Raw genomic sequence first — 72,089 nt, forward strand, 5'->3', positions numbered from 1 at the left:
ATAAAATGTCCTGAAAATAAAATTAAAGAATGGAGTGCAGCCTGCGGTGTTGAGCTGAAGAAACACTCACGGATTTGCATGCATCATTTCAATGACTCCGATTATATTGAACTGTATTTCAAATATAAACAAAATATTTTTCAATTTTCATTTGTTATTATTCGTATTTTTGGATTTCTGTTTTTTATTTTTCTATTATTTGACGTAACAAGGCATAGCATTTTAAACTCTCTCCCTAGTGATTCTACCTTCTAATGGTTGTATCATGGTTTACCTAAAAATATTTAAAATTTTTATTCTAAAGCCGATTATAGCTTTCTTGCCTTTTTTCTTCAGTTATAAGGAATTTATTATGACATTGTGCAATTGAATGTTTTTCGTTTGTTCCTACTCTGTGAATCTAACGACTAACTCGTGACGGTGGAGTATCACTGTTATGTAGTTGGTACTCTTTAAATATTCCGGAATATAAATCTTGGAATCTCCAAATTTTTCGGAGTGTTAACACCCAAGGATGACCAGGGCTCAGTCTTGCCCTGGTCATCCTTGCGAAGATAACAATATTATGGTCACAGATGTATGATTACGACAATCACAATATGTTACAGTTACGATTCACATGATTGCATCACGTTCATGACGGATCTTTATGATTCCTATAATGATTCATATGAACATAATTGCAATAAACATGCATATATTTAATTACTACAATAATATATATGATTGCTACAATCATGTGAGTCGTAACATTAACATATTATGGTTGCCGCAATCATATAAACCATAATATTGTTCAGAAAACTTGTAATCACGTTGAAATTATTGCGGTGATCATGTACAACTGACCTGAATTAAGCCCCAAGTCTGCAGTGCAGATCACTGGAATGATCTCCTAAATGATTCGGAATGTCTTAACATTTCTGAACAAAATTGGATGTCATATAGACTCATATAGTTAATGCAGTCGCATGTCCGAAGTTGACTTGATGGCATGTTTCCGTTGTGTTAAATTTGGTGAATGAAAGCAGTTGTTTTGACCATAATATCATAGGATAAACCTGACAAAAGATGGCGATCTTGTAATTTCAATTATTCCACAGTACGAATATCGCCCTGAAGGTACAATGGATATGATAGATTCATTTAACTGGAAGTTTAAGTTTTTTCGCAAGTACATGATCGCTGCTGTCCAGAAAACAAAACAAACGAGCAATTCCAGTCCGCTTTGTTGTAACGGAAATGTTATCTGCAGATCTTATTATCCAATTTGTAGAAGTATTAACAATTTTTTCCTATAAATGTTAATAAGTAGTTGAACTCTGAAAATAAACATGAGTATAATATTTTTTTCGATTCGATGTATATTCAAAATTCCATCAAAAATATCATACAATTATTTCTTGCAGTGTACTTAAAAAAACTACTAAATAAAAACACATAAATAAATATAAACTCTATTTTTTCTGGTTCGCTTTGCTTTGGACAACAATGTTGATATATCTTTGCATTTCTATGCAGGAGTATCTATCTGTGTGCATGTCCTCCAAAATGTAAAGAGTTTATTTATTTATTTTGGTTATTTTCATAAAAAAAATAGAAAAACAAATGCAATTGTTGTTGGAGGGTTTGTTTACAAAATTTGCTGTTTAAAAACGAACAAATAAAACTATTAATGTATGAATGCAAGAAATCGTACTATGATCCTCAAAAGTGATTAAACACCAATGGATTATTGATTTGTTTTAAGATAATGAAAATCATAGAATTTAAAAGTTTTGATTTGTTGCAGATTAGGCCGAATTGGTGGGAAACTTATCTTAAAAATAATATAATTCACTGGTGTTTACTCACTTTTGACGCCCATAGTACGAACATACGTATGCATGTATGATTATGTCTGTAAATTGTATTAGTGTTTGTTTGTTTGTTTGCCTATGTAAGAGTCAATTTTTATAACCTCTGTTTTTACATGGATTTCTCCATAAACATATACCCATTCCTGTCCCAGCAAAACAGAGCAAGTATTGTTCATTGCATAAAACGATGACACTGACACCGGAAATGAACACATTTTCCGGTTTTAGTGTATAAAGCGTATAAAAAGGATGAGTGAAAACTACACAATAACAATTACATATTACACATTTGCGGATTCATAAGGGATTCTCGGATAATAAAAACTGCATTTAAAAAACAAAGCACAACAAAAAACCAACATGCAGCAAAGATACTTATTACACTATTTTTAACAATAATGTGTGCTAGCAGCACTTAAGGAAACATATAATTTTTAAAATAAATGTTTTTTTATTTTTGTATATTGAACATTTTTATTTAACATCAAATGCAATTTTTTTTGTCAACTCGAACTCGAATTTATTAAAATTTAAAAGTATTTCCTTTTTTTATTTTGTTCATATTTATTTCATTTCACTTATTTTTAATTACATTTTAATTTATTATCCCAGCCACTTGTTGTTATTTGCGAGTAATCATTACTCTGGTGTATCCCTCACAGCATATTTCAGCTCATTAATAAAGTATTTTTTAATTGTATGTATTTTAAGTAGAAGTTCTTGATACCGACAGCAAAAAACAACCAAAAAAAATAATAAAAGTGATAAAAATAATATTGTAAAATAAAATAAATGTGAAGTAAATATGTATATAAAAGGAAATGTTAAGTTAGTAGGTAGATAAGTAAGTGTCGGTTGTTGTGGTAAAAATAACAATTTTGTTAATTACTTGCTTTTTTTCAATTCATTATTTTTTCAAGAGGGGGAGATGTTTAACTCTATGCTGGGAAGGGCAAATAAATTACATTTTAAAGAAGTTCAAATAAGATTTGAAAACTTAATTTAAAATTTTACTGCAAATCCCAAGTTTATTATTGAAACATCATAAGAACTTTTCCTTTAAAGTGCTTCGTATAGTAAAAACTTGTTAATGAAGCCTAGTCTTTGAACATAGTCATAACATTCCGGTGCCATATAGTTGCCCAAATGGGGCTCAAAGTAAGTGCAATTGTTTTGTTTCCCATCCGATTTAAAAGATTTGTATATTTCATAGCATACTTGCGTGTGCTATGTATCTCTTATAATTTCCGAGTTATAGGCATTTCAAAATTGAAATTTAAAAATATAGGTGATGTTTTCGGACCGAATGGACTCGATTTTCTTTTGTTGGTTAGACAGCGATAAACGATTTTCAATTTAAAAATTAAAAAAATAGTAGATTTATGCTGTTTTTTGGGCGAAAAGGTGACTTAACTCTTTTTTTATTAAAAAAAAAACTTTCTTTAAGAACATATAACAATTTTATGTTTTTCTGTAAGGTATCTTTACGAAAAATATTTGAGTATAAAAAACATGTCCTATTTTTCGAATATGCACTTCGGAATTTTACCTAGTTTTTATCAAAATTTCAACTTTGGGCCACATGTTCTAAAATCCCTTATGTGTTCTCTATTTGTCCCCAAAGTATTTTTCCAGCTCCGAAGGAATTATGGACCCTATGGGCAAAATTGTATAAAATACCATTTTTGGGAATTTTCTTCCAATTTTTAGGAATTTTGGGACTCCCGTTGATCGTTTAACAAGTTAATTTACACTTTTTTCATTGAGTTTTGTTAATAAATAAAGATTTAATTACATATTAAATATTTATTGAGTTTCTAAAACTAAAATTTGTATCAAAATTTTAATAAAATTGCAAATATTAGGAACAATTTGATCCACATTTATTCCGCACTATTTTTGTTTTTGTTTAGATAAGTTAATTTTTGGTCTTACAACAAAAATATCAAGCCAACATTTCAATTATATTCAAAAATATGCCACTTTAACCCTTAAATGCATGATTTTTACTTTTATTTTTCTATAAAGTATCAAATATTTAGTTGATTTTTATTTATTATATTTCGTTTAGCTTTAGTTTGATTTAGAATTTCTTTAGCTGAAACTTTTCGTACTCCATTTGATTTTTCGGAATTAGAATCTGAATTAGTATCTAGCTTATATTCGTCTAAAATTAAGTGGAACTGGAATGTAGACAATTGGCAACAATATGCATTAAAGGGTTAAAACTTCCTCCTTTAAAATGTCTTAATGTCTACATTCCACCAATATTCAGCTGTCCAACATCAGTACCGTCCCGACATTAGAAGCTTTTTAGACGGTGAGCCGAGTCTGATACTAGAGAAAGTCCAGAGAAATGCGTTGTTGGAGGAAGAAATTGAAAAATATACCTTCTGCACCCTAAATGACGATGCACCCACACGGATTAAGATTGTCTGCCATATAATATCTACGTTCCGTCAGTAGCTATATATCCAACAGGCTACAGTCCCGACATCAGGAGCTTTTTAGGCGGTGATACCAGTCTGGTCCTAAGGGACTTTAACATGTACCATTAGCTCTAGAATTCTAGTCTAGGTGTCGAATGAATGACGATGTCACCACAGAGATTATGTATGTCTGCGCTAGGTCACCAGACTTTGCGATAGTGAGTCCGGTCTCGACCGACCTAATTATATATGTATATCGTCTTTGAACACCGTAATTACATGAAACAAAATAAAGCAGACTGGCATGACTTCAGATAATTCACCGATCGAGCCTTTAATGATCATTCAATTCCCTCCTACATACACAGCTGCCGTTCGCTTCATTTCTGTTGTTCTATTATCGTATTACGGCCTACCTCCCAGCTGAAACAGTGGAAAATGCGCGTAATGACATTCGAACTCTGGGGGTTATTGTGTAATTCTATTTGAAAGAAAACATTTCCAAATTTCCATGTATAAATTTATATGCTTAAGCATTCAAATGATTATCTTTTAGAATCGAAATAACCCCCTGGATCGTCCAACTAAATCTTTATATCAGTAGGTTGGTAAATCAGGATAAGCTGAACAAATTGTTTGATTATCTCAACTTATGATCAAGGGTTCAAGTTGTGGTCCAAGGTGGCGATTAAGTTTGCTGAACAGTGCTTTTGCCTTTCATTGAGCACATTGAGAGAGTGGCTAAATAAACCGTTTATTGGCAACAAATTCGGTTGCTATCACGAATCTGTTTTCTCTGTGTAGAGTTTTAAACTCTGGTGAATTTATTAATAAAACTTCATTTCATTTGATATTTATGACACTGAGCTTATAACTTTAGGAATTAAAAAGTGTGTTATAGTCTCGAAAATTATAAACTCAGAGACAGCTGTATCAACTAAAAGCTTTTTCCCCAGGGAAGAACTTTCGGCAACAGTAAACATGTTACATTTTTGCAACAAGTCTTCAGCTGTCTTCATACTATTGTTCACACGTCCTGCAGCGAAAGACGATCACGATAGAAATCGAAGATGCTTCATCAAAAAAATAAGATTAACAAAATGTACTCCAACAATACACAGAGAAAAAATATAGTTGAACATGTTTACCATAACCATTTCAAAATGTTTAAAAATTTTTTAGCAATATTATGGTCACTGTAATTATTTATATGATTGCTGTAACCATAATATACTTAAGTTAGCATTCACATCATTGTAGCAATCATATCATGATGAATCATTATACATATCATAATATGTTGTTCTCAGAGTATGATAACCATAATCCTAGAACATCACAATATGGTGAAGTATTACATCATAAACATGGTTGCCACAAACATATATATAATTATTACAATCATGTGAATGGTAACTTAAACATATTATGGTTACCGCAATCATATACATAATTATAGTGACCATATTATTGTTAAAAAAAAACTTGTAAAAATGTTGAAATGGTTATGGTAAACATGTACAACTATATTCTTTCTCTGCGTGAATCATTAAGAATTCATCCCACAAATATGTATAATTAGAAACGTCTAAATTCTAGGATCCTCGCATATCTATCTTTATATCGCTGTCGATACTCGTGTTACATGCTATAGACTATTGGGTTTTAAAAAAATCAATAGTTGGAACCAAGTTGATAGAATTCCTTTTTTGCCAATGTTCAGGTCTTAAGAGGCTTTGCAGAATTATTATGGCCCCCTGAAAGTATTCAACTGAGGACAAACCAGTTTGAAAACAAAATTTAACTGGGTTAATGAAAATCGCAACTTACAACAACTGCACAAAAATATAGGAAAGTAGAAATGAAACCAAAGACGGACCTTTTTTAAACCAAAAAACAAAAAAAATTAAGATTAATTTTGCTACAAGCACTTTTGGTGAACTTATTATTTTTTTTTTCTCTTAATTTCATTTCAATTTGTTAAAAAGCTTTCTTAAGCGTTAAAAATATGGTTGTAGCTGTTATTGTAATTGTTGCTGTTCATTTACCAGGGGGCCATAACAATAGCTCAGCAGTAGAATGTATTTAAGCTGAAGGTAAACGGCAGTCCGCCACATACCACAAGAACACAACACATTTGTAGCAACAATGAAGCTCAGTTTCACTCGAAAATGCTGGCAAACAAAACAAAAAAAAAATTGAAAACGCTTTACTAAAACATGTGGTTTACAAAGCAAAAACAACCACAATAACATCTACAACAAGGCTGGCTCCATTTCCATCCATCCTTTTTTGGTTTTGTGCTTTGTCACCTCAATGTTTTTCACACTTTCCTTCTTTCTTTCTTTGTTTATTTTTGGTTTCTTTGGGTTGCCTCAGGGAAGAGGTTGTGTATTGTTTTTGTTGAAATGGAATTTGCTGCTGCTGCAGCTGGAGCATGTAACTGCATTAAGAATTGCTTGTTGTAAGTATGTCGTGCAGGACAATATCTGCAACATACACACACACACAGCAATATAGACTTGCAACCATGTTGAACTAAAACTTTACAAGTGTTTAACATTTTGTTTACTTTCAACAAACAAGACAAAACAGGTGTAGAATTTTTTTATATTTTCTTTACTCTACGGCTTTATGTATACAAAAAATAAATATGAATGTGTAAAAAGTGGTAGAATTGATAAGTCACTAAAACGTTTTAAAAACTTAAAGCGTAAAGTGATTCTAAATTAGATACTAATACTGGCAATAAAGAATCCTTATTGAAACAAACAAACATTTTTGGCCAAAATCTAAGAAACAATTTTAATGATTTTTAAAGCAGCCTCTTAATTTCAAAACCCCCTTTTTTTAAACTAAATATGTATATAAATGCGTTTAAAGTAAATGAATAAAATATATGTGTTGTGTATTTATAAGTGTTGTTGCACAAAATGTTGTACGAATAAACACACAAACTTTTGTGAAAATGAAAACGAAAGAAAAATCTTTATTACCGCTAAAATGTACTGGAATAAACACACAAAACACAAAACAAAATTCTCAAAAGTGCAATCTCATTAACTAAAATTTTTGTTTGTAACATTCTCCCCAGCCCCGTAACTCTGTTAGTTTTTCTTTTGTGTTTAGAGCAAGAAATGTAGAGCTTTTTATATAATTAAATAAAAGTTATTTGGTAAATAAAATTTTAACTAAAACAACGACCATTTTCAACCATAAAATCCACTGCACTTAAGTATTATGAAAGAGTTAGAATCAGAACTAATATTTATTTGCGGGGAATTTCCTATTATTAACTTCACAGTAAAGAGAAATTAAGTGCTTCTTAGCAATTCACATTTTCATCACTTCAAAGATAGAAGCAAGTGCTGCCTTTATTGTTTTTTGAAAGTAATGAATTCTAACAAAGTCAATGTTAATCTATTTTTTATATAAAAATGTAAAATATCACTTTTTTAGAATAATCATTGAAATATTATCTTATGTACATTAAGAACATAACCTCCGATTCAGTGAATAGGAATCAAAAAAGAAGTACATACACAGAGAAAACCGATTCGTGATAGCAACCGAATTTGTTGCCAATTAAATGATTCTATATTAGTGACTTTCTGTTGTTAGAACCGAAAAATTCTATGTTGTCAACCGAATCATTTGCTTGCCAACAAATTCGGTTGCTATCACGAATCTGTTTTCTCTGTGTATGTACTTCTTTTTTTATTCCTATTCATTGAATCGGAAGTTATGTTATCTCTGTGTACTCGTAATCCATCATATGCACTATAGTTCAAAGTATCACTTTTTCCGTGCGAAATTCAAATTTCGAAATTGTCATTATTCATTATTTTTTTGTTGTCAACCTGTTACTAACCCTCCAGTGCACTCAAATTAGCAATTGGTTTTTGTAAAATACAAAATACGGCTTAAAAGCGCGCCTTCAAAGTCAAATTTTCGATACATTTTTAAAAATTTATGAATAGTATCAATATTATATTGTAAATTTTAACCGTTAATTGTGGAAAGTGTGGAAATAATTTAAATTGTTTTTAATATGGAAAACAACGAGACGCCTAAGTACTTAATTTTTCTTTCCTAAATATTTGGAAACTATTTCCCTTTATATTAAAAATTACAATTTTTAAACATAACCTTAAAGTAATTTCTTTTGATTACAAAACTTTAACTTTATAGAAGCTTTTAAAAAAATTTTAACGTTTGTCAAACTTGAAATAAAAATAAATAAATATATTGAAATATTGTGAGTTCATTTCACTTTTTAATACTGTGAATTTTTGCGTTTTCTGAGTAATTTAATTTTTTCTAGGTTACTGTGCTATAAAAAAAATTAACTTTTTGAAATTTGGCTAAAAGAACGCCCAAAAGACACAAAGTATGATGCTATTATTAAATATATTGTGAAGAAAGTTAGTGCTCCTGTTATTCCTAAGGACTGTAAGAAATTATTGGATGAAAAAGTCCGCCATTTTGCCTACAATTACTTAAAAGTAAAATGTCAAAAATGCGGAAGAAAGGAAGATAATTTTCGAAATGAAAAACTATATGGCTTAATGGTGATATATGCTTTCAGATTTGTATCTTTGGTTACCAATGACATCCACAGTACACAAGATATTAATACATTCGAAGCAGATGATAGAAAATACAGACGATAAAATAGGATCGTTTTAAAAATTGAATATACCCAAGGTGTCCTACTATGGAGGCCCCTGGCCGCACCCCTGGTGGGCCCATGCGGTCAAAATTCAAAACTTAAAATATAAGTATTTCTACCTATGGTCCAATTTTGGTATCAAACAATAGTAATTAATTTCGCACGGAAAAAGTGATACTTTGAACTATAGTGATATGCTAACAGTACACTGTCTCATGTCATTGTCATTCTTTTTTGCATAGCAATTTTAAACATGATTTTTTCTTGGAATATAAAGATTTTTGAAAGAAACTAACAACAAAAAATATCCAAAAAATCCATTTTCGACGATTTTTTGGATAGTTTTTGTTTGTTTTTCAAAATGTACCCTGAGGGATTTGAATTTTGTATTTGACTAAAAACTTCTTGCAAATATTAGGTGTATCACTTAAAAATGCGAGATTTACAATAGATGGAGTTTGAAGGGTACATATCTGTAATTTATTCTTACATAGTTATTGAACATTATGGTGTGAACAACAAAGTTTTTTTCAGCTTCGAATTTTGTGCCAACAAAGCGTCATATGCGGGAAGTTTTGGTTTACTTTTTAATTTGAATCACACATAAGCTTACCAAAGCTTATGATAAATGTGTTCCATCGGTTTCAACGAGCGACTGATGGGTTGTTTGATCGCAAAGATCGCCCAGATCAACCAAAAAAGTTTGAAGACCAAGAATTGGAGGCATATCTTCATGAAGATTGTTATAAAACTCAACGAGAGCTTGCAAAATCATTGGGAGCTACTGAAGCAGCAATTTCAAAAGGTTTGCGAGCAGCAGGATTCATCCAAAAATGGGGAAATTGTGTACCATACGAATTGAAGCCGAGTGACCTTGAAAGACGATTTTGCATGTCCCAAATGATGCTTGAACGCTATAAAAGAAATAATAATTGAAGAAATAGTAATTATAAAAAATGGATCCTAAATTGGATAACCCTAAGCTTAAGAGATCGTATGTAAAGCCTGGCCAACCAGCCCAATCGACACCTAATCCAAATATCCATGGCGCTAAAGTAATGCTCTGTAATTGGTGGGAGCAAAAGGGTCAATTAAGAGCTGCTGAAGTCTGGCCAGAGCATTACAGGGAACCTGTACCGAATGCAACTGATACGTTTGAAGCGAGCATTTGCAGAAAAACGTCCAGAATATGCGGCCAAACATGAAACCATAATATACCATCATGAATACTTGTTAAAAACTATTTAGAATAAAGTGGTTGGGAAGTTTTGCATCACCCGCCTTATAGTTCAGAAATTGCCCCGTCGGAATACTATTTGTTTCGATCGATGCAGAATGGGATACGCTTCACTTTAGAACAGAGTATCCAATATTGGCTTGATTCGTTCTTGGAATTCATATGTTGCCAGAAAGATGAGAAAAGGTCATAGCTAACAATGACCAATACTTTGAATAAATTTTTTTTGTACAAATGTTTCAAAATAAAAATTTAAAAAAAAATTCCCCATATTTTGTCGAATTTTTCGAAGTATTTCTCTGAAGCACTTAGTATGAAAATAACTCTTTTTGGATTTGGCAGATCCTGAAAGATCTGATGCATTGCCGATCATGATCTTACCAAAAGGGAATTTAAAATTAGTGGCTTAATACTCTTTAAAACAGTTTTAGATTAAATAACACCAATCTTTTGTAGAGCAATTGTCAAAGTGTCTTTTTTCAATCAATATGACAAATAGAACTAAAGGTGAAACATGACTCAAATATATTCTAGTTTGGGTTATTTTGAACATTAACCCCGAAATTTCAGTATTCACGGTTCCTATGGAAGCACCCACTACTCCGGATTCAGATTGTTTTAATTTGTTTAAAATCGTGCGTCATATCGTGCATTCGATTTCCTACCGTGCTGTATCTAGTGAACTGATTAAGTCATTTCGTTTCCTCGAATACCCCATCCTCGAATATACTGCTATACTAATTAATCTGACATGATATCGTTATATTAGAACCAGAGATTTAATTCATTTGAGTTGTTACACATTTAAAAACTACTAAACTGCTTTTATTTGCTATCAAAAGTATCCGGTTTATTTAAAAGAAATAAACCACAGTTTTTAAAAGGTAAAAACGTAACAATATTAAAAACTTCCTATTCTTTAATATTTATTTTGACGTATCTACATTAGTCTACACACATCAGATTAGTTTCGAATGCTACAAATATCTAAACATACATTCATGTGTATGTAGGGCATACAAATGTTGTATGTTGAATTGGGTTAAGTGTGAAACTTTGTGTTTCACAAACGATTGTATTTAAAAATTTAAATTTTAGTTAAACATTAATAGAATATTGAAACGAAGTAAATAGTAATAATAAGTTAAGGAAGTTAGTTAAGATTGATAGTTACATTTGATAAAGTTATTGATTTTCGATTTCGAAATAATAAAAACTTAAACATTACTTGGCAAATCACAATTTCATTGCTTCAAAAGCAGAATCATTTATATATCGAAGGACTATATTCAACTTCCTCTATCTTAGATTTTCATTAAAATAAGTTTAAAATAAGTTAAAATAAGGCAAAATATTCAGCAAACAATCCCACAGCTGTGGTAGAGATTTACCTTCCTCTTTAAATCAAACTATATACTGTTGTTTTTTTTTGTTTTTTTCTTTTTTTGTTTGTCTAAAGTCCAAATAAATCAATTCTCAACTAGTTTCGATGGGAAGGAACGAGACATCGAATCAAGTCACTTGTATCCATTTATCATCGATAAATGACGCAAACAAGTTTAAATCATTCCCGCTTCTGCTCCAAACTATCTGTTTAATCCCAGATAGGTCAAAGCAGAATCGAATCAAGTTTTAATACTATAACTTATTTTGTGGCTATAATAGAAGCTCAGAATTATGGAAGCAGTGATAGGTTCGCGTCCGGTGTTATCACATTAAATAAACGGTTTTGAGTTTATGGAAAATTATGATGAAGAGGACCAATAAAAATTAAAAAAAATCACTACAAATATAATTACTCATTAAACAACTATTTAACCACTTATTATTGATAAAGTCAAAAGAAAATAAATTGAAATAAATCTCAATATAAAAGATTCAATTAATATAAACTGCAGCAAACTATTTTATTGACATGAAGCATTTAAAGAAAAAAATACTCGTAACTCAATCATCTTTTAAATGGGAAGACCATATCAACAAATTTTAGATTAAGATTTTTCAGTTCAAAATTACCAATGCTTTAAGGCCATTTACATAAACCGATTCATAAATCTATATAAATAAAAATCAAATGTCGTTCGTTGGTAATTGCATCTGTTGAGAACGGCCGGATCGATTTAGACAATTTTTTTTTAAAATGTTGGTCATAGTCCAACTTAGGTTCTTACGGAATGAAAAACTGACCACGCCCACTTTTACGCCCACATTTTACGATTTATCAAAATTCGGAAAATGGCTGCACCGATTTGGCTAATCTTTATTTTTTAAAAATTTAAGTTTTTACTGAAAGAAAAATTGACCACCACAATTTTTTTCGATATATCCAAAATCGCAGGAAGCCTGGACGATTTTGCTATTTTTTTGTAATTTTCGCAAAAGTTTTTACAGAAATAAAAATTGTCAACGTCCACTAATACGTCCACTTATTAAATACATTTTTAAAATACATCGATCTGTGATCACTCATATTTCTGAACAAAAATCGATTTTTTATATAAAAACTCAAAATATCTAAAATCGTTAGTAACTTGGCCAATAAGCGTTTAATCACGAAAGGGAGCTCGATCTGTAATCACTCATATTTCTGAACAAAAATCGTTTTTTAATATAAAAACTCAAAATATCTAAATTCGCTAATAACTTGGCCAATAAACGTTTAATCAAGAAAAGCAGCTAGATCTGTGATCACTCATATTTCTGAACAAAAATCGATTTTTTATATAAAAACTAAAAATATCTAAATTCGCTAATAACTTGGTCAATCAGCGTTTAATCAAGAAAAGCAGCTAGATCTGCGATCACTCATATTTCTGAACAAAAATCGTTTTTTAATATAAAAACTCAAAATATCTAAATTCGCTAATAACTTGGCCAATAAGCGTTTAATCAAGAAAAGGAGCTCTATCTGTTATCACTTATATTTCTGAACAAAAATCGATTTTTTATTTATTTTTACCCATTTCAAACCGCTTCTCACAAATCGAGCACAAGCATATGTTTAATTTGGACAGGACAACGTCTGTCGGGTCAGCTAGTAAGAAATAAAATCAAAATAATTTGACGTTTAAAAAAAAAATAAAAATTACTTGTTGTTTTAAAATGAATACAAATTAGCTTAATGTACAATCACTGGTTATGAACCCAGAAAATAGTCAATATATCCCTTATAAACAGTAATTGTCACTAATGTATGATCACTTGGCTGGCTCCAATTTACATATTTTGGATCATTTGACATGTGTGTGCTCTTTGTAGTGCAGAGAGAAGTCAATTGGTTACTTTAGACATCCCATGTAATCTAACGTGAAGACAATTCTCACTTAAGTGTCTCTAAGTAATCTAGATTGTAGTCACTTTATTTTGTACTGCAATTTTTGAGAGTAATTCGTACAAACTCGTTTTGTAAAAATTGTGTTGATATAATTCTCATACAGTTTATTATCTTTTTGCTTAAATATACTGACATCCCATGTAACCTAGTTTCAAGGCCCTAATTTTGTAAATCACGTCACCAAAGTGATATTTATGTGGAAAGCAAAAACAAAATTTAAAAAATTTTTAAATTTTTTTTTTTGTGATTTACAAAATTAGGGCGTAAGTTTATTTTGTACTACACTTTAGAAAGAGTTATTTTGCCCACCAGAAGTAAATTGGAGATTTATCGGAGGAAGGTTAGTTTACACACAATCGAATATTGGACTGACGATGGTATGTATTTTTAATTGACTGCTTGAGGTCAATTAGCCTCGTACATGTTGAAGTAGCATGACACACTTAAAAAGGTGACTGCACCACTACAACAATACAAAAACAACAGGAACTTTGTTTTTGTTAAAAAGTAGGTGAACTGTCAAAGTTGCCTGTTGTTGTTTTTGATTTTGGGTTTGTTGTATTTTTCGCCACAACAACCACAAGTGAATTGACAATTCAAACTGAATAAAATTTTTTTTTAGTGAAAAAAAAAATTCGGGTTAAAATTTTTTTTTTTCCGATTTTGACCCATTGTAGGTCCAATTTACTATGGTCTTATATACGTCGTTGCAAATGTCTTTGAAATATCTATCATTAGATATCCATATTGTCTATATTAATGTCTTAGTAATCCAGATATAGGTCAAAAATCGAGGTTGTCTTGGTTTTTTCCTCATATCTCAGCCATTTGTGGACCGATTTTGCTGATTTTAAATAGCAAACTTCTCGAAAGCATGCCTGACAGAATTATTGAAGATTTGGATCCCCAAGATATCTGGGATCTTCAGAAAATTTCAACAGACAGACGGACAGACAAACGGACATGGCTTAATCGACTCCGCTATCTATAAGGATCCAGAATATATATACTTTATAGGGTCGGAAATGAAAAATGTAGAAATTACAAACGGAATGACAAACTTATATATACCCTTCTCACGAAGGTGAAGGGTATACAAATAATCAGCTGTTTCATCGCAGTCACCTTTCTAAGTGTGCCCTGGTATCTAGCTATGTAGCTGACCAACTAAGCAGTTAGGTAGATATGCAATCGGTATGTGAATCCAATGCGTTGTCTAATTTACAGACTCATTGTAATCAAAACGGTCAATTGACCCCCTGCTTAGAACATGTTTTTTTATTTAATCATTTTCTTTATTGAATATTTCTTTTGAAAAATTTGCAATAAGTATTAAAATCTTAACCTAAACTAAAACTAAAGTTGTTATTGCCGCTGCAATGTCCAACATGAGTGCTCGGTAAAATGATTATCTCGCCAGATCCAGTGTTTCCAATCACCTCAGTCGTCTATGACTCTCAAATTACAAGGCGATTTGGATGATCCATTAGTTTTGAAAGGTAGTTTAAACTGGAGAGTTTGATCTCCTAGCGTATTATGGGGACATTGAGATCCCTATGGATATTACTATTGCGAATGTACCATGGGGCACCTGTTATTGTCCTTAACTGTGCTGACTGCTTTCTATGCTTAGAACATGAACGTGTTACAATAACTGGTCATGTAGGCAGTTATATAACTAGTTTTGATACTAAACGATAGATAAAATCATTGGTTTGGGACAGTCTCCTAGAAATAGTGCTGAATTTGTGTACTCTCCTATGTGCGTTTGCCTTTTTTACCATATAACTAAACGTTGCTGCTTAAAATAACATTATTCGTTTGAATAATGACCAATCATTTATTTGTATATTCAAATCATATTTCATTTCTCAATTGTCTTTATTTGCAATGGCCACCCTTATTTTAAACACTCAACGTGAACTGGAAACAATACATACAGAAAAACAACTAAGCATCCATCAATAAATACAGTGAGAAGTGCACGAATTGTGTGTGATTGAAATAATTTTCTCTTTTTATTAAAAAACTGTTGAAATAAATTTGACTTATGAGTCAGTTTTAACCTGTTTTAGACGAAGAAATATTATCAAAAGTTTGTGCTAAAAATTAGAAAGTATCATGCGATAAAAAATCAAACTTCAAGATCGTCGTATTGTCAATTGGACTCAATATTGAGATCTCACTATTGCCTCCATGCTTACAAAAGGCACTAAGTATCGTGTGTAACCAACGTTTGTGGATTTTAAAGGATATGTATTGATCATGCACTGCGTAGGCACCATAATGATATAACCAGAAATGCCATCGACTGGACTTATCAAGTTTGAAATGGAACAAATTTGTTGAGGCCCTTTGTTCCTCATAGGAATTAAAAGAATCTATATATCGTTAGGCAAAAATAAGTTTCATATAGAAATAAATCACACGACTAAATTTCATGACGATCGGTCCATAATTGCTCATAGCTCCCGTATAAGGCTGCAATATGCCAAAAATCACCAAAACACAACTCACAACATCGTTCTTCATCATCCCGCCCACAATGGGTTAGAGAAACATAAATGTGCAAATGCGTAGATGGATGGATGGATGATGCTTCAATATTTTGTCTATTTTCTATTGTGTTGTAATAACAATGCTCGATGTCAATTTCAAAAATACGTATAGTTAACTTTCAATGCACATGGAATAGAAATAGAAAGAATAGATAAATGGCTTCAAGATGTGCAAGTTCGACCTGGTATGGGGTAATGAGGCGTTGTTGGGTGGTTGTTTGGTAAATATAAATTCCAAAAACTGAGTTACTCATTGAGTTTTTTTTTTTTTATTTTTCATCGGTTAGTTTATAGTTATGCTGATGATGCAGCTGTCATTTTCAAGTAATACGAATGATTGGTTGCTGCCATCATTGCTGTGAAATGTTCAAAATAAAACTCATGGAAAATTGTCAATATTTAACGATTTGCCAGAAATATTAAACTTAAAATATATCACGCCATAAATTAATACAATAAGTAGAAACAGAACATAATGGAACAGGTCATTTGTTTATTGTATGAAATGTAACAGTAATAAGTAGATGGAGGAAAGTGAAAAATTATCCAACATTTTTAAAATTTTTTTTATATGTGAACCAGGTGATTTAAAGAAAAGAACCCACATTTAAGGATCTAAGGCTCATTTTAGAGTTTTTATATAAGAAAATATTTTTGATGAAATAAATAAGTGATCAGAGTTTAACGTTGTTTTCTCGATTGGATATTTCGGATTAGATTTATCGTAGATATATTTTTGGTTTAGGCGATCGAGGAATATTGATATTTTCTAGATTGGACCATTATTTAAGAAACTATAACACATTTTACGTTTTAAAAATTCAATTTTTGATACAACACTATTTTAGAAACTTCAAATCATTTTATAGATTTTGTATAAAAATCCATTTTTGTATTAAAATATAGGTGATCGCAGATGATCGTTATTTTCTTAATCGAGTTTTTATGGAAAATATGAGTGATCACAGATTGTTCTCCATTTCATGATTGTAGCAGCACTATTTAAAAAACTACAATCCATTTTAGGTTTATTTATATGTGATCGCAGATTATCATATTTGTCTCGATTGAAGCATAATTTAAAATACAACAACCCATTTGTGGTTTTTCGTATTAAAATACATTTGTAATGGGAAATATCAGTGATCGCATATTATTGATCATATCTCGATTAGACCACTATATCAGAAATACAGGTCATTTTAGAATTTTCGTACAATAATCGATTTTTGAATTACAGATTATCGTTTTTTTATCAATTTCAGCACTATTTTGAGAAACTAGGTGCCATTTTAGTTTTTTCTTAAAAAAATTTAATTTTTGATTCGATTGCATCAATATTTAGGGAACTACAGCATAATTTAGGTATTATATATAAAAATCTATTTGTGATCTTTTTTTTACCAATATTTAACCTATAACTATAGAGGTTATGGTAAATTTTATAGATTATTTAAGGAGCTATATCACATTTTACGTTTTAGTTTTAAAAAACCTATTTTTGATTCAACGTTATTTCAGGAAATTCAACCAATTTTGTATAAAAATCGATTTTTGGATTAAAATATAGGCGATCACAGATCGCCTATATTTCTTTTCTCTATTGAATTTTTACGGAAAAAAATTAGTGATCACAGATTGTTTTCCATTTCACGATTTAAACACTGTTTCTGAACCTACAATCCATTTTGGGTTAATCGTTCAAAAATAGATTTTTGGATTCAAATATAGGTGATCGCAGATTATCATATTTTTTCTAGATTGAAGCACAGTTCAAGAAAATGTAGCACACATTTAATGGAAAATAAGAGTGATCGCATATTATTGATCATATTTCGATTAGACCACTATATCAGGAACTATAGGTCTTTTTCGGATTTTCGGATCGAGGATTATTAGAATTTTCTTTTTTTTAAACCTATTTTTGATGCTACACCATTTCAGAAAATTCAACCCATTTAATATTTTTTGTATAAAAATCTATTTTTGGATTAAAATCGATTAAATTTGTACGGAAAAAATGAGTGATCACTGATTGTTCTCCATTTCACGATTTAAACTCTTTTTCTGTAACTACAATCCATTTTGGGTTTATCGTTCAAAAATAGATTTTTGGATTCAAATATAGGTGATCGCAGATTATCATATTTTTTCTAGATTGAAGCACAGTTTAAGAAAATGTAGCACACATTTAAAATATGAGGAAAATATGAGTGATCGCATATTATTGATCATATTTCGATTAGACCACTGTTTCAGGAACTACAGGTCATTTTGGATTTTTCGTATAAAAATCGATTTTTTAATAAAAAATATTTATTATTTTAGATTATCGTTATTTTATCTATTAAAGACTATTTTAGAAATTACAGAAATTACGCATAGAACGGAAGGAGAAAGGAAAAATTAATCTCTTTTCACACATACGAGTGATACAAAAACAAAATACATGCAAAATACAGACTTAGGTTTTTTGCTCTCAGTTACCTATCTAGTTGTTGTCTATGTTAAAGGCCATTTTAGGATTTTCGTCCAAAATCTATTTTTCTATTATAAGATATGTCTAGATTTTCGCTCTCTTCTCGATTGGATCTCTATTTAAGGAACTAGAGCATGTTTTAGGTGTCTCATATAAAAATCGATTTTTGATCTTTCGATTGGAGAAATATTTAAGGAAATGCAGCTTCTTTTTGATCTTTGAAATCTATTTTTTATAGAAAATAAAATGATCACAGATTAACATAGTTTCATCATTATTTAAATTGATTTTTGAAGGAAAATAAAAGTGATCACAAATAAATTTGTCTTTAAAACTATGAGTGATCACCAGGGAAACCAAAATATGCAAATGCATGTTTTTTCTGGTGAGCCTAATGAGCAAATGGATAAGATATTTACACGTTTCAGAACTATTTAAGAATTTTGGCATCGATATGTTAGTGCATATTTTTGCATATTTTACCCTTAAATGCATATTTTTGCATATATTTGTTTTAAGAGCATATTTATGTCATATATTTGCGTTTTTAGAGCATATTTTACTATTTAATAGCATATTTTGACTTTATCAAACAAATTTTGTCTTACTTATTCGCTGTTGTGTTATAGGTTTATACTTCCTTTGTTTAAAATTCAATAATAGATGGCTTTTCCCCAAAAAAAAAAATAAAATTTAAAAAAAATTTAAATTTAAAAAAAAAACGATTCGAAAATTTTGTTTTTCCAAAATATGAAAAAACTGAAAAAAATGTTTGTTCAGCTAAAAATATTTAAATTTTTTATTTTGAAGTAGAATTTGGTGAAGGGTATATATGATTCGGCACAGCCGAATATAGCTCTCTTACTTGTTTTAATATAAAATAAGCACTATTTTAAAATAGCGCCATCTAAATTTCAAATTTTAGTTCTAATTCAAACTTAACCGCTCTAAGTGTTAAATATTGTCTTTTAAATTTGATCCTATAACATCAGTAGATGTCGAAAGAACACTTTCTATGTATAAAAATGTTTTCAGATACAATAGACAACGATTTTTATTTGAAAATTTAAGTCAATATTTTGTAATTTATTGCAATAATAACCTTAATTGAAGAAGTGACTTTATATTTATATAAAATATCATCAAAAAATACATCTCGAGGCCTTTTCATAGCTTAAGTTCCTATAGTTTTAATGTTGTATTTATTTTTTGTTATACTTGTTTTAGTTCATGTTATTTTTGCTTATTTTATGTTACTTTACCATTTTAGAAATGAATTGTATTAGCGGTATTCACAATGTAGAGTACTTGGCCTAGTAGAAAAGCAGAAGATCTATTTATTGACAAACGTTTCAATTTCTAATGTATTTTGTTTTTATTTTTTGGATATTGTGCTCTTTTACTACATTGTCAGGCCAAGTACTCTACATTGTGAATACCGCTATTGATTTTTTTTAAATAAAAGTATATTTTTTGGTTAAAAATTATATAAAAGTTTGTTTTTTAAGAGCATATTTTTTAAATTTTAAGAGCATATTTTAAAGTTTTTACTGCATATTTAAAGCGCTTAAAACGCTTTTTTTAGAGCATATTTCCGGTTTCCCTGGTGATCACAGTTTTTATAACTTTGAAATCGATTTTCGATCAAAAATATAAGTGATTACAGATTAACTTAATTGGATCACCATTTCAAATAATTTTGTATGGAAAATAATAGTGATCACAGATCGTATTCTGTTAAAAACTATGAGTGATCACAAATAAGCGTCCATTTCAGATTATCATTTGCCAAAAGACACAATTTCACAAAATACTATTTCTATCACCAAAGTAAATATGTCTTAAGTCTTATGATTTCCAAACAAACAAAAATTCATTATTTTAAATAGTATTTTGTAGCAATGAACACTTGCTATGAAATTGTTTTTACATGTATTTGCTATTGGCAAATTGTATTTTAAACTAAATTTATTTTTAATTAATTCTTAAAACGTTATTACTCAAAATTGTCTGTGTTGTGAAAACACAAGCCGTAAAACCAACTGTTGTCTAAATCATTAAACAGCATAATTGCCAAGTAGATATTTCCTGCTTTAAACTAGAACGTGTTTTAAATTTTAGATTCTGTTTAGACAGAAAACAGAATGCTTTACACTCACTAAGACTCTGTGCAGATATTATTTGTATGTTTAAATGAAATTTTAAATATTTGAAACGTTAGGACAGGAAGAAGCAGGAATAAATGGCAACATAAACGACATAATGGTTTAAACGTTACAACACGTTACGATTAACACGAATCTCAGCGTAAACGTGATGATAATATAAATCAGCAAAAATGAGGCAGGGCAGTAGCAGTAGCAGCAGATTGGCATTTCTTGCCATTTTATAATACAAATATATTGGCCAGAAGGACACATCAAGACATTGACTCCTGTCTAAGAATTCCAGCAATCATGCAGCTGGGTAATAAATGAGAACAGGTATTTTAACAAAATGTTCTTTTAAATGGCAACTAAAAGTTGAAATCTATTTGAAAGATTAAATATTGTCCACCATTTACCCTCCTTCTCCTTCCCAACTACTTACAGTTAATGTTTATAGTTTAGTTTGGGGAGTAGAAAAATAAGCAAGAAATAGTATCTATTTTATTGTTTATTTGTTGCTTTTACTTTTTTGCCTTTAGCATCATCATTATCATCATCATCATCGTCAACATTGTGACCAATTTTTTTTATACTCTTCCTCTTTGGCTCTTCCGATTATAGAGAGTTTTTTATTGTTCTTCCGTTTTTATTATTTTTAACTTCTTTTAGCCAACGAAGAAAACGTGATTTAAATTAAAATTTAACAGATTCCATATAAAATATTTATTCCCTTAGACGCCCTTTTTAGCATCATTACTGTGTATCAATTTCACATCAACCATCATTATCAACATCGTCAGCATCGTTGGTCTTATATTTGAAAAGGTGTAAGTAAAAAAATGTTTAATTTTTTTCATTATTTGTAACAAATATTCTTTTTATGATACAAAGCTTGAATTTATGCAATACCTAAGGTATTTAAAAAATCATAATCACTTTTAAAATTTATTAAAGGTTTATTAAACTAAATTTGATAAATTAAAAAATGTAAGGTCTTAACCTTAAATCTGTTAAAGACTTATCCCTCTTATAAACTTTGATAACATAAAACATTAATTATGAAATAGCAAGAATTTCCAATACGTTGAAAGGTTGTTCATATAATAGCTATTCCAAAATCAGAAGAATCTTACAACCCAGAAAAGAACCTCTACCTCTCTAGACAAAAATTTACTAATGAACCTCAACTAAGGATTCTGTAGAGAACGCTCTACGGCAGACATTAATCTGTGATCAAAAATCTAAATAGTACACTGAGAAAACAGATTTCTAGTGGCAACCGAATTTGTAGCCAATCGAATGATTCTGTTGCACACATAGAATTTTTCGGTTCTAGCAACAGTAAATCAGTTATTAGAGAAGAATTAATAAAAATTCGGTCACCAAGAACCCAAGAAATTATTCTTATACGATAAATCTCAAATAAATAGTTCTCCAATCGGACGTTAATCTGTCATTACTTATATCTTGAGGAAACTTTTTTAAAATTTATTACTTTTGACATCGTTAACAAATTCTCTTGATTCATATCTACACGCAGAGAAAAAATATAATTGGGCATGGTTACTGTAACCATTTAAATAGTGTTACAAGATTTTTAACAATATTATAGGCACAGTAACTATTTACATGATTGTGGTAACCATAATATGGTTAATTTATGATTCACATGATTGTATCAACCATATATATGGTTACAGTAAACAAATATATGTTTGTGGCTCCGTTATTTATTTTTATTTTTCTAAACGATTTATCATGTCAGTCTTAAATTGGTATCGATTCTTTTGCAAATGACAGCAACATTTGCCAGTCGTATTCATTCGGGTCGAAATTTTATTTATTCTGGGCCATGAGCCATCGGGATCTTGAACGATTCACGACTTCGTTAGACGGGATTTTTTTTTTAAATTTTTAACTTTTATTTTGTAAAATTAGTAGAATATAAATTTATTCAAAGTATTGGCCATTGTTAACTATGATAACGCGGACTTCATATGTTGTCAGAAATATGAGAAAAGATATTTCTAACAACATATGAATTACGCGCCAAAAGAACTGCTCATCTTTTAAAGGGCCAAGAACGAATCAAGCCAATTTCGGATACTCTGTTTTGAAGTGAAGCGTATCCCAGAGAGATCAATCGAAACAAATAGTAGTCGGACGGCGCAAGGTCTGCACTATAAGATGGGTGAGGTAAAACTTCCCAAAAAATTCATTCTAAATTGTTTTTAACAGGTATTCATGATGGAATAATACGGTTTTATGTCAGGCCGCATATTCTAAGAGATTTTTGGCCAATGCACGCTTCAAACGAATCAGTTGCATTCGGTATAGGTTCCCTGTGATGGTCTGGCCAGATTTCAGCAGCTCATAATAGATAAAACCCTTTTGCTCCCATCAAATACAGAGAATTACCTTAATTGTGAAAGAATTGTGCCAATTAGCGCCATGGATATTTGGCTTTGATATCGATTAGGCTGGTTGGACGGGTTGGACGGGTTGCACATATAATTTTTACGCTTCGGGTTATCGTAATGAATCCATTATGCATCGCAAGTAATTATTCGGTGCAAAAATGATTTCCTTACATAGCATTCAAGCAGCATTTCAGACATGCAATGTCTTTCAAGGTCTCTCAGCCTCAATTTGTATGGTAGCCAATTTCCCTGCTTTTGGATGAATCCTACTGCTTGCAAACGTTTCGAAATTGCTGATTGAGTAGCTCTCAATGATTTTGCAAGCTATTGCTGAGTTTGACAAAAATCTTTATCTTCATTTTGGCTGGCCTAGGCGATCTTTGTCTTCCATGTCAAAATCATCACTTCTGAATCGTACAAACCATATCTCTCACATTGAAACCGATGAAACACATTCACCATAAGCTTCGGTGAGCAATCGGTTTTATTCAGCTGCACTTTTTTTCAAATTAAAGCTGTAAAGCAAAACTTGACGCATATGATGCTTTATTGTGAGAATAAATGACAGTTATGTACCCTTCAAAATTACATATAAGTTATTAAAAAACTAAAACTGCATTCAAAAGATACGCCATCTTTTGTAAATCCCTTATTTTTAAATCATAATATCCGCACATTCCTCCAGAAGATCTCATCCATTTGTCTAATTGATCACAATTGAAGGGTACGTAACTGTCATTTATTCTCACAATAAAGCAGGGAATCCTATAGCTCAGTAAAGGGAATACTCAGTCTTTAAATGTACCGTTCGTATTTGAAATAAGCTCCTTACTGATATTTTCCAAAAAATCAGGATTATAGGTTAAATAATGATTTTCTCACTGGCTAATCGACCGCAAATGATCGAATTCTTCTAGTAAAATTTAAATAACAAGATTTCATGACAGCGACAACTCTCAAGGCTTTTCGACATGGTATCGAACAGAGTGTGGAAGTCAGATAAAAAAATATACTTTCAAACTTTTAATTTATGAGTGTAAGGGATGTCCCAATATTCATGTAAGATTTGAATATTCCACCAATTGAACAACTGACATTTTAGGGTTATTAAAAATAGAACATTTCACATTTTGTGTTCAGAGAATTGTTGAAAAATAAATGCAACTAACTGGACCATCAGGTTAGTGTCCATAATAACAACATGATATCAGAGTTTTTTCTGTCTAGATTGGATAATATTAAAAAAAAAAATAATTAAATAAAGGTTGTTGGCTTGACTAATGCGCCATCTCATCACCTTAGGCGCTGCAACCTGCACTAATAACAAATATAACGCACAATTGCAGAGTTGTCAATTAAAAAGCTTTTCTCCTCCTTTCACCACCTTTTCTTCTCACTCTAACCCCTTTCCAAAGAAAGTAACACAAATATATATAGGCTTATTAATTGACTGAGAGTTACTTCTCTTTTTAAAAAATCATTATGTTCCTAAAATGGGTAACTCTTAAAGGTTCCGGTCATTGCGAATTTGTTGGAAAAGAACCAAAGTCCCTTTACAGATTTAAAAAGTGATTTTTTTTCGAAAATTCCTTATAATTCCTAAAATGGCAAACTGTTAAAAGTTTGAATCCAAGAATGAATACCAATTCGTTTTTTACCCACTCAAGAATTGTGTGAAAAGAACCAGAGTCATTTAACAAAAAGTGATTTTATCAAAAAAAATTTACAATTTCTAAACGACCAAACTATTAAGACTTCAGGGCATTTATCTGACACTACCGGGCATAACCTCAAATAATTTTTTCTGTCCACTTTAAAAAAAAAAATATGAAAAATATTTTTTAACTCCTAAAAATTAATCTGTTAAAGGTTCTGCATCTATGGCGTTTATCTAGACAATTAAATCCAATATGTTTTTTGGATCCTTTTACGGATTTCAAAATTGATTTTTTTAAAAAAATATTTTTAATGAAATATTTTGATTTTTTGAGGTAGAAAAAAATTTTGGATAAACTTTGAAACTGAATTCAGATGGCTTGTATTTATTTTAATTTTCGAAATGAAAGAATCACTGATACAGCGATATGTGTCACTGATAAAACCTGTCTAACCGAAATCATAGATTACAAATCGTTCACCTTTCACCTATGGTGAAGCCAAAAATTATAGACTTTTTTTAATTTTTCAGTTTTTTTTTGTGCATTAGTAGTGGCTTAGACTCAGATTACTGAAAGGTCTCAGTTTCTTCTTTCTAAATATGCTGAGAAACTTAAAATCATTTATATTCAACTAAGCTACAGACTTGTAAGTCCGTAACTCCTACCTGTAGGTAGGAATCAAAGAATTAGCAAGGTTCCCCACCACTACACCTATTACACAGAGGCAACGACAGCCAAATTATCCTAGACTAGCTACAGCAGACCAATCATCTACTTAGTTGGAACAACAACCGATTAACGAAACTGATACAAGGCAAAAATAACAATAGACTAGATCTTATGGCAACAACCGACAACATGTATCCTTGCAACAGCAAAAGTTTAACGAAACTGATACAAAATAACAATAGACTGGTTCAAATGGCAACATCGTACATGGAGACGCACGATACTCACATAACTAGGACAGTGCAAACAACTGCTTTGTCGATGCAAAAAAAAACACCCAAGAGGAGTAATGTAGAGAAAAAATCCGTAACTCTAGCTTTAAGGGGTGTTTGGCAAAATTCATAAAAAGATTCTTGTTGTACTTGACATCACCTACCAGAATAATAGTGTTACGAAATTGTACTTGAGTTCAAATATAACGATTTTAAGGGCTGATTTAAAAGTAGCATAATGTTTTCAAATAACAGTGCTGTAATAGCAAACTGTAACATATCTGTGGGCATTATTAAATAAAAACTTTCAGTTGATTTGATCGTAAGTTGGCAACGCTGTATTCGAATTCGAATATTCAGTTAAAGAACATTGTAGAAAGTACACCACAGATGGCGTATGTATTAGTAAGATCTAGAATATTCGAATTTTGACAGTTAAAGAACAATCTAGAGTGCAGATGGCAGTGTTATAAATAGTGGCAGAGGTTGCAGTCGTGAGTGAGTTTATCAGAGACGCTTTTCGAATAAACATCAACTGAGTGCCTTAAAGTGTGTTGTGTTTTTCAAGTAAATTCGTGTACATTATAAATTGTGTCTGTATTTCTGCGAATTTACAAACGTGTATAAAAAACATTGAGTGACTATTTAATTCTGTTGCTGTTGTACGTTTGAATAAATAAAGAGTTGTTACCATTTTGAAACTACTAAACGCCTTTAATTTGCAATCAAAAGTATCCGGTTTATTTAAAGGAAATAAACCAAACGTTTTGAAAAGGTTAAAACGTAGCAATAGTAACACTTCCCATGAATTTCTTGTAGGACAGTGTAGTTAATTAGTAAATAATATTTTGTATTTATGTTTTGAAAAGTCTGAGTCCCATAGTTAATTTCAAAATTACATCACTTTTAAATAAACATATCAAAAAAGTTCTATATTATTCAAAATTATTTAATAAACATACATAAATATTCACAGGTATTTTCAAAAGTTTAGAATACTTTAACTGGCAGTGTGTAAATAGTAATCTAACACACATTTTTAACTTACAGCTAAACTTTTCGATGATATAATGCTATTATACAGTGCTTAATCATATTAACTGCAACTTCCTACATTCATTTAATAACACATAAAAGACCCAACAACCAAAATTAAAATTTTTAACACAACTTTGAGTTAAAACAAAAATTAGAGGCTGTAGATTTTTAGCCAATATATTTGGGAAACTTTTCAGCATTTTATACTGTATGTAGATAAATAGGCTTTTAATTTAAATCATTTAGGTCATTTTGATGTTCTGATAAATGTGCCTGTGGTAACTGCAACTAAATGTTTTCCTATATGCCGCTGCAGCAAAACATTTCTATGCTGTATAGGAATGTTTTGTTTTGTTTATTTATTTATTTATGTTGTCATATTTAGCATCATCATGATTAAAAAGTTTTTTGTGTTTAGTTTTAAAACATACACACCAAAAAAGCACTATAAATAACGCAAAACAACCAAATAGAAAAGTTAAACAGCATAAAATTGCATTTTGAGTACATTTTCTGTGTGTGTTTGTTTGAGCACCGTGTACACAGGTTGGCTTAAGTAAATTGTCATTTGGTTTTGAGGTAGAGGAATAAAAATACAAAACTACAACAACAAACTATACAACTCAAACAGAAGTTGCATAAAACTCATGATGTACAGAAGAGAGGAAGGAGTTTAAATGCATCCAGGATCTTAAAAGCAGTAAAGTTTAGAAAAAGTTTATATTTTTATGTTGATATACTCGTACATATTTACACACTGCACTGTATGAATTTCTTATACATACTTGTATAATGTCTTAAAGGAACGGTGCTGGCAAATAAAACAAAAATAACTAACAAAAATATAAGATTTTCTTGGGTAATACGCATTTCAACGCTGTTTGTTTTGGCAGCTGTAGATTGTAAACAAAATTACAAGGACTTTTTACAGAAAAATATTACATATATATAAAATTGCAATAACAATATATTTAGCTAATATAAATATATCTATTTTTGTAGTTGTGGCTTTAATAATAATTTAAATTTGTTCTTATTATTGTAAAATATTTGTGTGATATGGTTTGGTGGGCGTATGATTAATATGGTTTTAAAAATATTCACCACCATTTGTTTGGTTTATTCAAATATCAACTTGGCAGCACTTTATATTTTGGGGGTTGTGTCTTCACTAAGTGTAAACAGCTAAGCACAGTTATGCACACGTGCTACCATTTAACATACACCGTGAGAAAATATTGTGTTTATGAAAATAATGAGAAATTTATGAAAAAAAATTTACAAAATTTGTCAATTTGAAATCATGATATTCAAATTAATATTGAGAAAATTCAGAATATCAAAATAATATAAAAAAAAAACAAGTAAGAAAGTATGGTCGGTGAGTAAACGTTCACAAATCTTATTCGAATGCGGCATTATTCATAAACAACCAACAAGTAGAAAGAGTCAATAGATTTGTCTATCTCAGATGTTTGCTCCATAAGGATTGGGATTCGAGAAATCAACATTGGCCTCCGGCTCCGCTTCATGAAATGCTACGTCTGGTCGGTACTAATGTATGGTGTAGAAACATGGACTTTAAAAATCAACATTATGAATAGAATAGAAGCTTTTGAAATGTGGTGCTTCCGAAGACTACTGAAAATATCGTGGGAGATAGAGTGTCTAACTATGAAGTTTAAAAAAGAATGGGATGTGAACGTGAACTACTTCCCACTATTAAACGATGGAAAACTGCCTACTTTGGTCATATTATACGTGGGAGCAAATACGAGCTATTGCAACTGATATTAGAGGCAGACGAGGAATGCGCCGAAAACAAATGTCGTGGCTCAGTAACATAAGACTTTGAACGTGCATTAGAACTATAGGTGAATACAGCAAGACAATGGGACGAATTTCGTGATATTTTTAATAATTTAAGTTAGAAATGATATTTAATAACCAATTTATTGTATATCCAGCAGTGGATTTGTAATAAAACAAATATGAAATTTATTTCTGTTGAATTTTATGTGGATACCAAAATTTTTAGGAGATTTATGCTCGTTAAAGTGATTATCGGAAGCAGGCCTTATATGGGAGTTATTATTAATTATGTACCGATCATCATAAAATTACGTGACATGACTTCTGTTTATATAAAACTTATTTGGAGTGTAGTTTGTGTAGATACCTATATAAATTAAACATTTATTACCGATAAAATCCATTTGTCTGGGGGCTAGATAAAGGAATGTAACGAATTCAGCTATTTTAAATAGGTGTTGACCTTTTATGTGTCAAAAATCAAAATTGTGACCTGTACTTTGCACACATGGTTTACATGGACAGCCAGCCAGACGGGCGGGGGGACTCGTTTAATCGCCTCAGAAAGTGATTCTGAGTTAGACTAATATTTTTGTGCCCAAATAACTTATATATGTACATGATTCATATATCAATATAACTGGAGATATAAGGAAAAAACCGGGACAACCACGATTTTTGCTCTATTTTTGATCTATATCTGGATTACTAAGTCATTAATATAGACAATATGAATATCTAATGATAGATATTTCAAAGTCCATTGCAACGATGTATATAAGGCTATAGTAAGTTGGACCTACAATGGGCCAAATCAGGAAAAATATTTTTTAACCCGAATTTTTTTTGGCATAAATTTTTTTTAAAAAAAAAAATAATTTTAAATTAAAAGAAAACTTTTAAAAAATTTAAAAAAAAAATTGGAAAAAACTTTTTTAAAAACAATTTGGAACATTTTTTTTTAAAAAAAAATTTAAAAATTAAATTTTGTTTAAATAATAATATTTAAAAAAAAATATTTTTAAGTATAATTTGGTGAAGGGTATATAAGATTTGGCACAGCCGAATATATCTCTCTTAAGCTACGTTTCCGCATACACCGTAATCGGCACCGAAAACAAAATTCCATACAGAAGTTGGAATTTCGTTTTCGGTGTATGCGGAAACGTAGCTTTACTTGTTTGATTTTTATTCGTTACGAATTAGTTAAATTTTGAATTAATTCTTTTCACAACAAAAAAGAAATTTTGAATCAATTCAAACGAATTAAGCAAAAATGAATTTCAATTCATTTCCAATTCAAATAAGTTTGTAAAAAGGAGTTGCAATTCGTTTTCAATTCAAATGTATTTGTATAAAGGAATTGTAATTCGTTTCCAATTCAAATGAATTTATTAAAGTTAATTGCAATTCATTTCCAATTCGTTTGCATTGAATTGATTTTGAATTCATTCAAATGAATTAGAACAATGAATTGCAATTCAAATGAATGAAATCTAAAATGAGTTCAAATCAATCAAATTCAAGAGCAGATCTAAATGTCGCATTTAGTTCCGTGGAAATGCTCATATATTGCTGTTTTTTTTTACTAATACATTTTCACTACTTTGGCTTTTAACGACAGATTTTCTGTCTATGAATAACCTCCGGTTTCATATAAATAATATTTATAAATATCTGAGAGGGCCAATTGTACTACTTTTGTTTAATAGAAAACTGAAAAGTACCATGAAACGTTCATTTAAAAAGGAAATTGAAAAAGCAAATTCATCGTACAAATTCGAGATACTTTTTAAAATATATAAAATAAAATTAATGCTAAAATCAGATACTCTATTGAACAATGATTTAATTAAATTAATCATATACAACTAATTACTAAAATGAGATGTAAACAGTTTACCACATTTGCCACCCCTGATGCATATTTATACAGGTCGAAACCATTAGATTGTTTGTCACCACTATTCTCAATCAATAAAAATTAGTCATCACACCACATATAAAATGAAATATAGTTTTGCTAATATAAATTACTATAATATCAAAGCTGTCGATAAACGGATCGTTATAAATATTAAGTTTTTTAAAGATGTTCAGAAAACATTTTACATTAATTTTGCTAATAGCATTAATAGTTCAATATCAAACGGTGGAAAGTTTAAATTCAAAACTTGCAAAACGTTCCATTAAAGAAGTAACGTTAAATTGTGAAAATGTTAAACACGATGGCAAATGTATTACTAACACAAAACAATCCGGATATCTAGGAGATCGTTTGGTTAATATGAACTTTAAACTCAACCCATATTCAAAAGTAAAGGTAAAGTTTTTAATTAACTATGTATGTAAAACATTTATTTGTAATACTCAATTTATTATAGGCAACAAAAGAAAATGACGATCAAAATAAAACTGAATCAATATGGTCTAAACTATGGAATAAACTATGAACATATTTGAAACATGTTAACTCGATCTTTTAGAATTCTTCAAGTATTTTTAAATAGATTGCAAAGTATTTGTCAGTGTTGTACATGTAGAAGAAGTTCTATATTTTTTTTTACAATTATGAAAAATAAACATTTTAAAATTAAGTTTCTATTGTTATTATTGGTTAATTAAAAAAAAAACAAGTAAGATAGCTATTTCCAGCTGTGTCTAATCTTAGACACCCTTCACCAAAGAATACTTTAAGATAAATATTAAAAACAATTATTGCTATGTGATTATATCGTATGGGTAATATTTAGAAATCTAAGTTGAACTGTAGCGGATATATTGATGTATGAATCATGAATTTGAGGGCTTCAGAAAGTTTATTTCAACAGAATTTGTGGGGGTCGCAAATGAAAAATATAGAAATAGAGAATTATACTTAGAGACGTATCAAAACGGGGTCCCTTCGACTCTACTTGATTGTTCGCACGTAGTGAACTACCACGAGACGAGACACTTCGATTTGTCAAACAAAAATACAACAAATCATATGTTTGATACAACAAAATACATTGACTAGTATATTGTTGTTGCAAGAGTTAAGTTTTTGAAAACAGAGTTTAAAAAATTTCCAAAAATTACTCCCCGGGAGGTTATCAATAATCTAAAATTGTAAATTAGTTCCCGAACTGAATGAGACAGACTCATAAATCAATAACAATTTAAGAGGCAGTGATAGGAGAACATTTGTAAGACGGCCGGAGGGAAACATTCTGTACCCCAAGTAAACAAGTACTATAGTCAAGTTTGGCGGTGGCAAAATCATGATGTGGGGCAAGGTATGTGTCCAATTCATATCCTAAAAGATACTCGTAAAGTAAAAGCAGCTGCTAAAATAAAATGCACTGATTATTTTGTGGTCAGAGGCAAAGCTAATGCTGAGTTGAAATTGTATAAAGTTCAGAAAGTTCCAGATCACAATTTGGCAAAAGAACGGGCGAAAAAATTGAGATAAAATTTTATAAAAAGTACACATGATGTGTGATGGATGATGAATTCTCACAACTTCCGACTCAAGATTTGTATGTGACTGATTGACGAGGTAATGTTCAAGAACAATACCGAAAAAAAACAAACGAAATTCACCAAGAAGTTTCTTATGTGGCAAGCCATTTGCAGTTGTGGCAAAAGAATCATTTGTGACATCAGACAAGATAAACACTGAAATATATATTTCGGAGTGTCCACAAAAAAGGCTTTTGCCTTTCTAAAAAAGAGCACAGAGTTCCTTCATATTTCTGTTGCATCATGCCCCTATGAAAAAAGGCCCTTGAGTGGTATTCAAACAAAAATTTCAATTCTGTGCAGAACTTTGGCCTTTGGACAAAACAAAGAATTAAAGAACACAGGGAAGGCACTTCAGGGCATCTCCGGTTTTAAGCATAAGTGGACCACCTCTTTAATGGGAGAATTTCCGGAAAAAAGTGGATAAATTTATAAATACCGAGTAATATGCCTGTATTCTAATGTGTAACGAATATGTACAATGTTTGAATGAATTTAAGTATTTTTGAGAATTTTTATATTGAGCGGTTAAGTTTTATTTAACTTAATACATGTGTAAGTTTTTTGCGGCCCACTCTACAAAGGTCGCAACTAAATATTATAGATATTAAAAACTGAATTACAAATCTTACCATTCATGGTGAAGGGTATAAAATCATACGAAGGAGAATATACATACGATAAATTTAAACAAATAAAAAAAGTACAATTCAGATTTATTTTCTCAATAAAAAGTTACGCCTCCATTATTTGTTAAGTTATTTCCCATTTAAGACAACAATCCTCGGACATATCCCTTATTGAGAAATCCCTTCACAAAGACTTAACTCCAATTTTTTGACATTAATAAACGTAAAATTAATGTATGTATCTAATATTTAAGGGAATAAATTAATAAAAACTCCTGTAAAGAATAAATGGAATAGATTTTTCTCCAATGAAAAAAAAACCGATTCATTCAACTTACCAGATAATTTTTTGAATTCTTCTCCTTTGCAACTTCTCAAAAGGAATTTTCTTACTTGAAACCTAAACTAAAGTTTATCAATGACTACTATAAACCGCACTTGTTCCTTACAAAAAGTAATCGATTATTATCAATCTCAATTTTTTCTTTTATTATATTTTTTATACATATTTTTATTAATTTCTATTTTACTTATTTATATTTGATATTTTATTGCTTTTTTTTAATTTCCTTCACTTTAAAAAAAAAATACTAATAAAATAAATTTAATGAACTTTGATTGGCAAATAACCGATTACATGCACTTTCATACTTTTATTCGCTACTAAATACATAACACTAATTACAGCAAGAAGCAAAATTATATGAATTTTGAGCCCAAACTTTACACACATATTTTTGCAAAACTAATTCATTTTATGGAAAACTAATTAGATACACACAAAGCTAGCTTATTTATTTATACAATTATCCATTTTTCTTAAAAAACTGAGCACTTTTTACGACTGAATTCATTAATTAAATACGAGTCGAGTTTTACTGCCGTTTCCGCCATTTAACGAAAATAAAGAACTAAATAAATTGTCAAGAGCAAGTGTTGTATTTTGTACGTAAGGATGATAAAATTCCGATAACGTGTTGTATTTCCGATACTAAAAATTGTTGGTAAAGAGCAAAATCTAGCTAATTCATAAACCAATTAATCTACAGCAAATCTAGTTTAACCCACCGTTATGCCATGTTTCCACGGCAGTCTGAATTACTTAATTCGCGTTTTGAATTACGATTGCGAATCAACCTGTTTACACGACAACATTCGTAATTCAGGTAATTCAAACTGAATTACGTACGAACAAGGTAATTCGCACTTAAAAATTTTGTATGGCGAATCATGTAATTCAGTTCGTAATTGGGGGTTGAATGACGAATGAGAGCGTGAATGACGAATAATGCCGTCTTGTGAACATGGTATTAGTCGCAATCTCTTTATCAATTGAGACTAGTCGCAATGTATCAAATTGATATTATATAAATAAAGAAAAAAACGTTTGAAAATAATCTCAGCACTTTTTATTTCTTAAACATAAAATCAATATTAAACAAGTAAGAAAGTATGGTGGTCAAGCCCGACCATATAATACCCTACAGTAAATGAGGAAAAACATTTTTCTTTTAAAATTTCAATAATTTATATTCGTGAGTGATTTTCGGAAGTGGGCCTTCTATGGGAGCTATAACCAATTATGGACCGATCACATAAAATTAGGTCGTGTGATTTATGTCTATCTGAAAGTTATTTATGTTGAATTTTGTGTGAATACCAATATTTTCAAGAGATTTATGCAAGTTAAAGTGATTTTCGGAAGCTGGTCTATTTGGGAGCTATGAGTAATAATGGACAGATCGTAACAAAATTTTGTGACATGAATTTCGTATATTTAAAACATATTTGGAGCGAATTTTGTGTAGATACAAGCATAAATTAAACATTTATGACCGACAAAGTCCAATTTCGGGAAGACATTTGTATGGGTGAAATAATGGACCGAATCTTATATACCCTTCACCAAATTATACATTAAAATACAAATTTTACATATTTTTAGGCAAACAAAATTTAAAAAAAAAATAAAGGATAAAGGAAAAAAATTTCCTGAAGATGTAGCGAAATATCAAAACAAAAATTAAAATATTTTTATAAAAAAAATTAAAAATTTTTTTTTTTCATTTTTTTAAAAACAAACATTTTATTTAATTTTATTAATGAAAAAAATAAATTTTTTCCTGAAGAAAATTGGAATTGAAAAATATTTTTCACCATTAATGAACGTAAAATTAATGAATCTAATATTTATGACAATAAATTACTAAAAAAGATTAAATGGAATACACTTTTCTCCAATTAAACAAAAATTGTTTAATTTAATACCTTTTAGATTAACACCAACCAGATCTAATTCAAACAAAATAGATGAAAAAACACTTACCAGATAATTTTGTATAGATAAACATATGTATTTTGAATTCTCCTCCGTTGCAACTTCTCAAAAGGAATTTTCTTGTTGGAAACCTAAACTAAAGTTTATCAATGACTACTATAAACCGCACTTGTTCCTTACATAAAGTAATCGATTATTACCAATCTAATTTTATTCTTTTTTTATATTTTTCATATATATTTTTATTCATTTCTATTTTTACTTATTCATAATTTTTTATTAATTTTATTTTTTATTTCTTTTTTTATTTTTCTTGGCTTTTTTTAAAAACTTTACTAACAAAATAAATTTAATGAACTTTGATTGGCAAATAACCGATTACATGCACTTTCATAATTTTATTCGCTATTAAACACACAACACTAATTGCAGCAAGAACCAAAATCTAATGTATTTTGAGCACAAACTTTACACACATTTTTTTCCAAAACTAATTAATCGTATGGAAAACTAATTAGATACACACAAAGCTAGTTTATTTAGTTATAAAATTATGCATTTTTCTTAATAAACCTTGCACTTTTTACCACTGAATTCATTAATTAAATACGAGTCGTGTTTTACTACTGTTTCCGCCATTTAACGAAAATAAAGAACTGAAGATATTTACAAGCAAGAGTTGTATTTTGTATGTAGGAATGAACCAATTCCGATTACATGCACTTTCTTTTATTCCCTTTTAAATACACATCCCCAATTGCAGCATGAAGCAAAATCTTATGTATTTTGAGAACTACTTTGCACACATTTTTTTTCCAAAAATAGTTAATTTTATGAAAAACTAATTAGATACACACAAAGCTAGCTTATTTAGTTATACAATTATTCATTTTTCTTAAAAAACTTTGCACTTTTTACCACTGAATTCATTAATTAAACACGGGTCGATTTTTACTACCGTTTCCGCCATTTAACGAAAATAAAGAACTGAAGAATATTGATAAGCAAGAGTTGTATTTTGTATGTAGGAATGATAAAATTCCGATAACGTGTTGTATTTCCGATACTAAAAATTGTTGGTAAAGAAGAGGAAAATCTATCAAATTCATAAACTTGTTAGTGATTGTTAAACCCATTTATATTTACCGGATATCTAGTTCAAATGGGATTTCAATCACAATCTAGTTTACCATACTAGATTTTAATAAGATTTCCCATACAAAACAAAATCCATTTTATTTTACTTGTGTATAAATATACAACTTTCTTTAAATTTTTAGTAACGACAAATTCATTTCTATTTGTACTTATCAAAGACACACATCACTAGTTGCAACCACTTCCTTCATTAATTCTATTTGCCTTCTCTAAATACTAAAAATACAACTCTGCTACTTGTCATTTTCTTTAGTTCTATATTCTCGGTTAATGGCGGCAACGGTAATGAAAATGGTTTCGTTTTTAATAACAAATTTCCGTGGTAAAAAGTGAATAGTTTATTAAAAAAATTGCATAATTTTATAAATAAAAGTGTATATTTTCTGTGCATATAATTAGTTGGTTGCGAAATGAAATATATTTTGAGATAAATGTGTTTAAAGTTGGGTTAAAAGTAGTTCGTAATTGTTCGTGTAAAGCTTGTTGTTGCTGTTTTTTCTAGTAATTTTTGTTAGTTAAAGTGTATTTAATGGTGTTCGGTTATTTTCTAATAAGAATGTGAAATTTCATTCTGTTTTACGAAAAATTAAAAAAATCAAATAAATAAGGAAACAAATTGTAAAATGTTTTGTTTCCAATAGCAAAAAGTGAAAAAAATATAAGTCGAATCAACAAAAATTTGGCAGCAGTCGTTTAAGGTACGATAATTTTCATTACATTTACTTATATATAGGCCGTATATCAAACACATTGTCATCTAATCACTCGATTACAGCTCTAGACGTGTGTTTGGGGTCAATATCGTGCTGGAATGTCCAAATACAGCCTCAGGCCATTATATTGCTACCATCAAACATGACTGTCTTATGTTTGTACTTTTCCCATTACTGTCTCTTAAATTGTCTTTTGATTCATCCGAAAAGGAAACAGTATTTCTGTTTCGACCAGTTTAAATATGCTTTGGCAAATTGAATACTAGCAGTTACGATAACAGCTTTTGTCACGGGACGATTGCAACAAAGACCATCCTCTTTTGTATTCAATAATACGTTAGGAAAGTTTACATTAATGAAACACTTTTGTAAGTTTTGGAAAAGAACTGCTACTTGGTATACAATGAAAATGTTGCTGGAATGTCAGAAACCTCTTTAAAATTTCACAGCCGGTATGTCTTTACTAGACAATAATTAAAATCCCATAAACTTGTGGCAGCTTAAATGTTAAATACTAAAGTTTATATAAATGTCGCTAGATGGCACAGTTAAAACCTTTAAATTCCCACAAGTTTTTCATTTCCTTGCCACCTCACAGTAAACTCCCTTATTTAAATACATACATTTGTTTGTCCTTCTTTCTTTATTGGTCACAAATACATCATAGCAAATTTTATGAAACTCTTTTAGCGTTTTTTTGTTTTAAATATTAACTTTCACATACTTAGAGATGAGAGAATATGAGAGTTTTGTGTGGTGCTTGGAGTTTATGTAATATTTCTACTAAAAAAGCTTTGCGTGTAAAAAATCAAATTAATATAAAACATGGTGAATAAAATCATAGCAATGCGATATCATTTCTTCTTGGGATCCTTAAGACCAGCGCCTGCGTTAAATTTAAAGAATATAATATCACCATCTTCCACAACATGGTTACGACCCTGTTGGCGGTATTTACCAGCAGCCTTGCAGGCTGCTTCTGAACCCTCCTCCTTAAAGTCCTTGAAATGCATGATTTCAGCCATAATGAAACCCTTTTCGAAATCGGTGTGAATACGACCAGCAGCCTGGGGAGCTTTGGTACCCTTCTGGATGGTCCAGGCCTTAACTTCATCAGCACCGGCGGTAAAGAAGTATTCCAATTGCAAAGCTTTGTAGCCGGTCACAATGATTTTGTCTAATTGTGATTTGCACTTGGTTTCCTCTTCATAGGCCTTCTGTTCCAGATCGTCTTTCTCCGATAAAGTTTGCTCAAAGGCACCCGAGAAGGGAATAATGGTGGCACCGGGATCATGTTTATCAACCCATTCCTTAATCTTGGGCAACCATTTGTTCTTCTTGCGTATGAAATCTTTGTCAGACAAATTCACCAAGTAAATGCAAGGTTTAGAGGTCAAAAACAAGTATTTGTTTAAGATTTCAATCTAAAATTGAAATATAAAATTATTAAAATCAAATTTAGAGATATATTAATATAATAAATTCTGCTTACATCATGAGTATTCCAGTCAGCAAATCTTAAATGCTTTTTCTCATCCACCAAAATACCCTTGATTTTCAACAAAGAATCATATTCAGGCTTTAGTTTTTTATCAGCACCACGGGCCACAACCTTCTCCAACTTATCAATATACTGTAACAATTTCTCTTCGTCCTTCAAACGCAATTCTTCGCAAATAATATCCAAATCACGCACAGGATCGACTTCACCTTCGACGTGTGTGACATCGGGATCGTCGAAAGCACGACACAAATGGAATATGGCATCACAAGCGTTGATGTGAGAAAGGAAAGCGTTGCCCAAACCTTGGCCTTCGGCAGCTCCCTTAACCAAACCAGCAATATCGACTACGTTCAAGAAAGCTGGTACTTTGCTGTAAATGATTAGGGGAAATGTTGGGTTAAATTATGAAGTGTTAATAGGAAAATATAGTTAGTTGTACCTGGCTGGCTTGTGGTAGTTAACCAAAAAGTCAAATCTTTCATCGGGTACTGGAACTCTACGTAAAGGAAGGAAACAAAATGGAAAGGTTAATGCATTGGCTTAGAAGAGAATAAAATTTTACTATCAACTTAGGTATGAAAGATATAAAATAAATTGATTTTGATGTAATAAATTGTATGTGAAACAGAAAAAAGATTGTGGTTTTTAACAATAACATGTATTATATTTAAATAGAAACCTTTGAATGAAACTACATATGTAAAAAAAAAAATTTTAAATAACAATTCGAAAACATTTTTTTTCCAAAAAATTAAAAAAACAACTTTGGAAAAAAAAATAAATTTTGTTTACCTAAAAATATTTAAAATTTGTATTTTGAATTATAATTTGTTAAAGGGTATATAAGATTCGGCACAGCCAAATATAGCTCTCTAACTTGTTTTTTAAGCATTGGCTAAATGGAATGTAATTGTGTGTACTTATAGTTGCATTGAATCCAATGTGGAAAAATATATTTTTTCCTTTATTTTTTTTTTTTTGGATTAAAATGCACTACATTGCCTTTTCATAAAAACTCAAAACTATAGATCAAATGAATCTGAAATTCTATTGAATACTAAAATTTGTTATGCAATAAAACTTTTTAAACACATTTCTTTTAATAAAACAAAAAATATTAAAAATCGTTTTTTTCAAAATATTCAGATCACGTTCTGAAAATAAATTGTAGTATTCAATAGAATTTCAGATTCATTGGTTCTAGAATAGTTTTAAATTGTTCTGAAATTGACAAAGTGCATTTTAATCCAAAATTGATAATTTCTTTATATTTGACCGCGCCTAACCGCCCACTATTAGTTAACACATAATCAGTCTTTGTGTGAATGGGGGTTAGACAATATTTTCAATTCATTCAAAAACAAAGGAATGATAAAAAAATGTTTTATTCATTTTGGATTAGAATCGAATTAACAAAATTTTAACCCTTCAAAAATTGAATGAATTTAATTTATATTTACAAATAAAAACCTTAAATGAACTAAATAATTTGTTTTGTTGGGAATGGTTTTCAGGTTGCTTCATATATCGTATTATTTATATAAAGACAAATTTTACGTATGACCTCATCCTGGCGGGTTTTATTTTACTGTGACACATACTTGCAGGGTAAATGCTATCATATTTATACCTATATTCTAATTGATTTTTCTTTTACGATTTTTGAGGTAATTAAGGTCAAAATTAAAAAACATTTTGGTGCATTATGCTGAAACACCTCTTAACTATTTAAACCATATCTAAGTTTCTTAATTTCTTTTAAAAAAAACTTCAATTATATCCACAACTAAATGAGTAAACATGAAAATAATTTATAAAATATTATAGTATTACTAAAATTGATACTTATTCTCATTGGGATCGATGGTACAGAAAGGGAAATTCTCCGCGGGTGCAGCACTCTTGGTCAGGACATTGAAAAATGTTGACTTGCCCACATTGGGTACACCAACAATACCAATGCGAAGATTGGTGCCAATACGACCAATCAAGGGTTTACGTTCAGGTTCCTCATGTTTCTTGGGAGGCATGTTGTTTTGTGTTGTTGTTTATTTAGTTGTGACCTCTAAAAACCTGCAAATAACAAAAATATGAAACATGTCACTACAAATTCCCACACACTGACTATTTTTAACAAAATAAAAATCTATTCCTATACCAGACAACAACGACAACAAAAGAAGAGCCACAACAACAAATTTTTATAATTTACTTGTCTGGCTAACGCATCTTTAAACATAACCTCACTTTTAATAAATGAATACAAATAAAACATTGCAATTGTAGCACCACTTCAATTTACTTTTAATTCATTTAATTACACAGATAACTTCCATAATAAATTTTTAATTTGATAATTTTCTATTAAATATGTTTGGAAATATTTACTTTTTTCACACGGTAGTACCCGGCTGCAATCGTTTAACGATTCGCGTGTTAATAGAAGAAAGAAAACGTCAAAAACATCTGACGATGGCAAAAATTTTTGTTGTTCGTGTTTTTGTTTTGTGTATTTCTTTCGTATCACTGTGGTGTGTTTAGTGGTATTTTAATGGTGAATGTGTTGAAATTCAAGAATTTATGGCTGTTGTGTTAAATCAAGGCGAATTAATACAAGGTGGAGTCAGTCAAACAGCTGATCATTTTTTTTTTCGCTTTTTGGTTCTAACAACTGTCAAAGCTTGTTTTTATATTTAAATATCTACATATTCTAAGCTTAATAACAAAATATTTATTGTTTACATAAATAAGTAAAGCCCTCACTATTCAATTATTTACACTATATTAAGTTTAAATACTTATTTGTTTAATTTTTCATTTTGGTTTTTTGACATTTAAGACCAATCGTTGTTTTTGTAGAACTGACACCACCTTGTATGAATTCGCCTTGTGTTAAATAAAACAAACAAGATACATACAATAATTTGAAATAATTAATTCACTTCTTATTAGTTAAATGAACAAAACTAATTTTGTGGATTTAAAATATTGTATGTTCGAAAAATATTTAATATGTATTAAGATAAAATGCAGTTTTGTTAAAACGACTAGAAATCTATTTTTGTGTTTTTTTTTTAATTAAAAGAAATTGCATTTTACAAATTATTAAAACTTTTCTGGGATGTTGTTACTTTCATGGAAATATAACCATATATGCACACCAGTACGTGATAAAAGACAAAAATAAACCCGTGTCTCCCAGTTTTGCCCAAAGTCATGCACTTTTTTTTTGGGCCCCCAAAGATTTGAGGACTCAGTGAAATTTTTGAAAAAAAGTGATCATTTTCTGAGTCTCATAGCTTGCAAATTGTTCGGAATTTTGATTTACTTTCTGAGGCAAAGTTGTAGCCCTTGTCATAGAGAACAAAACTTGTGAAGATATAAAATGCAAAACACTTCATCTTCACTGGGAGACATGACTCATTTTTTTGGCCATTTCTTCAAAATAGCTAACCTTATATGGTTATTTTTTTGTGTTGCACTGTGTTATGTTATGTTGATGTATTGACTTTTGTAACTGCACGCTGAATATATTCATCATAGCTGACTAATCACACCTGACGAGTAAATGAGTCAGAACTAACTGGTATATTATAAATAAAATATTGATTTTTTTTTTAATTTTCAATTAAATTTAAATATTTAAAATTATTTTTTATTTAATTTTTTGGCATATGCCTTTTGTTTTATACGGTGGTGGCTTCGTTCCACTGCCTTCCTTATGTTCTTTTCAAATTCTCCGGATCCAAGCTGTGAGAAGACGTCTGAAATTGTAAAATTAAGAAAAGTAAACAATAATAAAGCAAGTTATTTACCTCGCAAAATGTTGTCAAATAAGACTAACTGGCCAAGGCAAAGTTTTTCAAACCTTCCTTCCCAGTTGTATTTGTCCATCAGGTCATCTGTGAATAAATGGCGGATTACAGGGCCAACATCTTGTGAGATGCCTCTTGTTTTTATTAAATAAGTTTTCTGTAAAAAGCAAAACTTTTAATATTTTCAAATATTAAATTTTAAATATAAATTTGTTACCATTGCAATGGCGAAATCTGGCAATTTTAATTTATCCTCCACTTCTTTGACATCCGCAACTGTGTTTAGAGGGAGCATGCCGGCGATTTGCTCCAAATTGGTGTCAGTCGTTCCTCCTGTCATGCTGCACACCGATGCCTCTACATTTTTAATGGATACCTTTGCCTCCATTATTATTCGCCTCTGGGCCATAAATTCTGCTTTCGAAATGTCCTGTAAAAAGATTCTGGATAAATAAAAAAAGCTAAGTGGAAAAGCTCCATATGTATGTACTTACAGATGACTCGATGCGCTCTAAGCTATCAGCAATATTTTGTTGGTTGGTGACTAAAGTCGCATGGCCAATGCTGAGCAAGCTTTGATTTGAAAGAATATTATTTTGCTAAAATATAAAAATGAGATTAATATAAATGTAGAAATAATGTGATAATTTCTTTATTTATGTACATTTTCTTCAACTTTTTCAAGCCGCTGTTTAACTTCTTTTATTTCGCCAAGCAGCTCCTTTTGGCCGTTCATCAACAGTTGTAATTGTTGGAAAATGCCTTAAATGAAAATATAATGGTTAACTCAGCATGAATTAAAAAATCCTCTAAACAAATTCACTACCTAAACGACCTGCCGATGTGGATGGCACTGCATCAGGAATAATTAGTTCTCTTACTTCCTGCAACTTATGTTCTTCACTATCACTCACTTCACATTGAATTATACTTTTATATTTTTTTATATTGGACTCGAATGTCGTTTTTTCCTTTGAAAAACAGTTTTGAAGAGTTCTTTTCTTCATACTTGTCTTTTTTATTTAAACTTATCTTTGTATGTATTATTGTTTTAAAAACTTTTATTTTTATATTTAAATTTACAGCACTTTTGTATACATAGTATTTTGTTTTTCAACTTCAATTGAACAATGTATTTTTACAAGAACAGTACAGTCATTTGATGCATCATCTGATGGGTAGTGCTGATGGGTTTATGCATCAGTAGCAGAGACCTGCGCCGACTAAATTTCACGGCGGCGGCTGACACCAAAAATGTCGGCGGCGGCTCAAAGCCGTCTGTCAGCAGACTAATGAATAATTCACAGATTATTACAGATATGCAACAAATGACAGTTGTCAGAAAAGTTTTCAATAGTTGTGATTTGCAGAGTGAGAGAAAATTACAATTTTCAATAGGCAACGAGTTTGAAATATATTTGTTCCTCTTTTCAAACCACAACCATTTTGACATTTTCTTTTGTTATTTTTCTATTGAAACCAGCTGATTCATATCTGTATAATTTGTGGAATAATGGGTGTGTTCGTAAATGCAGTAAATTTTTGCAACATATAACTTAATGATGCATTGGTTGCACAAATTTGCGGCATCACTGCAAACAATTTGCATTAAAAAACTTTTGACGTAAAGCAATAATCGCAAATATGCTTTTTCGAACGCTAAACTTTTAATTTGCTGCAATGATGCAATCATACTGAATTTACGAACACACCCAATTATTCAAATTGTAAAAAAATAAAAATTTAAAAAGTGAAATTCCGAAAATTTCTGAAATTACTAAGGAACTGTTATCAAAAACGGCGGCTATTTTCAAGCCGCAAAAAATTTCGGCGGTTGCTTTCAACTTGTGAACTTCATGAAGTGATCACTGATGCAATGCTGCCATGCTGCAAGTGTGTTAGATCCCATCAGCCCTTCTTGAAGCTGCCACATGTTTATGGGATTTTATATAATATATTAAAATCTTATGGGATTTTATATAATATATTAAAATCTCTTAAACATGTGGCAGCTTTAATGTTAAATACTAAAGCACACATAAATGTCGCTAGATGGCGGCGCTTTAAATTCCAATAAGTTTTTCATTTCCCTTCTGCCACACAATCCTACCATATTTAAATTAAATTATTTGTTTTTGTCCTTCTTCCTTTATTGGTAATATTTCTACTAAAAAAGCTTTGCGTGTAAAAAAATAAAATTAATATAAAACATGGTAAATGGAATCATAGCAATGCGTTATTATTTCTTCTTGGGATCCTTAAGACCAGCGCCGGCGTTAAATTTAAAGTGTATAATATCACCATCTTCCACAACGTGGTTACGACCCTGTTGGCGGTATTTACCAGCAGCCTTGCAGGCGGCTTCGGAACCTTCCTCCTTAAAGTCCTTGAAATTCATGATTTCAGCCATAATGAAACCCCTTTCGAAATCGGAGTGAATACGACCGGCAGCCTGGGGAGCTTTGGTACCCTTCTGGATGGTCCAGGCCCTAACTTCACCAGGACCGGCGGTGAAGAAGTATTCCAATTGCAAAGCTTTGTAGCCGGTCACAATGATTTTGTCTAATTGTGATTTGCACTTGGTTTCCTCTTCGTAGGCCTTCTGTTCCAAATCGTCTTTCTCGGATAAAGTTTGCTCAAAGGCACCCGAGAAGGGAATGATGGTGGCACCGGGATCATGTTTATCAACCCATTCCTTAATCTTCGACAACCATTTGTTCTTCTTGCGTATGAAATCTTTGTCGGACAAATTCACCAAGTAAATGCAAGGTTTAGAGGTCAAAAATAAGTATTTGTTTAAGACTTCAATCTAAAATATAAATATTAAATTATTAAAATCAAATTTAGAGATAAATTAATGAAATAAATTCTGCCTACATCTTGAACACTCCAGTCGGCAAATCTTAAATGTCTTTTCTCATCCACCAAAATGCCCTTGATTTTCATGAGAGAACTATATTCAGGCTTTAGTTTTTTATCAGCGTGGTTCACAGCCGCAACCTTCTCCAACTTTTCCAAATACTGCATCAATTTCTCTTCATCCTTCAAACGCAATTCTTCGCAAATAATATCTAAATCACGCACAGGATCGACTTCACCTTCGACGTGTGTGACATCGGGATCGTCGAAAGCACGACACAAATGGAATATGGCATCACAAGCGTTGATGTGAGAAAGGAAAGCGTTGCCCAAACCTTGGCCTTCGGCGGCTCCCTTAACCAAACCGGCAATATCGACTACGTTCAAGAAAGCTGGTACTTTGCTGTAAAAAAATTAGGGAAAATGTTGGGTTAAATTTATAAATTATGAAGTGTTAATAATAAAATATAGTTGTACCCAGAGTGTGGATTGTGGTAGTTAACCAAAAAGTCAAATCTTTCATCGGGTACTGGAACTCTACGTAAAGGAAGAAAACAAAATGGAAAGGTTAATGCATTGGCTTAGAAGAGGAGATAATAAAATTTTACTCAAAATTTTGATTGAAAGAATATATTTGGGGTTGAAAAGAAATTGATTTTGTTGTAATAAATTGTATTGTGGTTTTTAATAACATGGTTTCTATTCAAATACAAACCTTTGAATGAAACTATAGAATTTTTTTTGGTGGGAATATGGTTTTATGGAGTGAATTTGCTGGCTTTTTTTAATTCTGAATTAGGATTTTAATAAATTAAGCTTAAATTTAATTAATTACATCGAACCACTTCGAAATTCCAAACTTTTTTGAAAGTTCTTTATTATAGTTCATTTAAAACAACCACTTTCCAAATATAATCCATCATTTTCATTTTTAACATATTGCCGCTTTCATAATATTTAAGTTTTTTTTTCAAAAACAGTAGTCAAAAAATGTCTGAAAAACCATTAGCTAAGAATTTTAAATACATTCATTAAATAAATCGAACAAAATCTTCTGTTAACACCTGCACTTTAAAAAAATATGTATTAGCAAAGTCAATGCTTATACTTTTAAAATCAAGTCAATTTATTATCAAACCAGAAATTTCTTTTTTCATAATACTGTACAAAAGATTTTGTTTAGTTTTTTTTTGACTTGGCCAAAGCCTTTACCAAACGTTTTTTAAACCTAAAATCATTGCAATTTTCTATAATTTTGTGCAATCACAATGAAGAAAACAGAAAAAAGTATTAAAAAACCCGCTTTAAAAACAGAAAAATGCCTAAAGACATGTTAGCCATATAACCACAGTTACTAAAGAAACAGAGAAAAATATTCTATATAATAGCCGGCCAACTGAGCCACCAAACAACAAGTATACGCTGGCCACTTTACGCAAAAAATATTAACCAAGAATATGGCATAAAGTCAATGCATTTAAATGCAGTTTCAATATTAATTTGCATACATTTAAAATGAACGTTGGTTTTTTTATTTTTAAACTTTATTTTTGTCTTGGTGATTTCTTTCTTTGCTAAGAAAAAAATCCTGAATATAGAAAATAATTTAAGTATATAGTGGAAAAGACCAACCAACCACGCCTTGGTTACAGTGGCCAACGGCAGCTTATTAAATTGAACGTTTTTTTCTCTCTGCTTTCTTTCTTTTTTTAAGCTGTGGCTGGCTGGTCTTTTTTAAGCTGCTGGGCAGCAGTTAGTTTATGCTAAATAATTTTCTTCATTTTTTAAACAAAATTACTATTATTATTGATTGAAACAAAAATATTTAATGGAGGTTAGGAAAAATGATCACAAAACTTTAAAAATAAAATGTGAAATTTGAGTACTAAACAGTTGTTGTTGGTTGTAATACGCCTTCAACTAAATACTGAATTAGATTTAGTTTGAAAAAATAGATGTGGATTTTTTAAGAATTTTTTTTTTTTTAAATATCTTTGATATTTGAGATTATTTGGTAATTTTAGATATTCATTTCCAAAAAAAGGATTTTGCCGACCAGCTGCAAGTATTTTTTTTATTTTTCCATAATGAAAAAGTTATTTAATGTCTAAGGTTAACCTTTTAATAACATAACTGAAGTATATACTTACAAAATTAATTACAAAGTTTCGAAAAAATGAAATCTTAGGGACGAAACGAAAAATTTCTATCATAAAAATTTTCGAAACTTTAATCTTCTGAATACGAGTTTTGGTTACATGGTGTTCATTGAATTGTTGTTGGTAAACTAAATTAAATTTTTTCTAATTTTTTTAATTTATTAGTGAAAAAAATGTATGACAAAAAAATGTTATTTTGTGAAAAAATATTTTTCTTGATTTTGACCCAATGTAGGTCCAACTACTATGGCTTTATATACGTCGTTGTAAAGGCCTTTAAAATATCTATCATTAGATATCCATATTGTCTATATTAATGACTTAAGGTATTTATAGACGGCAATACTGAGTATTAATATTTGTCAAAAACTCAAGTATCATAATACAATTTCATCGTCTAAACAAAATTTGTATTAGATTTTCAAAAAATACAAATGAACAAAGAAATAAAATATTTGTTATACTATCGTGTAAACAAGAAATATATTTTTCGAAACGATTTCTTGACATACCGAAAGATTTCAATAATATTTTAAATTTGAAAAGTGTTAATACTCAGTATTGCCGTCTATAAATACCTTTAGTAATACAGATAGATATACATATCGATGGCTTAATATAAAAAGGACCCTAACTCGTGTTTTTTTTGTAAGTCCAGATTTTCGTTTATTTCTATAAATTGTCCGATCATATATCATAATTAGCCAAAAAAATCACGACATAAAAAAACACGAGTTAGGGCCTTTTTATATTAAGCCATCGATATGTAGATCACAAATAGGCCAAAATTCTAAAGTCTAATTTAAAAATTTTGAGCAACTTCAAATTTTATATGACCTTAAAGAACCTGTTTACAAAGATTTAACAAATTTGGAACGGATAAAGCCCGATGACTTGTCGAAAAATTTTGTTATTCCCAGTTTAAAAAAAAAATATTGACTGATTAAATTTTGTTTTTTCAATTCATTTTGTAAATGATCAAAAACAAATTGAAACAAGAAACAATAATTTAATTAATGGCCTCATTTTATATTTTCAAACGAATTTTCGTTTGGAACGAAAAAATAAAACTTTGGTATTTTATAAAAGGATACGATAATTGCGTTTCAAGTCAATTTTTTGATGTGGTACCAAGTTTTAAAACATCGTTTTATGTCAACTTTCTGACAAATAAATTAAATTATTTTTATTTATTTTCCTACAATTAAAATTTATTGAAAAAATTTTTAAATGTTTGTTTTTTACAATTATTTGGAAAACACATTTCTTTGAAATATTTTTTATGTATGAAAAGAAAAAAAACGTTCTCAAAAATGTTTTTTCTTTGAAAATTTAAAAATCAATGAAAAATGTATTGAAACGAAAAAAAATCTCAACGTTTGATTTTGATGTTTCAAGCGCTTAGGAACGTTTTGTTCTGTTTTATAAAATTAAATTTTATATACAGAAATCAAAAATACGTTATGAAAAAATGATGACCTCATTTTTTATTTTCAAACGAATTTTCGTTTGCTTTTCCGTTTGGAACGAAAAAATAAAAATTTGCATGGCAGAACAAACCAGGTACAATTATTAGAAAGTATGTTCTCAATTATAATTTCCCTAAAATGTCAAATACATACAAACTAAAGAAAACTGGAAAAACAATAAAAGCAAACGGCGAAAATAAAATAATTTTCAAAATATTTTCAATTTGAACAATATTAAAATTTCTCATATTCAAATTTAATATTAAGTAAATGCTTATAAAATTAGTGTTAATAAATGTTCTTGTGAATAAAAAATATGAAATGTAGCAGATAAAATTAAAGATTGGAGTGATGCGTGTGGTGTAAATCTGAAGAAACAATATACAATTTTATTTTGCTTCGTTTCTTTTATTTCTGTAGTTTGACATAACAAGGTAACTGATTGAAAGCTCTCCCTAATAATTGTACCTGGTTGATTCTGCCATGACCGAAACGATATTTGCGTTTCAAGTAAATTTTTTGATGTGATACCAAGTTTGAAAACATCGCTTTTATGTCAAATAAATTAAATTATTTTTATTTATTTTCCTACAAATAAAATTTATTGAAAAAATTTTGAAATGTTTGACAATTATTTAGAAAACAAATTTTTTTGTTTTATTTTTTATGTATGCAAAGAAAAAAAACATTCTCAAAAAAATGTTTTTTCTTTGAAAATTGAAAAATCAATGAAAAATGTATTGAAACGAAAGAAAATTTTCATCGTTTGATTTTGATGTTTCAAGTGCTTGGGAACGTTTTGTTCTGTTTTATAAAATTCAATTTTATATGCAGAACCGAAAAATACGTTTTGAAAAATATGAAAATTCAAAAATGAGAAATTTTTTGGAAAAAAACGTTTCGTTACGTCTTACAAAATTAGGGCATAAATTATTCAAAGGTTGAATGAATTAATACCATTATGAATTATTTTTACAATGAATGAATTTAAAAAAAAATATATTTGAATGACATTTTTTACATCTAAGATTTTAGTGAATTTTTCTACAATTAAATTGATTAATTCGAAGATCTGGACCGAATTGCCACATTCGAGTAAAATGGATCGTAATTTTCGTATTTGAAATTATGTATGGCATTCGATATCGAGCAAAAAATTTAGTACATTTTATTATATTTTCGATATCGTAATTATTTTTCGTTACGATAGCTCATTCGGTCTCGCATTTTCTCTTAATCAAAAACATACATTACAAAATGACAATATAATTTATAGGACTAACAAATTTTTCTTCAATTCTAATCTATTAAAAATAATCTTTAGACAATATTTTTCAATTCAATCAAAAACAAACGGAATGATAAAAAAAATATTTTCATTCATTTTGGATTAGATTCGAACTAAAAAAATTTTAAGCATTAATGAATTTTATTATGAATTAATTCAAAAATGAATGAACTCTTTTCAAATAAAAGCCATTCAATGAACTTAATAATTTGTATTGTTGGAAATGGTTTTCAGGTTGCTTCATATATCGTAATATTTATACATATAAAGAAATCCACATGTTGAACAATTTTTATGACCTCATCCGCCCGGGTTCAATTTGCCTGTGACACAAACTTGCCGGGTAAATTCAATTATATTTATACATTCTTTTACGATTTTTAATTGCTTTTTAAATAAACAAAAACACAAGTAACATAAACAGATGTAGTTTTGAGGTAATTTCGATAAAAATTAAAAAAAACTTTTAGAGCCATTCTATTATTTTACACCGTAAATATTTGAATCATATCTCAGTTTCTTTTAAAAAAACTTCAATTATAACCATAACCACCTAAATAATTTATAAAATATTATAGTATTACTAAAATTGATACTTATTCTCATTTGGATCGATGGTACAGAAAGGGAAATTCTCCGCGGGTGCAGCACTCTTGGTCAGGACATTGAAAAATGTTGACTTACCAACGTTGGGTACACCAACAATACCAATGCGAAGATTGGTGCCAATACGACCAATCAAGGGTTTACGTTCAGGTTCTTCATTTTTCTTGGGAGGCATGTTGATGTCTATATAGTTGTGACCCTAAAAAACCAGCAAATAACTAAAATATGAAACATGTCACTACAAATTCCCACAAACGACAGCAAAAGAAGAGGAGGCACGACAACAAACTTTACAAATTTACTTGTCTGGCTAACGCATCTTTAAACATAACCTCACTTTTAATAAATGAATACAAATAAAACTTTGCAATTGTAGCACTTCAATTTACTTTTAATTCATTTAATTATACAGATAACTTCCATAATAAATTATTAATTTGATTATGTTCTATTAAATATGTTTGGAAATATTTACTTTTTTTCACACGGTAGTACCCTGCTGCAATCGTTTAACGATTCGCGTGTTAACAGAAGAAAGAAAACGTCAAAAAACATCTGACGATGGCAATAATTTTTGTTGTTCTTGGTTTTGTTTTGTGTACTTTATTCGTTTTACTGTGGTGTATTTAGTGGTTTCCTAATGGTGAATGTGTTGAAATTCAAGAATTTATAGCTGTTGTGTATGGTTTCGATTTAAATAAAACAAACAAGTTAAAATAATTTGAAACTTGTTTTTAGTTAAATGAACAAAAAAAAAATATGGTCGAAACATATTTATTAGCAGTATTCACAAAGCTATTTATTGACAAACATTTGAATTTCTAATGTATTTTGTTTTTAGTTTTTTGATATTGTGCTCTTTTCTACATATATCTGAGACATCTTGAATTTGATTAATTATAAAGATTTTTATATCATTTTGCCCCTTTTCGTTGATTATATTTCCGTGTCATGGCCTTTCGCACTATGTGCCCCGATTAAGATTTTCACGGGGATTGAAAATTATAAGATATAAATATGGAATTGAAAGAATGTAATTGTTCAATATTTTCTTTTGTCAAAAGTGCTACTAAAACTTCTCCCTTACAATCCAACGTGATCTAGAATAGAAGGTACTAAAACGTTTAAAGCTAGAAATTACAAAAAAAAACTCAATGAATCAAATCCAAATTCTAAAATTATTAATACAGGGATGATTCATGTGAAAGCGAACAGCACACTGTGGTTCCAAATCAAAATCTAGGTGGAAAAAATTATAAAAATCTGTATCTTCAGAATTTGGAAAAATTAAGTTTTTTCGGAAGCTGTAAAAAATATCAAAGATCGCGGTGTTAAAAATTCAAAAAGAACATTGTATGATGACACCTAAACTCTCTACTATATTCGTGCAAAATAATTTCGATGGAGACTTGATTAGTTCAGGAGTTATAAAGAAAAACGTTATTAAAAGTACTTTTTTTCATATAAATTCATATAAAAATTTAAGCAAATAGAAAACAGAACACAGTTGAATCAATTTCAATTTATATGGTAAAACACAGTTGCTTAAATTTTTATATGAATTTATATGAAAAAACGTACTCTTGATATTTTTAACATTGAAGTGTATACTACGAATATTAACCTTTAACCTTTCGAAGTAAACAATTTTATTCACACCATTTTAACCCTTAAATGCATGGGCCCATAATCATAGTCAAAAATAAAGAATACTTTAAGAGAATTAAACTCACCTTTACTTAAGAGTGGACTTTAGGTCTATCATAGACATTCTGACGTTGAAGTCGACTCTAAATATAAAATTAGCTGAAGCTGTTATTAACTCGTTTAACAACAGCATCAGCTGTTCTTCACCAAGTAAAAATTTCTTTGGTTTTAAAATGGAATCAAAAATTATGTTGGACTTTGAGTAGTTTCAATGCCATGGGCAATTATGTGTATATATGTAGTTTTAGACAATTTTAACAAATTTTTCAATTTTCAAATCCCAATATTTTTGAAATGGAAAGGGTTTCTGATGAAAAAGTCATTAATTTGAGGAACCCTTTGCGACCGTAAAATGTGTGGTAAATTTCATTAAAATCGAAGATGTCAATTCCGAAAATAGCAGTTTTCTGTCCGTTTTGATATGGATTCTGCCTACAATTAAACAAATTAATTTAAACATAAACGTTATTAATTGTTAATTTTATTGAGCCTTTTTTGTAAAAATAAAAGTATTTGAAACAAAATTAAAATATTACTTAATTTACAATAATTTATGTATACCACCAAGCATTTATATTAATATTTGTATTACAAATAACGTATAAAGTTAACATTAATGTAAATCTGCACTTGTTTCCGGGGCTAACATATTTAAATGTAAAGATTCGAGGTTTTTGAATACAACATCTCAAATTTGTTTGTTCAAATATTGCCATTTCATTATTACTGTAAGGGAAACAGACACTGAACCAAATTGGAATACAGTATAAGTAAATTGGTCTTATACTCATATAAAAAAAGTTTCGTCTGCTTTGGTAAATTTTTTGTTATAATTAATCTTTGAAAAATCACCCATTATCTAAACAAATATTGAATTTATTAAACTTAAAAATAATTTTAAAGTTGATTCAAAGGTTTTTTTTATTTATTGTATCCCATATGTCTGCTAAAATTAATGATCACGTTTTTTCATAATACTATGTTTAGATTCCCTTTTTGATCCTTCACATACCGCTTATTTGTTATTTCCATAAATCGAGGAGTCGATTTAGATATGTGCGTGTGTTGTCTATAGTTGTAAATACAACTATAAAATCAAAAAAACTTCATCTTCAAGATCAAAATCGAAAAAAACGTTAAAAAATTAATTTAGAAATTATTTTTTTAAAGCCGCCTAAAAGTATGCTTTAGTTTATAATAATTTTTGGCCCAAAACACTAAAGGAATTAGTTTTTTCTTACTAACTTATATTGACCTACCTAAACGGTGTTAAGAATCATTCCTAAGAAGTTCATAGAAAGTTGTTTATTGAGATCTTAGGTATATTCTTGTAGTTGATTGTTTCCTTGAATTTTGAACGGTTTGCTACATATGGACCTGAACAGAGGAAAAATCGATTTTTTTAAGTTTTTTTTGCGATTTTGATCTTGAAGATGAAGTTTTTTTGATTTTATATTTTCACAATTTTTGTTGTTTATGACAAGGGCTACAACTTTACCTCAGAGCGTAAATCAAAATTCAGAACTGTTTGCAAGATATGAGCATGAGGAAATGATCACTTTTTTGCAAAAATGACACCGAGGCCCCAAATCTTTGGGGGCCCATAAAAAAGTGCATGACTTTTGGCAAAACTGGGAGACACAGTGGTGTCAGTATATGGTTATTTTTTTTTTCGTGTTGCACTGTGTTATTTATCAATAGCGGAGTTCAGTATTAAGTGCGAATGGTATTGCATCATTGCAAATGCAAAATTGTAAATGTTTTTATGTGTATTTTGTTATTGGATTACGGTAAAATTTTGCATTTGCAATGATGCTAGACCATTCGCACTTAACAGTGAATACCGCTAATGTATTTTTAGCAAAGTTTTGTTTCATTGTATAAAATCAAAAGAATTAGGACACAAGTACTATAAGTATTTCTAAATGTTAAGAATTTGTTTGTGCAATATTTATTTATGTTGTGTAAACCGCAACTACTTCTTTATGTTTTTTTTCTTTGAAATATGTTTACAAACATAATTTTTCACTTAAGGTAACTGACCACATAATTGTTTTCCTTGTACTTGCTCTTATTTTTTTAAATAGTGTCCTTGAAAATTATTTTGTGGTTTTTTGTAGGTATGAAAACAAAAAAAAACATTTAATGTTTTTTTAAATGTTGTATAACCTATATTGACCACATAATAAATGTGGCCTTAAAAGAACAGTTTCTTAATTAAAATCCTATTTTCTGCTTGAATTCTTATAAATAAACTGTTTATTGAAAGAAAACAAAACCAAAAACCGTTATAAAATAAATAAAAATATGCACTTAATTATAGAAAATTTTTTTAACCGTTGTTTTCTTACTTTTAGTCTCGTATTGATATTTTATCGTTTCAATTATAAATAAGTCTTACTAACCAAGCAGCCCTCCATCCACCACAAAATGTGTACGATGTACACAAATTATAACACAAGTCTGCAAATTACTTGTACGTGATACACCTTTTTGGCTTTTTCTTAATCCGTGAGTTTGTTTTTAATGCCTTTTAAATCATTTGTTAGGTATTGTGTGGTTTTTTAGTTTAGTTTGGCTGTTGCTTTTTATTCAAGGACCTTGAACAGTGCCAAAAAAGTTATGTTTTAAAGAACTTATTATGCTTTCACTCTCTTTTTTGAAAAGAGGTTCAATATTGTAATAAAAAAATGCGAAATTCCAAAATGATTTTCAACTTAAAATAAAAAGATCTCATGTTAAGCAGCTATAAAACTTAATGGTTATTTTCAATGTAATTACTTTGCAAATTATGGATAATGATGAATCAATATGTTCAAACTGATTTGACCTTAAAATTTCAAATGTTTTTGCTCATGTATATGATCGATAATATTTGCATTTAGTTGAGACTGAAGCAGTTTTAAGTGCCGTTCAAAATGCTAAGTGAAAAATCATGCATGATCAGTTGAAGTTTTAATAAATTCTTTGAAAAATCAAAAAAAAAAACTTAGAAATTCTTATCTTGTATGTTATTTTTTTGGTAATTTTTGGAAGTTATCCTTATATGCTGCTTTAGCTTTATTCGCATTTCATTGAAAAACTAATAAAATTTTTCCTTGCAAATCAAAAATTACTTTCAGTTTGTTTTTAATAAAAATACGATAAAAATGTCTAAAATCTGAATTTATAACTCTTGGTGTTTTTTGTACATTTTTATACCCTCACCACCATAGTGGGGGGGGGGGGGGGTTATAATGCGTTTGTGCTGATGTTTGTAACGCCCAAAAACTTGAGGCTAATACCCACCTTAAAGTATACCGATCGACTCAGAATCATTTTATAGGTCGCAATTTTGAAGATATTTCGATCAAATTTGTCGGCCCAAAGACGAAGCATATTGATACTGGCTGAAATCGGTCCATTATTTCATCTATGGGGCTAGAATGTCAAACTAAAATAGGACTTTATCGGTCATAAATGTTAAAATTTCGCTCCAAATAAGTTTTATGATGATCGATCCATAATTAGTCATAGCTCCCATATAAGGTCTACTTCCAAAAATCACCTTAAGGAGCATAAATTTCTTAAAAATTTTGGAATCCACCGAAAAAAATATGCGAAACTTTTTATAAAAACATACGCCTTGGAAAATACATTTTATGAACACTTAATTCTTTGCCTCTCCATAATTGTTTAAAATTTTGGAATTGGTCTAAAAATATGGGAATTAGAGGTACTAAAGTACTACGACCTACCCTAAAATATTTTTTTTAAAACTGCTATCTCTACTCGGTCCTTTTTGATGCTCGACCTAATGCCGCTTTAATTTATTTCAATTTCTAATTGGCGTTCCCAGGTGTAAGATGGCCTCTACATGTATTGAAATGGTGGTTCCAATCGATTGAGGCTTTTTATTTTGTTGCCTTGTGGTCTTCGAATGCGTGACAAATCGAATGCTATTTACGATCTAAACTAAACCAAAACTAAGGTTTGGTTCCATAGGCCATACTTTTTTTAAAAACCCTTCGCAGACAACTGTTGATGAATACCTACATATACAATGCACTCGCGATAATATGAACACCCCAAAATATGAACACTTTTTACTTCCATTGGCTACTCTGAAATAAGAACTTAGTGCGCAAAAGCTTTAACATCTTACAACTCAACATTCTGTATTTAATGCAGTGCATAAACTTGATATTCTTTATGTTAATGCTTAAACCGGCTTAAAGAATTCACAAGTAGGAAATTAATGGTTATTTTTTTGTCTTAGAACGCACAGTGCGGCAGAATCTGGCATTTCTAAACGGTTAGTCCAATCTGGATAGAGTTTAAGTTATTAAAACGAAGCCTACAAATGCTACAGGGGCGGCGCTATGGGGGCTCAAATTGGAGTACCTTCGACATGTAAAATTTTTAAAACACCGGTCATTTTTTGTTTCCCATCCGATTTCAAAGATTTTTATATTATATTGGTAAGCGCCTAGGTCTTGACATGCTTTCGTGTTCTATTTATCTCTTATAATTTCTGAGTTATTGGTATTTCAAAATAGAAATTTTAAAATTATGCCTCTTTTTTAAAAATATATGGGATACTTTTGGACTGAATGGACTCGAATCTTCTTTTTTAGTTATACAACTAAATTATAAATAATATACAAGAGATTTCAGAGCAATGTCAATTATGGATTCAAAAATAAACGATTTTAAATTTTTTGTATCCATAATTGACATTGTCGATTAAGTCACGAAAAGGTGACTTAACTCGCCCGGTAGCATTTACTAATGTTAGTTCTTCAAGTTTCTCCAACCCACATACACCCGCCTGTTCTTATTTACAAATAAAATATCTATTATTACAGTTGACTGGACTCAAAAAAAAAATTTACCCGGAATTTTTGAATTTTTTTCTTTACAAACCATCTCCTGAAAATTTCGAATCGAATAAAAAAAAAATCAGGCAAATCGTTCCAGCCGTTCTCACGTGATGCCATTACATACATACATGGATCATTTCATTTTTATATATATAGAAAAAACTTTCTTTAAGAACATATAACAATTTTATGTTTTTCTGTAAGGCATCTTTATGGAGAACATTTTGGTATAAAACACGCCCTTCGGAATTTGACCTATTTTTTTTATCAAAATTTCAACTTTGGGCCAAAGTGGCGATTAATTCTTAATTATACCCAAAGTGGCGATTAATTCATAGAAGCCGTAGTTTTAAAATATTATATTTTTTTATTGATGAGTTATTATAAGCACATAAAAACACAGCATTTTAGAAAAAAAAGGTTAAACTAAATTTTTTTTTAACCCTTTAAGCGCATTATTGTTTTTTGGAAAAAATACCTTTTTTTCACAATTTATGCTGTAACTTTGGAATGGAAAGCGATAAATTATTGAATAAAATTGGAAATTAAAGCATACTTCATGTGCTACTAAAAAATTAAAATTATAAATTTATTATATGTATTTATATTAGTATAAATATAATTTAAAATCCAATTTTTGTTTTACACAAAATTTTATAAAGACAATATTATAAATTTTTGTAATGAACAATCATAAATACATAAAAACACAATTTTAAAAAAAGTGTAAGAAAAAATTTTTTTAACCTGGTTTGTATCAGAATATGTTTTTTAGCAAGAAGAGTTCTTTCACTATAACTTAAATAAGTAAAAAACCTCAATAAACCCTCACGATTTTTTTTCTGTATATATAAGCTGAAAGTTCATATTTTAAGAGCATTTAATGGAATTTACCCGAACTCGCCCTGAACTTTTTTAAACTCAATCTATATATCGAAAAAACCCCAATAATGGAGTACTTTAAAAAAAATCTTAAAAAATATTTTCAAAACATTTATCTAAAAAAAAATTATTTATTTATGTTCTCAAATACCTGAAGTTGATGGTTCCATTTTAATATTTCTACTTTTAACAGATTTAACAAAAAATATAAGCTCTCGAAATATCACAATTTTCAATTTTAACCACAGCACGCAAAATTTGGAAAAATTATTTGACTTTGACAGCTTACTGCCAATAAAGTAAGTTACTAACAACTGTAATTTTAGCAGTTTGTGATGTATTATTTAATGCACTTTAACCCAATACCAAACATGACTGAAACAGATAAAGTTCAGCATTTGAATTAATCCCCACTTTTGGGGTACATTTCAACCCTCTGTGCATATGTTCTAAAATCCCAAAGTTGGAATCAGAAAACGGAAAGCAGCTTTGCAAACCCTGTAGTGTTCCCTAGATATTCCCAAAGAATGGTACTTTTTCTATGATGGTACTTTTTGAATCTTTATTATCAAAACTAGGAAAATGAATTTGGGCTCATATATTCCAGAGTTAACTATAAATGTACCAAGGGTAAATAACTGATTCATTTTCTGTCATAATAATATTTTGATTTTTCTTAATTAATGCCACTAGGTACATCTTTAAAGTACCATTTTAAAAATTAAATGAAAAAATTACTGTTAGCATCTCATTAATAAAAAGTACTAAATATATTGGTCGCTGACTCAAGTACTTTTCCAAAAATCTACCAAATTCTATATTTATTTTAATACTGTAAATTCAACCAAAAATTTAATACAGTTACCCGTATATATTAACGCCTACGCCATTTTCTCCGCAAACCCACCCCACTAGAATAAAATTAACAATTGCCTTGAGCAACTCCTCCCTAATTTTGCGTTTTTTTTAATTGTAATGAAAAAACAAAAAAACACTGAATTAGTTCATTGTTATGAATACGAGAGCATGTTTAATCGCCATGAGCTTTTCTCTATTTAACATTTGTTTTGTTTTGTTTAATTATTAACTTTAACATTGTTAATAAAATCAACCAGCAGCAGAAGAATTTTTATTTTATTTTTCTTATTTGCTTAATTAACCTCCATTTCGTATAAATTTATTTGAAATTTGAAGCTAATTTTCCTTCTAAATAAATTAATTCAAAATGAAATAACATGAAATTCATTTCTTTAGTTTTTTATTGTTGTTAAGACATTCGTAGAAATAATAAATTTATGCGATAAATGTGCCATTTTGAAGTTGGTTGAGTGCAGTACAGAGCAACCTTTTTTTAAATTAATTTTTAGCTTCACAAATTTTAATTTTTACAATTTTGTTAATTTAAATTTATGTATGTATTTCAAATCAAATTTTTTTAATTTATTAGATTTGATATCTTAGAAAATTTAAAATAGTAAATTTTACTTCTTTTGAATTTATATTTGTCCTCCACTTCCGCCATTATTGGCCATACCAGCTTTCAATTCAAACCAATTGTATGATGACTGACTGCAGTCTTGAAATTGAATTCGTTGTGCATGTTTTATGTCAGTTAAAACAGCACATTTTAGATTTCCATAATTATGGTCTTAATACCACAATACGAATATTTAATAAATATGAATGAATTCTTTAATAAATTTATTTATGCATATCCATTTACTTTATTTATTTAATTGTATTTTTATGCGTTTTCCGACTTTTTTTTAGAAATTTATTTCCCGCTAATTAAAGTCATTATAATTTTTCCATCATCCCAAACGAATACGCATTTGAAAAATTAAGAAAAAAATAAAGAAAAACAGAAAAATATTTAGAGGCGAGTCTTAAACGCAAACAGGTGAATGTAATTCTTACTAAAAGAAAGAAAGAAATTATAGGCTAACAAATGGTAATAAAAATGTTATATTTCTTGTTTTATTAGTGTTAATTATATAGTACAAATTAAAAGTTAAATTCATATATGGGTATTTAATCTCGTATTCAAATTTTGTTACCAAAATTTGTTATGGTTTTGAATGAAATAGGTCAAGCTTGACCAATCATACTTCTTGGAGGCCATCATATATATTTCCTCTTTACACTTATATTATTTTATTTCCATTTTGTTAAAACAATTCAAATGTGTGTGTGTTAATGGAGGGTTTCAAACACAACATGGCTTAAATAGTTGCAACGCCCCAAAATTCCTTGCAATCACACATAACGGAGACACTTTGAATTCCTGTCAGGTTTTTGCTAATAAATGCAAATTTCAAAATATACGCTGATTTGAGCCAATTATAAAGTGATTATAAATGTTAAAATGCGGCCATTAATTTGTAAATTGCAAAATTGACCATTAAAATGTTGTGGTAGCGACTGGAATAACAGCAATAACAACAACGACATTATCAAGTAGCAATTGTTGTATAGTTGTCAGTTTGATGTTGTGTGGGGCTGTTTGTTGTTACCACAATGGGAAAAACCTTAAAGTCGAAAACAACTTTTAGAGGTGAAATTCTCGTTTATTTAACTGGGGAGCAGCAGTATTTTTTTTAGCTTGTTATGAAGGGAATGTATGCCGAAAATGGGGATTATATTTCGAAAAAGTTACTTAACCTAAAATATCGAGGGCCTATATTCAAAACCCTCTATCTTAAAAAATAAAACTTTTCAGGAGAGCCAAAAAACTGTTTTTTTCGCATATTACTTGAGTTATTAAATTATAAATTCAGTATTCTACAATATGTTTTTAAAGTAACTACTGAATCTCACATATAATTGATTTTTTTAAATTTTGCATTATTGGGGACTTTATGATAGATAGAGGGTTTTGCTTTTCAAAAATATTCAAAGTGTATGATATAGAGGTATATGACATTTATCAGTTATCAGCCATCTGTCAGTTTTTAAACAAAACGGTAACATATTTTCATGGTAATTCAATTCAGAATCGGCATTCGCTATTTTGATAAATGATTGAAAAGTGTAAAATTCATGTTCAGCATGCAAAAATTAGTAAGAAAGCATGAATTGCATGAAGAAATAATACCAAAAAAATTATTTGAAAATTAATTATTAGAAAAGATAGAGGGAAACATTAATTGTATAAGATAGAGAAACAACAAAAATCAAATAAAACAGTCAAAAAAATAAATAAAAAGAAAGAAATTCACACCATAGCACTATAGGTTAAACGGCTACCAAAACTGAGCTAAAGTCCAATTTTTCAAATGCAAATATTGCTCTTTTTTAATGCCATTTTGTAACCAATACTCCAAGTTAACTAAGTCAGCTTTTTGTTTTTGCTAAATATTAAATTCCATTTAACAACACGCAGTCAAAGACATTGCATCGTAATTACTTAATAAATTTTGTTGAAAAGCCTGTATTGCTTTCAAATTTTCAATTGCATGTTTAAATAATTTCGCGAATTATAAACAAGAAAGTGAAAATGGAGAACAATAAACTAAGTGAGTAAGAAATGTTTTTGTTAAAAAATGTGATAAAATTGTTCAACTTGCTTGAAATATATCCACTTTTTTAACATAACCTTAAAAGTGCTGCGATTGTTTTCAAAATGTAATTTCGTGGAAGCTCTTAAAATTTCGGCAGATTAAATGAAATCAGAAATGAATATATTGAAATGTTATAAACCAATTTTCATTTACATATAATAGCCATTTTCGAATAATACTATCTTTTTAGGTTATTGTTTGAAATTTGGTTTAACGAAAATTCAAAAAAAGAAAAATTTTATGCCGTTTTCAAACATGTAGTGGACAAAATTGAAGTAAACATATTTTCAGATGAAGTGGAGAAGCATATAACGAAAACAATAAATTTGTTATACCCTACACCATCATAGTGGGGTTAATTTTTTGATGATCGATTCTTAATTAGTCATAGCTCCCATATAATACCCGCTTCCGAAAATAATTTTAACGTGCATAAATCTCTTAAAAATTTTGGTATACACATAAAATTCAACAGAAAATTCAACTCTCATAAAGAAAATAATCACGCGACCTAATTTCATGACGATCGGTCCATAATTGATCATAGCTCCCATATAACCCACTTCCGAAAATCACTCACGAATATAAATTATTGAAATTTTAAAAGCAAAAGTTTCTTTGCAATCTATTTTACTTCATATTGCTGAAAAATTTTTGAGATGCAAAAAAACGCTGTAATGGAAGCGGAGAAGACATATTTTTTAAGCTCCGAATTAATATTAATATTATGCTGTACCTCAGATCCATTAATTTCCATATCATTTTTAGATAGGCGCTTACAAAACCGGAAACGTTCCACACTTCTACCAGAAGTAATTCAACTGTTATGTTGCAGTGAGCCCATGGAAGAATTTCACTTTAGCCACCAAGACAATGAAATTAATGAAAGCGAAGAGGTCCTTTTTGATTTAAATTTACAAAATGAATTAGATTTAAGCAATTACTAAAAGTTTTAGTATAATTAAAATAAATTAATGTATTAAGTTTGTATTAATGATTGTAAATGGGTTAATTTTTGGTCGTTAGTGGGTTAAATTCCATTTTTTTAATAGAATTATTCTTACTTATGAAATTCTTTAAGGTTTTGGTTTGAATACCATGATTTTGTAGTCGTTATTAATTTTGCACAGAAAAGGTAGTCATTTAACCTATAGTGCATAGATAGGACTTTTTTACTGAACATTTTACCATCAAAAAGTCATATTCGTGAAAATCAAAGATAGAGGATTTTGAATATAGGCTCTCGAGATATTGCTTTACTATAATAGAGAAATCTGTCGCGTACAGTATGTCACGTACGATATTAAATTTTATTTAATATAAAATCATCCAAAGATTGTTTTCATTTAAATATGACGGATTGTAAGTAAAAATATTTGGTTTAGTATAAGAAATTAAAAGAAAAAATAACGCCTCTTACGGTTCGCAAAAAATCTATATATATAAAAGAGTAACGTTACTGACTGACTGATTTATCATCGCACTGTCCAAACGACTGAAGCTAGAAGCATGGATACCCAAAACTATACGCTAAAAACATAAAATCGAGTAAATTCGGTAACTTTATATCTTCATAACTAATAAAGATACAACAAATTTAAAATTGAAAAGCTGACAGGTGTTTGGTATTTTTTCGAAATTTGTAACTTTTGGGGGAGAAAACGGGTAAAAACTTTATTTTGATACTTTTTTGATACCCTATGTATCTTTTAAATCAATAAAAATATAATTAAATTTTAAATCATATTTTTTAGATATTAAAAAATAACAAATATGAATTTGGTACTTTTTGGAAATTGGAATTTTGTTTATTTTTGGTGCTTTTTTTATAAAAAATATTTTTCTATAAATTGATATAGGCATATGAATATTTTATTATGTGATCCACGATACTGAAATTTATTTGAATAAAATTTTATCACCGCAATGAGGATAAAAAAGGTGCCTAAAAGGGGGTAAAAACGGGAAAATACATTTTATTTGAAAGACAATTTTGATAAAATGTTTAACAATGGTTTTTGTATTTATACAAACAAATAACTAACAGAATGTTATTTGGAACTCAAGTGCCAAGCTGTGTATATTGGGACAAATCCGGGTAAACAGTTTCGTACTTTTTTTAAACATATTTTTTTCTTGATTAAATTAACACAGATTTGATATGTCTCTAACAAAACAATTTTAGTAAAATGAAGTATTTTTAAATTTCAAACTTGGCGAGTGTTCAAGAATGAAAATTGGTACTTATCTCCTAATGGTACTTTTTTTTAATAATATTCGATCTTGATTATTGAATATTGAAGGTACTTTTTTATATTTTAAATTATTTAACTTATATACATTAAAGTTAGTTGATATGTATCTGAGTGAAGTTAGAGTTAGGAATAGGGGCTAATATTTAAGTACCAAAATGTGAGAACTGAACTTTAGTAACTTTTTCTTCCTTTTATTGGTACTTTTTGAATTTTCTTTAATTATGGAGCTAGAAATATGAAATTAAGCATATATTGTTCAGAGTGAATAAGAATCCAAGGGGAAGACTTTATGGTACTTTTTAAATACATTTATAATAATGAACCAGGAATCATGAAATTAGATTTATATGATCCTGAATGAGTAAGAATCCTCAAAAGGTATATTAATGGTAATTTTCCTTCTAATGGTTCTTTTGAAATTTGCTATAATAATGGACCTAAGTGAGTGAGAATTCAAAGCGGGAATTTTATGGTACTTTTTCTTTATTCTAATGGTACTTTTTAAATTTCTATAACAATGGACCTGCTTATTAATTATTTAGTATGATTTATAGTGATAAATAATCATAGTTTAAAAGAAGTGCTTTTGCGACTTAGAAGTCCTTTTTTCTATTTCCTATTTTGTGTTTTAGTTTTTTTATCATTTAAACTGTTATTTGATTTTTGAAAGTCTTTAAAATCGCTCTCAAAGGGACATTTTTTGATATCTGGTGTCGAGATGATACTAAATTTCAAAAAGATAAAATATTTTCTTTAAATAATTATGATTTATGTTTACGATAATACAGCTTTAATAAAATTTGGCAACCTAAAGCATTATACTAATGGGGTCAAAGGTGAAATCTTTCAATTGGGAAATATTCCTAAAGTGTTTTAATTATATAACACTCAATACAATAACTGGGCTAATTGTTAACAGCACCTTAAATATTCTAATCCTGCGGATACCTTCCCCATTACTACTATTATAGTTTACTTACATATATAGTGTACATTGTAAAAGTATTTAAAATAAATGATTCAAGTTTCTATACAATTTTTTTTTGCAACAAAGAATCATGTTTAGAATAAATTTAAAAAATTAAAACAAGTCATGACATGAAAATAATATAAACAAAAGAGAAAAAAAAATGCAACATGAAAATGCGGAGGTTTCTTTTTTTTATAATTTTGCGTTACGTTTTTATAATTGAACAATTATAATAATTAAAATAAAAATAATCTACCATATTCTTGATAAATTTTGTTAAAACTTTGATAAATGTTTCATTGCGTGAATCAACATCATCGACAACATTGTATTAAATATTACGATTTTCTTAAAAATATTACATACGTATGCATTGCATACACTTGTATTTCATTAATTTCAACTTCCCGTACTTTTTAACACAGGTAGTACCAGGTGTGAGAAATATTGGGACAAACACTTGGGTAGTTGTTCTGAAGTCACTTTTTGGTCTTCTACTTTGTCCATGCCATTATAAAAGAAAATTGGAAAATTGGTTTAATATAGGGATGAATCATTTCAAGGAGGCCAGCAGTAGGATTTCTCATTTCCGATTTTAACGAAATTTCCCACAGTTATTAGGTATTGCAAGTGTTTTAAAAGAGTGTCCAGCTTAAGAATTTGCACAAATATATAAAGGACTTTGGTTATTAGCATATAATTTTATGAACACTTTTAAAGTTTTGGTTTTTGAGATAGGTGACTTTGTTTCATAACTCCAAAACTAAAAGAGTATCCAACTTAAATTTGTTTAGAAATATACAAAATACTTTGCTTATTATCATATAATTTTGTGAATATTTTTAAAGTATGTATTGGTTTTTGAGATATATGACCATATAAATTCAAAATCTCAAATTGATTGATTCCATAAGCTTGCAGTAACTAGAAAAGATTTTTTAAAGAATAAAATATATATTCTCGGTATAAAAACTTGTACATTTCTGGATGAACGCTTAAATTGTATCCGTTGCATTAACAATTCATTAGTTGAATGTTTGATGATTTTGTAATAGTTAAAAAATTTTTCATGGTCAAGAAATTTTAAAAAGAGCATCGGAGAAGTTTTGATTAAATTTCAATTATATGAGACGAGTAACAAAGTCCGTCATCCAGCATCACACCCAAAACATTCATTCTATCCTCATAATCGACATTATCCCCATTATTCTGAACTATAAAATATGGAGGAAGAGATCCATTTGATAAATTTATAGAAACACAATTTGATTCCACCATACACAAAGTTTTATTTAACAATGCCTGTACATTGAAAATAGTAAGAGTTCAAGTAACGAGCCTTGAGCTACACACGAATTTATTCGTCTCAAATTCGATCGAGATCCATTAAACATAACAAATAGTAGGAATAAATGAATCGACATGACAGTCTAGTAAACCCGAACTCTAAGTTAAGTTTCCTAATTATTCCAAATGATCTATGCGATCAAACGCTTTAGATAAGGCCAAGGAAACCAAAAAGCAAGTTTTATTTATATCAATTCTCTCCCTAAATGCCTCAGTAGTAGCCAATAGTGCAGAGGACGTGCTACAGTTGCTTCGGAAACCAGTTTGTCTGTCATTTAGTAATGAATGTATTGACCTATTGACCCTGGAAAGGGCAGGCAAAATACTTATTGGCCTTAGATTTGACAAGCTTAAGTCTGTTCCCGTTTTCGGGAAAAGTTGATGTAGTTATAATAGAGTTAAATAGATGCAGAATGTGATCAGATATGAAGACAAAATTTCAATGGTATCCACTCCACAAGCATTTGTCTTAATTTTCCCAAATGCAACATATAGATCAGGTAAAGAAATATGCCTAAACGAAAAACCATCAGTCTCTTTCCAGTATTCCGGGGAGACATTTGTATAGGGGCTAAGTGAAATCATGGACCGATATTTCAATACCAAACAAACATTATCAACAGAGAGTAATCGTGAGAAATTTCAGCCAGATGGATCTTTCGTTTGGGCTCTATCGTGTTTCAAACAAAAAACTAAAATTTTGAGAAAATGAGCGAATTCACTTAATTGTAAATAAATTCGAAAATAATCAATCGATTTTTATGATCGATATTATTTGGCTATGCTATTATATTTGGCTATGCGATAAAGCAATAATTCTGATTTTTTGGCGTTTTCGATTTTTCCTGATTTTTTTTAAAACCAAAAAAAATTAGCTATTTTCAGGTAAAAAATATATTTTTTGCTTCAATTTGTTATTATAACTCCGAAACTACTGAGCCGATTGAAACGCAATAGATATATCAAAATTTTTACATAGTAGGGGAAAAATTTTATGTATATCAAACAAAAAACTAAAATTTTGTAAAAATGAGCGAATTCACTTAATCTATCTTCTATCTATATATGTATATACATATAAATGAAATGGTCCACGTACGTAAGAACGGCTGGAGCGATTTGTCTGATTTTTTTTATTCGATTCGAAATTTTCAAGAGATGGTTTGTAAAGAAAAAAATTAAAAAATTCCAGGTAAAACTTGGAAATTTTTTTTTTGAGTCCAACCAACTGTAATAAAAAAGCTCCCTAAAGTATGCAATACAAATTTAGATATTTTATTTGTAAATAAATAAGAACAGGCAGGTGTGGGTTGGAGAAACTTGAAGAACTAGCATTAGTAAATGCTAACGGGCGAAGCCGGGGCGGTCAACTAGTTGTGAATAATATCAATCGATATTTATGATCGATACCGTATTTTGTTCCTATTACATGTGGCATTAAAACAAACTTATAAATATGAAATTTTTTTTGCCGTTTTCAATTTTTCATGAGTTTTTTAAAACAAACAAATATATTTTTTACTTCAATTTGTTATTATAACTCCGAAACTACTGAGCCGATTGAAACACAATATATAAACGGATTTAAGGTTATGTAAATCTCAACTTTTCTAAGTTAATTTTAATAACATCGGACGAACGCATTTTGAGTTATCATTAATTATATGGAGAAACGTCTAACAAAATTTCTTATCAATTATACCAATTAAGTAATAAAACTCCATTGACAGAATTCAAAAGTATTTAAAAGCAAGGATTTGATAACGTTTTTTTTGTGTCTCCTGTAAAATTTATGAAAAGGGACTTAGCACTTTTCCATACTAAGCTAAGCATATTTTCATAATTAAACATTATTTATAGAAAAACAGTATTTACGTTTAATTCGGCAATTGTATATTTTCAGATTAAAACTTATAAAATTCAGCAAATATAATTCCAACTGTGAATAACAAAAGTAAATTGTTAAATCGTATAATTAGAACAATGTCCCATTAGGAAGTGGAAAATATAGCAAACAAATGTTCTTTAAAGAAAAAAGTCTTGTGGTTCTAATAATTGCTGAATTTATTGTTCGATAATTGTTTTGAATTGCTGTTTTTTATTAAAATTAAAAAACAAAAAAAAATAAATCTAAATCCGTTTATCCTTTTTCAAACACGTGTTAATATTTAACACCTTTTGGTTTCAATTACAGCTGCTGCTTTCAAGTACTGCCTCATAATAGTAAAAACGAGTACAAACATCTTGAAGACGCTGCAGCAGACATGTCTGGTAAGTGATAAAAAACAATTAATAAAATAATTTATAGATATATTGCATTGCTGTAATATCAAGGTTAGAAACATATTTCTGAAATTTAAATAAATATTTTCACATATTCTCTTTTTTTTTTGTTAAATATTTTCTTATTTCCTGTGTAATTATCATGCATAGAATTAGATGATGGTTTCTGGTTTCTTCTCACTAAAGAAATTTCTGTGTTTGGTTGGTTTAAATATTTTAAGGGGTTGTTCGTTTATATTTTTTATTTCATTTTTATTCATTCATGCATTTTTTTTTATTTATTAATAAAAAAAACATAGAAATTATTACGCGTTTTGTTTTGCACCCTTAACAACTGAAATTTACTACACAGGGTGTTTGTTCCGTTTTATGTGTTGTATATGTTTGTGTTGAATGTAGTAGAATGTAGCATGACAACCGTATTAGGAGGCGGTTAACGCCTTATTTTTTTCATTAATAATTTTTTATAATTCATTTTTTGTAAATTGTTTTATTTTTTTGTTTTGTTTCATGGCTACAATGGCGTTTGAATTTGTATTTTTGTAACGTTTCTTCTCAGTTTTACACGCACCTTTTTTGATTTCTTTATGCGAGTACGTCGTTTATTACTCGTACAGTATTTTAATTTTATTTGAAAAGGTGTTCGTTATTTTTGGCCAAATAAAGGTTACGCTTACTTATTTTATTAAACGTATTTATTTCTATGACTTTCATGCATTTTCTTAATAATGAATTAAATAAAATGAAAAGTTTTTTTTGGGTTTGACCATATTAAATTAATGAGCATTTAGTAAATACAAGGTCAATATATATATAAATCACTTTAAAGACTCCCACGTTGTGGGAATTTTTTATAAATGTTCAATTTCCTTTTGCTTTGTTAAAATATTGGACCTCTGGTTCTCGTTGTCCCAGGGCGAGTTACATGAAAGTACGCTAAAAAATCGTGGGTAAAATTCGACAGATATTCCTAAGAAGAGATTTGACAGGTTTCTTTTGTATTGAGACTAGTTTTAATTCCAATACTTTATTTGAAAAGGAATTTTCATGTAGGGAAAGATTGGCTCCATTTAGACACTCTGTGAGAATTCACTTTAGTGTCTTTGTTCTATTTCCAATAATTTAGTGTTACGGTTCTAATTCTTACATTTGTGATTAGAGGTGGAAATTGTCTCTTCATAAATTGTGATAGTTAAGATACCTGTGTTTATTTCTTTAGAAATACAAAGCACGTAGCTACAGCGACATTCGTACATTTTGGTACATTTAAAAAATTAAGAAAAATCACCGTTAAATAATGTCGCTACTTAGTGCGCTCTGAGACAAATTCAAACTGTTGCGTTTTTGGATCTTTTTCAAAGTTTTTCGATGCCTTAAAAGGTTAGGTTACGTGGGTTTGTCGAAATCTATCGAGATCACTCGGAGACCTTGTTTCACATTGTGGTACCCTTAGAAAAATGTTTTCCTCATATGGTGAAAATAATACATGAAAATGTAATGGTTTTCCTCCCTAATTCTGCTGACTATGTGACTTCTGTGGTCCCCGTGAGAACCAACCGGTACCAACCGTTACCTCTGAGACTGTCCAGATCATGAAAAAGGGCTTTACCAAGATGTAGTAGTGCCTTGGCAGTTTCATAGAAGGTGTTGTACTGATTCTTCCTCGTCCTCATCTAAATAACTATACAATAGCTAAATGTGGATAACCCATACATTCCGATATGTGTCCAATCATACAGTGCCCAGTAATTATATCCGTAAGCAGCCTAATCGAATTCCCACCAAGAGACAAAAGAGTCCTGGTTTTTTCGAAACGGTTAATTTAAAATGTTGCTTTTGGGTTAACAGGTTTTTTATAAGCACTAGTCCTGGTTCTATTCTATGTCAGAGTTGGCCAGAGCATTCTGGGTATTGTACAAGTGAGTTCCATCTGAGTTCAGTCTCTTTCAACGCCCAGTCGTCTATCGAATTCGATACGGTCACCAAGGGAGTGTGGATATCACTTTGCGGAAGAGATACGTTCAGGGACGAACCGTTGGTTGCGCATTCATCAGATACTTTAAGTCCCCAGATGCCCTCATGACCTAGAACGCATATTAACTCGACGTGATGTTGTCATAGTTGTGCCAGACATTGACAAGATATTTCGACCTAATTACGTTGGAGTTAAGAGCCTTGATTGATACAAGTCTGTCCAAGATTCAGTTTCCGGATTCTTCTCGCGACTGTATCGATGTCATCGATATCTCTTCCTGGAAAACCGTGCAGGTCTCTTTTGATATCGAATAGATATCGAAAGGTCTAGTTCATCCCTTGTCGGTATACTGATCCTAAATGTTCTTTCAAAATTTGGCGTAGGTATCATGTAGTCCGTTTGCTGATTTGCCTGCCTATCTTTTGTAGGATGGTTAGTGACTAATACGACCATGCTTCACTCATCCCTACTCTTTAAGACGTAGATCAGACTTAGCAGAAATGCATTTGATATATATATTAAGAGAGATTATAGCCATCCTATAGTACAGCTAATTTTAAAGACAATTTTGTAATAGATCTAAAAATAAGTGTATGAAACATAAAGAAAGAAGTAGCTCATTCTTCTTGATGAATAAAATATAGGGACAAAATATGTCTAAAGTCTTGGTCACATATTATGAAGTGTGTATAGACGAATAAGGTTGTTACATTACTTTACTCATAGCCTACAAAAAGGAGAAAAAGATGTCAAGAATCTAACCCGATCTGAGTCTTTCCACTTAGATAGATCCGGAAGATATTTGAAGAACGGACAGGAGTATAGATGAAGTTATAGTTTCCTCCACTTCCTCATTATGACATCTCCTACATTGTAAGGAAGTCCCAGGTGTATTTTATGTACCCAAAACTTACAATGCCCTGTGATAATTGACAATAGGTCACTGAGCTGTATGAGACGTAATTGTTAAAGATATGCAGTTCTCACCAAATCTAAAAACCTTATAATAGCTCATTTCACCATCAATTCTGAGCCAATTCTTAGCTCATATACCAAGTGGGCGATTTGCTAGAGGAAAATGGGTTATCATAGAAGTGATCAATATCAGATTCATGCCGAATATCACTTTCCCATCTTATGCATAAAACAAACATAAATTTCGAAGCATTTTGCTTGTCTGCCTTTACACCCAGAGTCTCTGGCGGAAATCGAACCCGCAGCCCTCAAATTGATAGTCCAGTACTTTATCGTCTACACGCAGAGAAAAATTATAATTGGGCATGGTTACTGTAACCATTTATATAGTGTTCCAAGATTTTTAACAATATTATAGTCACAGTAACCATTTACATGATTGTGGTAACCATAATATGATTAATTTACGATTCACATGATTGTATCAACCATATATATGGTTACAGTAAACAAATATATGTTTGTGGCAACCATATTTATGATGAATAATTTTATCATAATATGTTGTTCTCAGATTATGATAAGCCTTAAGCCGAGAGCAACATAATATGATAAGTCCTTCATCATATGAATGGTTGTCACAAACATATATTTGTTTACTGTAACCATGTATATGGTTGATACAATCATGTGAATCGTAAATAAACCATATTATGGTTACCACAATCATGTAAATGATTACTGTGACTATAATATAGTTAAAAAAC

The 72,089-nt window shown here is 29.7% G+C and overlaps 3 protein-coding genes across 3 annotated transcripts; all 3 read right to left on the reverse strand.

Annotated features, from left to right (window-relative positions):
• Positions 1–37,490: 37,490 nt before the first annotated feature.
• On the reverse strand, positions 37,491–40,443 carry LOC135956380 (obg-like ATPase 1). Its single transcript, XM_065506844.1, has 4 exons — positions 40,220–40,443; positions 38,810–38,870; positions 38,359–38,740; positions 37,491–38,290 (listed from the first exon to the last, which is right to left on the reverse strand). The coding sequence occupies exons 1-4, from the start codon at positions 40,398–40,400 to the stop codon at positions 37,721–37,723; spliced, it is 1,194 nt and encodes a 397-aa protein (XP_065362916.1). The 5' UTR covers positions 40,401–40,443; the 3' UTR covers positions 37,491–37,720.
• Positions 40,444–42,369: 1,926 nt separating this feature from the next.
• Positions 42,370–43,143, reverse strand: LOC135958308 (uncharacterized). The gene is made up of 4 exons (XM_065509209.1): positions 43,012–43,143; positions 42,850–42,947; positions 42,680–42,784; positions 42,370–42,615 (listed from the first exon to the last, which is right to left on the reverse strand). The coding sequence occupies exons 2-4, from the start codon at positions 42,919–42,921 to the stop codon at positions 42,370–42,372; spliced, it is 423 nt and encodes a 140-aa protein (XP_065365281.1). The 5' UTR covers positions 42,922–42,947; positions 43,012–43,143.
• A 1,167-nt stretch (positions 43,144–44,310) lies between these two features.
• Positions 44,311–50,778, reverse strand: LOC135956379 (obg-like ATPase 1). The gene is made up of 4 exons (XM_065506843.1): positions 50,561–50,778; positions 45,522–45,585; positions 45,063–45,447; positions 44,311–44,994 (listed from the first exon to the last, which is right to left on the reverse strand). The coding sequence occupies exons 1-4, from the start codon at positions 50,739–50,741 to the stop codon at positions 44,425–44,427; spliced, it is 1,200 nt and encodes a 399-aa protein (XP_065362915.1). The 5' UTR covers positions 50,742–50,778; the 3' UTR covers positions 44,311–44,424.
• Positions 50,779–72,089: the final 21,311 nt, after the last annotated feature.

Source organism: Calliphora vicina, chromosome 4 (assembly GCF_958450345.1).
Source record: "Calliphora vicina chromosome 4, idCalVici1.1, whole genome shotgun sequence".
In the NCBI taxonomy this organism is placed as follows: domain Eukaryota; kingdom Metazoa; phylum Arthropoda; class Insecta; order Diptera; family Calliphoridae; genus Calliphora; species Calliphora vicina.

Bases quoted from the DNA above. Each gene is read 5' to 3' on its own strand.
- LOC135956380 (XM_065506844.1), bottom strand. From the start codon at position 40,400: ATGCCTCCCAAGAAACATGAGGAACCTGAACGTAAACCCTTGATTGGT. The intron at 38,741-38,809 runs GTACAACTAACT...AATCATTTACAG, and splicing joins AACTACCACAAGCCAGCCAG to CAAAGTACCAGCTTTCTTGA. The intron at 38,291-38,358 runs GTAAGCAGAATT...TTTCAATTTTAG, and splicing joins CTGACTGGAATACTCATGAT to ATTGAAATCTTAAACAAATA.
- LOC135958308 (XM_065509209.1), bottom strand. From the start codon at position 42,921: ATGAACGGCCAAAAGGAGCTGCTTGGCGAAATAAAAGAAGTTAAACAG. The intron at 42,785-42,849 runs GTACATAAATAA...TTTATATTTTAG, and splicing joins TTGAAAAAGTTGAAGAAAAT to CAAAATAATATTCTTTCAAA. The intron at 42,616-42,679 runs GTAAGTACATAC...ATCTTTTTACAG, and splicing joins TAGAGCGCATCGAGTCATCT to GACATTTCGAAAGCAGAATT.
- LOC135956379 (XM_065506843.1), bottom strand. From the start codon at position 50,741: ATGCCTCCCAAGAAAAATGAAGAACCTGAACGTAAACCCTTGATTGGT. The intron at 45,448-45,521 runs GTACAACTATAT...ATTTTTTTACAG, and splicing joins TACCACAATCCACACTCTGG to CAAAGTACCAGCTTTCTTGA. The intron at 44,995-45,062 runs GTAGGCAGAATT...TTTATATTTTAG, and splicing joins CCGACTGGAGTGTTCAAGAT to ATTGAAGTCTTAAACAAATA.